Source organism: Leuciscus leuciscus, assembly GCF_965113295.1.
Source record: "Leuciscus leuciscus genome assembly, chromosome: 2".
NCBI lineage: Eukaryota > Metazoa > Chordata > Actinopteri > Cypriniformes > Leuciscidae > Leuciscus > Leuciscus leuciscus.
In genome coordinates, this window is record NC_138726.1 from 59,007,243 (window position 1) to 59,079,331 (window position 72,089).

Sequence of the window (72,089 nt, forward strand, 5' to 3'; positions counted from 1 at the left end):
AAGAGATATTAGACACATGCCTCATGCAACAAATAAAAAGGAACAGTTGGCTCTACACTGCCCACCTGTAGGCCTATGTGTCCTCTGTCTGTGCAGACTCTTCTGTAGGCCTTTCTGTAGATGTGGAATCCTGCAACTTATAGTGCAGCCATAAAGCATACAAGTATAAATGAAGTAAAGTTATTTATGCACTTGCAGGTAGGCTAGTTCCTCCATATGACAGTTATCTGAGAGGGTTTATTCACTGTCCAGTGCAATGGAAACAAATGGACATTACAAAGTCTTATACTTTCTTTCCTTTGGAAAGTTAGAAAATGTCCATCTTTCTGCACATATTTCAGCCACCACTTTCTTGGGAACAGATACAAGTGTTGGTGTATTATGTAAAAGTGCACAAAAGAGGAAAACACAATGTCATTACAATGAACTACACTCTGGAAAAATGCTCATGGCAAAATATTTGTACATTAACATAAGTTTATCAGTTTTCACTTTCACAAGTCAAAGCAATTCATCATTACTCAAGATTTAACAGTTGAAATGACTATACAGCCTTAATGCAGCAAAAAATATTTTACAGTGTAGGCTACTAAGATCTTCTTTTTTTTTTGCCTTTTTCTTGGTTGCTTTTATAAACAGACAACCTATAAGAGACTATAATATAACAAAAAATAATTACCATTATGTAGAATATTTTTGTACTTCACTTTTATTTGTTCCCATGTTCTATTGTGGTGACTCTGACATTACAATGAACAAAGTAATTACGCAATTATTAAAATACAAAAATATAGGCTAATAAGTGATAAAAACATCTAACATGGCCACTTCTAACGGATTTAAATTGTCTGCTACTTTTTACCAGCCCTCTCTCCTGGCTTTTGCAGACTTTGAGGTGTTCCCTGGCGTTTTAATTAAACATTAAAATTCTGAATAAACTTCGACTATTAGTTCTTGCTCTGCTGAGGGGGAAAAACTGAGCGCGCTCTTTGGCCACGCTGAACAGCCAATAGCAGCGTTGCTGATCAATGTTTCTACTATCGATACATGTCCCCTTTTCAACCAGCGCATGAACGTGCAATTATCTCAGATAACTCAATCCAGCTATACCAATCATATCCGGCAGGTGTGTTCGAAGAACCGAGTTAGCCAGATCATGATTACCACGATGATATCATCTTGGATGTCTCATTTGATCTCGGATGTTTTAAGCAACGTACGAAGAACGGGCCCCAGGGTGCGATTTGTGAATACATTTTTTTTATTTTTTTATTCAAATAAATCTCGAACCACAGTGCTTCGTGCTGCTGTTAAACTAAACAACATTTATAGAATAATTATGAACTTAAATGAAACAATATCGCAACATTGACAAATACATTTATTTGATCTGTTTTTACAATTTAATTCAGGGCGATTTAGCCTACATTTAATTAGAGCAAGATTTTCACCCTTTCCTTGTCCTTTTTTTCTCATTGGGAAGCGCTCACATGATAGCTAAACATGTTTGAGTAGATCCTCTGTACCTCTCGGTTTCATATGGATTACATAATCAGGCTTTAGACATAGCCGATTTCGTATAGTGACTGAGCTGAGGCAAGTGGCTTTCGGTTCATTTTTGTGACGCGCAGTTCCCGGAGATAGAGACGACAGACAAACTTTTGTCATTAGCCTAATATGAATAAAAGTTTACAGTTTTGAACGATGTAGGCTACTCTACTCTTATTTGTATGACCGAAAAATTACAGAGTAGCCTATAAATCCAAATGAACGCGCCGCCGCGTTTGTCAAACACTAATTCAACATGCCAGAATAAAACCCGACTTTAGAACAATGCATAGCCCCACTCGTCGTGGTGTGCCAAAACACTTAATTATAAACTCCAATTTTTCATTCAAAACAATCTCAAAACGCTTTGTGACATTTTGAAAAGCCGTGCATGCATTACTGCCACTGGAACCACAAACTCAACTGAAACGCTAGTCCTGATTTTATTGTTTGTCGTTTAAACGTGTGTGTTGCATATCTTTATTTTATATATTTAATATGGTCTATTGAAGTAGCATTGATTATGATTGAGATCAAATATATATATATATATATTTTTTTTTTTTTTTTTTTTTTTTTTACAGAACAGAACAGCTTTTGAGATTACGATTGGAATTATTATACAGATGTAAAGTCATTCTGTTGTAAAATATTTGTTCCTCAGTGTAAAATGGAAATGCATGTTCATTTTATAAATATAAGAAACAAACTTTATGGTGTAACAGAGTTTTAGAACTCTCTCTGCATCAATAATAGGCTATACAATGCCTTAATAGGCTAATATAAAAATTACAGTAGTCCATGTTGGTTCGGGATTTGAACCAGTGTCATCTAAATGATCGAAACACAAGTTCTACCACTCGGCCATGAATTTACTCTCTGAGAAATGCCCAAACGTTCGTTTCTCCAGTGTGTGTTCGCTCACACAAGCGAGTAGCGCTCTTCATTCGTCTCGTTCCTCAATACTAGAATAGTAAAAATAATCAGCTTCATTGCACATAATTTATTTTGGTTTGTTATTTTTGTTATTAATTTGTTTTTTGTTTTTGTTATCGCACTGCTCTCCCGGGGAATAGACTTCTGTTGCCCACCGACGTCTAGGCCTACAATATGAAATATAGGCTATATTGTTCTCATCTCTATTTTTAACTTTTTATTCTATTTTTCTGTCCTTAAAAAAAATAGATTCTGTTGACAATATTTGTAGTATTCATCCTTACTGTTAATTGACATTAAACCCCACTTACATTTCAAAATGCGGCAATGCTGCTGTTTTGCACAATATCCCTTTGCGCCACCTGGCGGTCATTTCGCGAATGACTTTGAAATGCGACTGGTTTATTTTTGCCGCGGCGGTAATAGGCATTCTGGTTGACTACCTACTGTAACTGCAGTCACTCCGGCCGATGGTGACGTCACACGCATAACCTCAATTCTAGCATTTATGCTGTGAGTAAACCACTTTAGTCAGTGGATTTTTTATTTTATTTTTTATTCACAGTTCGGCAGACAGACGTCCTGTGCAATTTTGTATATTTGACAGATGGACTGACTGACCATCTTTCACCACATTCATGCCTGAGAATCTTTTGTAAAATAAATGCTTTTTCAATAAGTACTGTTAATAATGGCATCCTTTTCTTTCATCATTGCTTTATACCAATGTTTTTCCCTTGTCTTATATAACTTTTATTAATTTGAGTTACTTAAATCATTTACGGCAATCGGTTTCCTCAAACCAGTTGTTTAGACTTGATTAGATTTATTAAATGAACTCAAACCAGTTTAAATTAATGGAATGAACTTAACATATTCAAGTCATATATACTCAAAATGATTGACTAAACCAACACTAAATTGAGTGAATATGACTCAATATATATAAGTTCACAATACTCATATGTATTTGTTTTTAAACTTAAATTGTTTGAAGCAATCAGTTTCCTCAATCAGTTTGAGTTGAGTTAACTTATTGGGTTTTACAGTGTGTTTGAACCATAGACTGTAAAAAATATGGACAAAGCGTCTGTGACGTCACCCATAGACTTCTGAAGAACGGTTTTGAGGCCGTTTATGGGGGGTATGGGCGGCGCCATATTTCAATACAAATGTTCAGAAAGGATAACTTACAGGTATGATGTGTTGTGTCAGATCATGGCCGAGACGTCAAATTTCAGGAATTCCACTCGGCGCAGCCTATGCTCGTTGTCAGCTGTCAATCAAGCTGTCAATCGCGCCCTTATTTGTCATACATTTTATATCTAAATACGATCTAAACTAACGAGTTAGAAAAAATTCACCCCCCTCACAGTTGTCAGGCACTCGGAACCTATCGAAAAATACAATAAAAGTCCATGGGACCAACCTGTAAAAACATGAATTTATGCTGTGAAAACGGACATTTTAACATGGGGGTGTATGGACATTTGCTCCCTTTTGGGACCTTCCCCTAGCGGATTTTCGATGTATTGCAGTTTTTCGCACTTCCGGGTAGACTTCATTTTTCAGATTAGAATGTTGCCGCTTGGTTTGAACCTGCAAAAAGGGTGAACTATATGCAAAAATTAAATTAGAGAGCACACGGAATAGAGCAATAGAGAGCAATAATGTAAAGGTTATACACTAAATATTTTTACACTAAATATGTATTTTTTTATATATATATATTTTTTTTTTTTGTGAAACTACAACTCTCCTAAACGTATTCATATCGGAAAAAATTGCAATTTAACTTTATATGTGATAATGATTTTACTTGCATTTATACACACTGGTCAGGTAAAGCAGGATAGATCATCAACAAAAATGGGACAACATATTTTCTGCAAAAAAACAAAAAAACAAAAAAACTTTGGACATGGTAGCTGGTTTGTTACAGGCTCAAGGTCTTCCAACTCTAAACAGTCCGATTAAAATCTACCAGGTCATTTTTAAAACGTTGCTTGAAAATGCATTGACCGAGCACAGGCACAGAAACTTAGAACAAGCTCAGGGCCAGTGAACTGACATTTCCACTCTTTAGACTATTTGGTCACAGAAACCACAAACTTAATTTGCCACATACATTAGTTGCTTGTTATGAACTGCAAGAGATGCAAATGAAATGAGTGTTGCATAACTAAAATAATTGTGTCACTTGTAACCGCACATCAGGGACAGCCCGTCCCCTTTGGAGCTCTATTTAAGCAGCAGCCCAATCAAACACATCTCAGTCAAACACATCTCAGTCAAACACATCTCATCTTCCTGACTTGTACCAGACTAGCTATTCTTGAGTTCTTCAGACTAAAGTCATTCATGTGAGTATATTTCAGTGAGCATTTAAGATGCAATTCATGTAGCCAATGGCTTGAAATTTGCAGTAAGTTTATACAGGGCTAGTAATAAATGGTGAAACTTTTATGTGCAGATGAAATAAAAACAAATCCATATTTCTGTGAATCACGGAATAAGAATAAAAAGGTATTTGAGTTAAAAATACCATTTTAGAATACATTAAAAAACCTGATTTAGATCTCTGGTGTTAATTAATCTTGTAATTACTTTTCAGATCTAATTTCTTCAAGGATGTCAACACTTCTGCATACAGTCGGTGGAAACGGAGGTGGTCCATTTTCATGTACTGGTGAAAGCAATGGTGCCAGTTTGGAGAAGATCTGGGTGTGGGTGGGAGAATGGCAGGTTAGGGGTGTGAGGGTCTGGCTTACAGATGGGAGAAATGAAACCTTTGGACAGTCATCTGGTCCGAATCAAGAGTATACGTTCAAGCCTGGTGAGCGTTTCACCTCGCTTACTCTGTGGGGAAACGGAGAAGGATCACGTCTTGGAGCCATCAAATTCAAGACCAGTCTAGGGGGAGAGTTCTTTGCAAAGATGACAAGCTGGGGTTTAAAAACAGAATATCCCATGGATGTCGGCTCTGGATATTGTTTGGGAGTTGTAGGAAGTGGTGGTGCCGACATTGACAATATGGGATTCATGTTTATCAATGCAGTTGAATCAACGGTTCTCACCGATGTCCACTATCCCACTCTCCACCAACTGATACCACAGGTGACGGTAGAAGAAATCAAATCCGCCAATTTCAGGAACGACTCCTCCACCACACAACATCAAAAAATCGAATCCTCAAAGAAGGTGACCAAAAAATCCTCATGGTCTATGAGAAACAGTTTTACTGCGACGTTTAGTATGTCTGTGAAGGCTGGGATTCCAGTGGTTGCTGAAGTTACTGCAGGATTCAGTTTCAGTGTTGGATCTGAAAGCACTTATGGTCAGGAGAACACAGATGAGAGAACCGAAATTCTGTCTACAGGTGTAGATGTGCCACCATGGAAGAAGCTGGATGTTTCAGTCACTATTGGCAGAGCCGCTTTTGACCTGCCTTACACTGGCACAGTGAAGATGACCTGCAGGAACGGCAGTGCGTTTGAGTATGGAACCAAGGGCACATACAAAGGCGTCACTTACACTGATATCAAAGTGAATACCAAGGAATCTCCTCTGTAATGTCAAGACAGATTGTTCTTGCCTGGTCTTTATCTGATTTTACCAGCAATGTATCAAGTGTTCTACATGTACTAGTTTTGTTTGAACCTTTCTTCATCTGTTTCATTTCAAAGTGTTCTTTGCCCCTTTATTTTTAACAGGGGAAATATATACTCAGCATTGTCTTTTCAAATAATCTTTTCTGATTCTATTACAAAATATTTACATCTCTTCATACTTTGAGTAATCTAGTAATAGAGATTATTGTGATTTGTTATAGCATGATTACATGATGTATTTTATCATAATAACTTCAAATGTTTAATATGACATTTAATAAAAGCATTTCATGAGCCCTGTTTATCTGTATTTAATGTTGTTGTTTTTTGACTAATTGTTTCGTTTTAAAGGGGAAATGAAACGTCCATGTTTTGGCACTGGTAGTAGCTACATATATTAGAAAAATCACCTTGCCAATTTTTTTTATTTTTTAAGTTGTTAAAACCACATATATGACAAAATTATTTTCATAATTTCTAGCTAGCGAGTCGCCATTTTGGAGTGACGTCACAGCCTACGTAACGGGGTTGGTTGGTTCCGCTGGTGAGTGAAGAGAGTGAAGCGTTACTGGACCGGACTGAATACGCAATTGATTTGAAATGGAGGAAGACGAACTTGAAAGACCTGTTGAGCCCGTGTGTCCCATTGCTTATGCATTTGAGTCGATACGGCGTGGGAACCGAGCAGTGGTACGTCGCTATGTTGAACAGCCGGTGATACATGGCCGTAGCCGTGTCACCGAGGTCCGGACCTCGGTCATTTTTTTGCATTCAAAAATAAAATTTCAAGCTCTCTGAATGATTAATTAGCCGTTTAAACCTCATATGAGTGTTTGCAATTCATTTTGCTGCGAGAATCTAGCAGTGAACGGGGCTTGAGAGCGCGTTGTGAGGGCGCGGGTGCGATCCAGTGTTGCCAGATCCATCTAATGGAAAGGTGGCAGTAGTCTTCTGGACTTGTTTTTCTGATTTAATGTCACACTTTAGGAAGTTATTAAAGTGGAAAGTTGCATGTTAGGGTTCGTGATATATTAATCTTATTTCCAAAACACAAGCTTTGAACTTATTTCGGATTATTATAAAACAAATAATACAAAATTGTTGCTTGTTTTTAGTAGCAATATCTGGCAACATTTTACTGTCGGCATTAATAAAAAAAAAAGCTTATAGAAAAACTGTAATTGCTGACAGGAATCATCGTCGTGATTATCTGTAAGAAATGTATAACACTATCAAAAACAATAGCATAATACAGATCTGTATGTTACAGAATGAAGCAGGAAGATGGCTTTTTTATTTTGTCATTTCAGTGAGCCAAGGATGGAAGAGTAGTCCACACACACACACACACACACACACACACACACACACACACACACACACACTCACACACAAGCTATACCGTTAGCAAATAGCCTGTAAATAGTTTGTAACATGTCTGTAAAATGTAAAACATTATATTGAATAAAAAATTATTTCACAAACATCTACAGTGTGCAGTTTGTTAACATAACGTTAGACGTCGTCTTTTTGTCTGGTACTAATAAACTTCACTAGCTAAACACTAAGTTAGCATTATTTAGGTAGTTAATTACATGCTTACAGCTGTTAGCTAACAATGACTGTACCTAACGTTAGTTGTTCGCTGGTTCGACCAGCACATGCATCTTGTTAACGAGCCAGTGTGATGCAAACATGTATGAGAGGTTTGACATGATAATATGATAGCAGATGAACGTTTTTTATGCGTAGTTTAATGTTAAGTTTTATGTCTTTCACTGCGTTTTACTGAACTCAGCCCAGAGCCTTTAAAGCCAACCAACCCCGTGATGTCACATGTTAGAATACTGCACAATGGCGGCGCCCTGGCCGCGAAAGATATAACGTTTTTTCTTTTTTCTTTTATATGTTTACATTTGTCATGTTTCTTATATAATTGTTGATTATAGTGGAAATCCATTTTGTAAATCATGTAAATTTGATTGACTGCTTCATTTCCCCTTTAAGGTCTTCAGAGAAAATCTTTTAGCTAAGCAGTTTGTTGAAAGTGACTTTATTTCTGTCATTTGTCTACATAAGGTCTAATTAAGAATTAACAGAGGTTTAGCTCTAGTCACTGTTGCTATTTTATTGAAAATGTTTCATTTGATGTCATGACTATCGTGATTAGTCTTTGTTTTAGTTGAGCCCTTGACCCAGTGGGGTTTATGCGAACATTGTTCATTAAAACTAAGAGTCTTTAATTGTTAATCAGTGGTATATAAAACAATAATAAGGTAATTTGCAGGCTTCCAGTATTACTGAATGGTTATACTTACTCAATGTATCCTAAAAAAAGGCATCAGCAGGGCCATCGCTAGAGAGAAGAAAGGTGTCACTGTAAAAAATTATTTGTTGACACACCTTGACTTAGTCAAGTCATCTTGTTGCATTGACTCAGTTAAGTTTAGGTAACATTAGCTGTTAAGTTCACTCAACTTATATGTAGTTGTTGAAATAACTTGCAGTAAATTGAGCCAACGTACTGTATCAGTTAATGAGCATTTAGATTTTTTAGTTAAGTCAACTGAAAAACATATTGGTTGAACTTAATTTATGTTTTCACAACCATGAACCAAGTCTAATTGACATAAAATAGTATTTTTTCTTCAACATCATAACTTAACTATATGAGTTTACTGGACTTCATTGCTTTGACGAGAAGTTCTGGATATCTATCTGGAACCAGATTTTGTATGAAATCAACACAACTGCAAAAGTGAAACTCTCAGCACTTTTTTTTTTTTTTTTACCCGATACATTGCATCCAAAAACACAGACACAAAGAATTATCTTGCAAATATATAAAAACACTACACAAGAAAACACCTGCTCAGGTCCTTAGACTCAAGCCTGGTGAATTATTTGCTGATCTATAAAAACATAAATACATTTACAAATTTAACAAAGATGCCAGGGTCTCAGTGACAACAGTACTAAATTAACACATCATGCAGGAAGTTAAAACATTTTAATTTCACTCAACGTGACAGAACTGGTCATATAATCTTAGGATATTAAGTTTGCCCATATATTCTAATAGAACAGCACAACTTTCATAGCCCAAGATTTTCATATAAATTCAAAGCACACAGAAACAAATCAACACAATTTGCAAGTCTCTCAGTGAAAAGTGCTGGCCATCGGACTTTAATTTGTGACACTGGTGGCTCCTTCTCAACGACTTCTTGTCTTCTCAAAGAATACGTGCTGCTCACGCCGCGCATCGCGTTTGTATAGGCTCTTGTCTGTAGGCTATTCAGTTTTCCTCCCATAGAGCATATTATAAAGAAAAAGCTTAACGTCAATGCAGTAAGACGGTGATATTTAAACTCAGTAGCCAATACACCTTATTGAACATGCAACGCGCTATTGCACGTTAAGCGTTTTATAATGGTTTTCTATGGGTGTTGTTCATAATCTGATGCAATCTGTTTGCCTCTGTAAAGTATGCTTTATTAATAAGGTAGGCCTATATTGTGTACTAAATTTGGTGCTTCAATATCACTCACATTAAGCGTCTTAAATGCGGAAGAACGCTTGATTACGCTGCCATTGTCTGTTTTAGCAGAATACTGCCATCTAGTGGTAGCAGGTTTTCTCAGACATCTGTGTGTGGATCGTGCAAGGCGAAACCCGCAAAATGAAAGTCTCAAAATCCAAATGAATCAAATAGGATCGACTCAGAAACGAGTCAATGAATGCACGCGTGTCGCCTGATCCACAAATGCAGATCTTACTTGTTGCATGCACAAATTCTGGCCTACATTAATACAAAATCAAGGTTTTGTATTAACAACTATGTCTCTATTTGTACAAAATGCTGCACATTCATGTGATTTTGGATTTTGCACACACAAGTTGTATTGTATTAGTTTAAATGTAGTGACGCACATTTGTGAATTTGTCAAATAGATGGGCAGTTGTGCACACATTAATAATTAGCACCAGCCTATTCATATAGTTGTTTGTGTGTGGGTTGTGAAATGCTTAAAAACCGCGGAAAGAAAGTCTCAAAATCCAAATGAATCTAATGAGATCGACTCAGAAAAGACGTCAATGAATGCACGCGTGTCACCTGATCCACACATGCACATCTTCTTTGTTGCATGTGCAAATTATGATACACTAATACAAAGGAAAACAAAAATGTCTCTATTTGTACAAATTGCTTCACATTCATTCAATTTTGAATTTTGCACATGCAAGTTGAAAGGCATGGATAAAACATTTCTGCAACATGTATCAAGTTCATTGATAAGTGTGCTTGCACGTGTTAATAATTTTGATACTATATTCATCCCATCGTTTTTTCTTCCTGTTTTACCCTGTGATTTTTAGACTGTGCCTCTCATTCAGTTCACATGTTGTTAGTTAATTTACTCATTTGTTCTCTCGTTTAGTCTGTGTAAGCCCTGAGTTTTCCTTTTTTTCTTGTCCTGTTTCATTTTTGGATTTCTCCTGTTTTTCCCTGTGTTACTTAATTGTGTATTTCTTAAAGATTTATTTGAGTTTGCTCCTACGCCGTGTGCTTCATTGACACAGCCACCCATGACAGAAGACAGGAGCAATACCATGAGCTTTTTCTCCTAATCCCCATGGAACTGCCAGCAATTTATTTACTGCGCCTGGAGCAGGGAGAATTTCCACTGGAAGACCAAAAGCGGGACTTTCTCCATTAGTGATGGGAAGTTCGGATAATTTTACTGACTCTCGTTCGATCTCGTTCATCAAAATGAACAAATCTATTTTCAAGTCATTTCGGTCATTTGAGTGGTGTTAAATGTTATATTTTACACCCGCAACATTGTGCGTCGCTGAGGGAGTGCTTGTGGAGTTTGAGGGCATGGAGGAAAGCCCTGACCACAACCCCGCTGCTGTGGATGTGATTTATATTGCCTCTGGGAATGTTTCTCCTACCCCCGCTGTTTCCGCCCAGCCCTGAATCTCCTGCTTCTCCGCTGGTTCTGCCCAGCCCCATGTCGCTTGTGATCCCTCCGTGCCTTCTTTTCCCGCCTCCTCTAACAGCCAGTTCCTTAGCCCCATCTCCGATGGTTCTCTTCAACCCCTCTGCATCTTCTGAACTACCCTGTGAGGATCTGCCTCGGAGTCTCAGGACACACCAGCTCTGCCCAGTAAGAAGGACCCCCTGCTCCACCTCCAGCCTCAGAACCCATCGCTCCACCTAATATCCATCACTGTGGCTCAAAACCAGTAAGCTGTCCAACTAGCCAAGGTTTTTGGACATTTTAGCGCGTTGCGTGCTTCAGTGCAAATAGTCACCTCGCTCACTGGATTTTGAGACACAGCCGTGTTTACTTCCGGATTCCTATATATTGGTCACTTATAAATTATCCATCGCTCCGACCTGTCGGCTCAGCCTTGGCTCCTCTCTCCCTCAGCTCCACCAGAAACCATCGTCCTAATGGCTCTTACATTGCATTATCCTATACATTTATACATAGGTATGTGCAATCCCCTGGGATCGAACCCACAACCTTGCGTTGTTAACGCAATGCTCTTACCACTGAACTACAGGAAAGCTAAGTTCTGCACTCCTGTTATAATCAACAAATCTCTTATTTACATCATGTTTGCACTGTTAGTTTTGATGAAAGCATTTGTTAGAGAAATCGAGTTGCAATTACGAGAACACTGCATTCATGCGCTCAACATGTCTGTGATCGGCTACAATGCTCATCACTGCAACCTTTCATGCCACTATCCTATAAAGCTCCGTATTAATTATAAGGTATTGCTACTGACTTATAAAGCCCTAAACGGCTTAGCTCCAGTCTATTTAACGGATCTTCTATCGCCCTATAATCCATCGCGCTTTTTAAGATCACTAAATTCAAGGCTTTTGGTCATACCTAGGATATCCAGAACCACCAAAGGAGGGAGAGCATTTTCACATTTGTCTCCAAAACTCTGGAATAGTCTTCCTGATACTGTTCGTTGCTCAGACTCGCTCTCCCAGTTTAAAACTAGATTAAAGTCGCATCTCTTCAGCCAGGCATTCATATAATCCTACAGTTCAAACTACAATCCGGCCTGTAGCTCATAAATGCCAGAGGAGAACTGGCCCCCGACTGAGCCTGGGTTCTCCCAAGGTTTTTTTTTTCTCCATTAGGTCACCTGATGGAGTTTTAGGACACCATTAGGTCACTTGGAGTTTTTCGGTTCCTTGCCACTGTTGCCTTTGGCTTGCTCAGTTGGGGATATTTTGGGGATATTTAATTTAATTTTATCAATCAATAAATTCCTCTTGAAACAAACTTTGTTGTATTATTTTAATTTAATACTGTGAAGCTGCTTTGATACAATCTGTATTGTGAAAAGCGCTATACAAATAAACTTGACTTGACTTGACTTGACTATCTCAATATAATCCTATAGATCTAAATATAATGCTATAATCAACACTTTCCACGATTAGTTAACCTTGAGAGCTGCAATAGTAAAAACGTGCTAAAAGATTTGGAGAGAGTTCCACATGTAATACTTGCTAAAAACCTTTTATTACAAAATTCTGACAATTTTTGAAGTAAAAATCATACTAACATTATAAGTGCACCCCATAGGAAACGTTATAAAACAGAACAATGCAGTTCATGACCCCTTTAATGTAAATTGATCTTAATTCTCATGTTTCATCACAGCTGTTTAATGTCCACCAGATGAAGCTCGAGAGCAGGAGAGACGAACTCCACAGCTAACAGAACCTTTCCCAAACATTGTTCTGCTTATGGGAACATTAAAATGTCCAGTTTTCTTAATGTTAGTGAAAGTTTTTTTTTTTTTTTTAAGGTTAGTAGTATAATGTTCCTGAAAACATTATTTAAACTAAATGTTTTATTAACAACTCAACTACACAGTAAATAATGTCAAAAGCGTTACTGATTAATATACTAAATAATAATGGCGAATTTTATAACAACATGATATGAATTTGATTTTTATTTAATTTGATTTAGTGAAAAAGTCCAATACAAGTCAGTTATTAAAGAATGAATAAAAAAGACCAAAAGCATTTTCAGTAAACCAACCCTTACAACAAGAACAGTTACAAGATTGAATATATTGTAAACAAAAATGTGTTTATTTTAGCTTCATGTCGCCTCTTAAAAGATTATTTCAAATACCTTCCCATGCTTACTTATAAAAGATCACACAGTTTGGTGAATATGTTGGTGAGATCAGATGTACATGTATTTTGTAATATATATTTTGGTCTTCTACATCTACATCAGCTGGGGAAATTATTGATTTTATTTTACATTACATTACAAAACAGTAACACACACACACATATATATACATACACACACACATATATATATATATATATATATATATATATATATATATATATATATATATATATATATATATATATATAAGGCAATTAAAATGAATGCTTGTAATTTAACAAGAAATAAATATAATCTACACTCCAGAACAAGTGGTTAATTTACAAAGACAAAAAGAGTTTAACCAAGGTCATGGAGAACCAGAAAAACAACATGCAAACGGTTGCTCATCAAACATAAAATAAAATCTTCCAAAAAATTATATGACAATCAGAGTAATTTAATCACATTACAAAATCAATGTAAAAAAAAAAAAGAAAAAAGAAAGAAAGTACATTTGACCTCATTTTCGTCACTATTTTCTGATAAGAGAAAAGCTCTGCTGTAATGTGAGAGTTTCTAGCCCTGAAATCATCAGATCTACAGTAGAAAATCCCAGAATATGTAAACTCCTATAATTCAGAATTCACTGCTTTGACTGAACACTGAACACTTCTCCGTGATTTTATACATCATTAAATACACATTTTTATAGATGTCAGTTTAGAGTATTATTGATGATAATACCAGACAGATCAGTTTCATTTCTAAACAGATTTTAAACTAATTTGTTAATATATTCTTTGGCATGTTTAATTTCATTCAGAGTCTCCTGAAATTTAGCAGCTGTTTCTCTCATCTCAGGAATAAGTTTCAAAGACATGTTTTGTCCTGTTATTTTGTAATGATCAAGAATTTGTAATAGATCATTGATTTTCCCGTTTAGTTGCTTATAATGCAGTTCGAGAGGTTTGTCAATTCTCCCCATGTTCATGGATCTCACTCTTCTCAGTATGTCTTTATTTTGAACATAATCCTTCTTCATCTGCTTAAGCTCTTTTACTGTGTTAGAAATTGTTCTCAGATGCTCAATCATTGTCTTGGTTAAAGACAAACCCAAATCCACTATGGCTTTGATTCTGTTTGTTGCTTCTGCCCATCGTCCCACTGTAGTTTCCTCATGTTCATCAGTGATGTCGTTCAGCTTCTTAATTTGACCAGTGAGAGTTTGATGATTTCTGTTAAATTCTGAGTTCAGTCCCGTAATGTTTTGTTGCAATTCGTTTACAAGTTTCCTGAAATATATATATATATATATATATATATAAAATAATCATAAGTAGAAAGCTCTGGATATTTGTTTTGTCTGTTTTATGGTTTTAACAGCCAAATGGCATATATTATATTAACCATTATACACATTGTAATTGTCATGCTGTACTTTTGCACTATAGCAAACTAACAACACTATAAAACTCCACAATAAAGGCTCCTTTGTTAACATTAGTTAATTCATTGGCTAATAGAGGCTGTGTTCTAGTTTTTATGTCCTTCTCTTGATAACTTCTCTCCGTCTCAGATGTACATCATTGCTAACGTTACACCAGTGTCCTTTACTGGCAGAACCTGCGCTAGTTCAACTCACTGAACTAGAATCATTTGTTTTATGCATCGTTCATGCTTGGGGTGTTGAAAAAACTATTAAAAAAAAATGCACTGATAAAAGTTATGATAATAATAGCATGATCTATGTAAAAACAGTCGGCTTAAAGTATCTACAAGTATTATATTATTATCTCATAAGTTAAGTCATATATAGAGTTGTGTGTGTGTAAATGAAATGTGAACACAATCATGTTCTGTTGTGGTTTAAGGAGCTGCTGAATACAGTATAAGTTACACTGTCCATATAAACTTCCCTCGTCCACTTGATGAGGAACTAATCATTATTTTTTTAAATGTTGAAATTAACTTAAATTACTTGAAATTAAGATCAATAAAATGCTGTAATAGTTATTGTTAACTAATGTAGTTAATTAATGTTAACAAATGAAACCTTGTTGTAAATGATGTACTCATATGGATAATAATCAGTTGATTATAAAGTTAATAAAGATAAAGTCAAAGCTTTGAACAAGAAACACTTACTCCTGATGCATCTCTTCTGCTCGATTCACTTCACCTGTATCAGACATTAAGCATTTTCAAAGATTACTCTAACGATCATTCATAACTAACAATATATATAGTGCTGTGATAGAAGTATTGTAGTATCCTGGAGTAACCACTAGCTGTCGTGTTTGTATTACAAGTGTGTGTGTGTGTGTGTGTGTGTGTGTGTGTGTGTGTGTGTGTGTGTGTGTGTGTGTGTGTGTGTGTTCTGACCTGTTGAAGAAGATGTACACGCCCCCATGAGTGTCTGTTGCTGTAACCGCTGTAAACAGAAGTAAAGTGATAACTACAACTCAATGTATGTCATAGTCTGATTTATAGTGAAGATACTAGAAGTAATGATTTTGTGTATTTATTGAAGTTGAATGTCACATTCTTTGTTCTGTATTCCTGCAAGGATCTATGCATAACATATTTTCACTCCTTGTACACTTGTGTCGATGACAACGCCTATCTCACGACCAATTCGTACGAGTGTGTACGAGGCGGCTAATTCATACGATTAGACAACAAATTGGGCAACTCGTAAAATATGTATGATTTAGCAAAAATGTGTAGGAGTGAGGTTGTATGAATTCGTACAATTATCCACCTCGTAAAATTCATACGATCAGGTTGGTCAATGACGTGACAATAAAGTAAAGGAAAACTCATCAATGTTGGAAAATTAAAGGATTTCAATTTAATTCATCCATGATGCCAAGATAAAAACCATGACTCAGAAACTGCTAAATGAAATGGAGACTCACGCTGGACTGAAGGATGATGTCAAACACTGTGATCAGAGACACTGCTTGATAAGGTCACCAGTCTGTGTGTGTGTGTGTTCAGATCTGTCAAACACACTGAGAAAAATCACCATGAGAAAAACATCTACAATTCAAAAGTTATCAATCTTTATTTCACCTGCTGAAGCAACAAGATGTAACAAGCAACGGCACACCTACTGTACATGAGCCAATGAGCCTTCATCACACATCATCTCACACCCTGATGAAGGCTCATTGGCTCATGTACAGTAGGCGTGCCGTTGCTTATCACCTGTTTTTAAAATCTAAGCCATGGAAGAATAAAGGTTTTTTATATTTTCTAAAATTACTCGAGTGCCTTGGATTGTTTTTTCTGAAGAGTGGAACCATCCCTAAACCCAAAGAGCACCGAGATACTGAAGTTACACAGCACTTCTTTATTTAAAACCACACACTGTCTGTACGCTTTCAAAATCATTAATCAGTTTTCTTTCCAACTCGTTTGTTGTTTTTGAAAAGATCCTATTAGTTTATCTTTTTGAATTATAAATGTAACTAACTAAATTAATTCATGCAGAATTTTTTTTTGAGATTTAGTCAACATCATTTCTAAATACTACACTAGTGAAATATATAAACAACTAAAATATATATATTCATCTGTGTGTAATGGGAATATAATCATAATTTGCTATAAATAAAGAAGTATGAATATTCTTGCCCACCTGGAGTGAGTGAAGAGCGTCTGAAGAGGGATTCGCTCTGACTGAAATACTGATCATATTTATATGCTTATGCTCCATTTATATTCCCAAGAGTTTCGTTTCAATACGAGTTTACAAGGAACAACAGACTTAGGCCTACACATCACTTTTGCAAAACTATCCGGTTCCTCTTTTGCCTTCAGGTGGTTGAAACTGTTTATTTTCTCTTTCACTTCATGCCAAGTTTTCCAGCAAACTCCTTCAGTGTGTCCTGAAATATCCTGGTAGTTTTTCTTATTATACTGATGAATATCAGTGTGTCTGATCTGATCTGGTTTTGTTGTTGTTGCAAGTCAAGTCTTGTCACCTTTATTTATATAGAGCTTTTTACAAAGCAGCTTTACAGTGATAACAGAAAAATTAATGCAACTAAGATTGTTTTGGCTCTACAGGAGATCTAGAATAAAGTCATTGTCCAGTTTAAGTACTTTTTTAATTGATTATTTTCTGCTGTGAGAATCACTAGTTATTAACTTATGGGCCATTTACACGTCAGCATTTTCAACTGAAAACAGAAAACTTTTAATGAGTTCTGGCCGTTCATTTACACGACAACTGCGTTTGGTGGCCTGAGGCTTATAGGGTTAGTGTTGGGATTAAGAGTTCAAAACATCACCTTCTACAGTCACATAATTCAGTTTAACACCGGCACATAGTCTAGTGTCCAACCATTTTCTGTCTCCTTCAGACTAAAAGGTAGGGTATAATACAGAATTTGTTGTTAAATAATCTTTGACAGATCTGTATTGACACTAGCAGCTGTTCTTCCACATTATCACTGTCTTCTTAAGTCTCTCACACCCTATTCGCATACACATACACATTAACATACATGTACACATACACATACACATTCATACACATAGAATTATTGTTGTATGCGTATTTGGATGCATATATATATATATATATATATATATATATATATATATATATATATATATATTGAGAGTGAGAAAAAACCCTAAAAAAACCTCAGACTGCTGATTTCCACATTGCCTCATTCGACCTCAAACGAATATCTACTGCGGCTACTCACAAATCAGGTAACACATTGGACCTTATTTACACCCGCTACTACTCCACTGACCATACACTGGTCACTCCACTGCACACCTCAGATCACTTCCTCCTCACTCTCAACCTCAACCTGCCTCAAAACACAACACGCACTCCTCCACAGGTCACCTTTCGCCGAAACCTACGCTCACTCTCACCCTCCCGCCTATCCTCTTTGGTCACATCCACACTTCCTCCACCTGATCAGCTCTCAACACTAGATACTAAAAGTGCAACTGATACTCTTTTCTCCACTTTAACATCCTGCTTGGACAACTTCTGCTCCCTTTCCTCCAGGCCAGCCGGCGCTATCCCCTTTGCCCCCTGGTTATCTGATGTTCTCCGCGAACATCGTTCTAAACTCAGGGGAGGAAGAGAGGAAGTGGCGCAAATCGAAAGATCCTTTCTGACCTTGGTCTTTTACAATCCCTCCTCTCTTCCTTCTCTGATAATATCTCTACTGCTAAAATGACTTACTATCACAACAAAATGAACAATTCTTCGGACTCTCGCATGCTTTTCAAAACCTCCTCCTCCTTCATCAACCCTAACAACTGACGACTTTGCCACATTCATCATAAATAAAACAACCATCATCAGCGGCCAATTACCAATCCACAAACTGACACACACATCTTACCAGCTAGCACACACATTCTACCCTCCTTCTCTCTGCTTTCAGAGGCAGAAGTCTCCAAACTCCTCCTTTCCAATCGCCCTACTACCTACCCGCTTGATCCTATTCCCACTAATCTACTTCAAGCCATTTCTTCCTTAATTGTACCCGCACTCACGCACATCAACACCTCTCTTCACACTGGTACTTTTCCCACAGCATTTAAGCAGGCTTGGGTAACCCCACTGCTTAAGAAACGCACTCTAAATCCAGCACATCTGGAAAATTACAGACCGGTATCCCTTCCATTCGTCTCGAAAACACTTGAACGAGTCTCTTCAACCAAATCTCTTCTTTTCTTACACAGAACAACCTCCTGGACAACAACCAGTCTGGTTTAAAAAGCGGACACTCAACTGAGACGACCCTGCTCTCGGTTATTGAAGCACTGAGGTTGGCAAGAGCAGCTTCCACATCCTCAGTTCTCATCCTGCTGGATCTGTCTGCTGCCTTTGCCACAGTTAACCACCAGATCCTCCTGTCAATCCTAAAGACAAAGGGCATCTCGGGAACGGCACTCCAATGGTTCAAGTCTTACCTCTCAGGTAGGTCCTTTAGGGTGTCGTGGAGGGGTGAGGTGAGGTGTCTATGACCTAACATCTAGCTACTGGGGTGCCTCAGGGCTCAGTGCTTGGACCACTTCTCTTTTCCATCTACATTACATCATTAGGATCTGTGACTCAGAAACATGTATTTTCCTTTCAGTGCTACGCTGATGACACACAACTCTACCTCTCATTCTAGCCTGATGATCCGACGGTAGCTGCTCGCATTTCAGGCTGCCTGACAGACATTTCTGGCTGGATGAAGGGCAACCACCTTCAACTAAACCTTGCGAAGACAGAGCTGCTTGTGGTCCTGGCCAACCCAACACTACACCAAATCTTCTCCATTCAGCTAGGTCTGTCATCCATAACTCCATCAAGGTCAGCCAGGAACATTGGAGTTGTGATTGATCAATTGAACTTCACAGACCACATTGCTAGAACTTCTCGGTCCTGCAGATTTGCCTTATACAACATTAGGGGGATCAGGTCCTTCCTATGAGAGCATGCTCTGGACACTCCTTGTCCAAGCACTTGTTCTATCCAGACTGGACTATTGTAATGCTCTACTGGCTGGTCTTCCAGCTTGCACTGTCAAACCTCTGTAACTGATCCAAAATGCTGCAGCTAGAGTGGTCTTTAACCCTCTGAGGTCGGAAAACGCGCCCCCGCGTTTTGCTGGATTTTCTTCACATTGTAGTACAATAAACTTAAATTACTCCGTCATTTATGGTTATACAGAAAAAAGAAATATAAAAAAAGAATCTGTGATATTTCTACTTTTGTATGTGTCCACTTACAATCAAATCAAAACATTGTGCTTTTGTAAAATAAAGAAAATAAACAGGGTGTGCGTTCTGCCTCTCCGTCGAGGTGAACTTTTTTTTCTTGAGCACGTCACTCAGCGAATACTTCTCACAGATTTATGAGCCATATACCTTTATACACATTTAAGTGTGTACTTTTAAATGATCGGATTCAAACTGAAAACAAATATTCTCTGTTTAAGTAATTTGTATAAAACCAACAGGATGTCCAGTATCTCAAACGCTTGCTAATTACTTTTAATTCGACACGCCCACTCGCGCAAAAGAGATTCACATGCAAATCTCCACATGGAACGCGAACGCCCTCATTACCTCAAACACAAAACACCAAAACACTTCACAAGTCTCTGCTTTTCGTCGAGTTTGGAAGACGCGCTGTGAGCTTACATTGGATTTACATCAGAAGAAGAAGAACGCGATTTGAAGACAAGAAAGATGTAAGGTAAGAAATTCGTACTTATTAGTTTATGGTATTGTTGCATAAACTTCACATTGCAGTTGAACTGTTGCTAGATATATGGTGAATATTATACTATTTAGACCCGTGTTTACTGTTAAATACTGTTTGTGGATATCTGCTCAAACATAGATATGTTAACCATAATGTTTAATATTTTGGAGCGCGATGGCGTTTGAATGTATCATATTTTGGAGCGCGCTGTGGGTTTGAATGTATCATATTTTGGAGCGCGATTGCGTTTGAAAGGAAAAATGCACCAAACATTAGGCTTTATGTTTTTACTATTATCTCATTTCATATCATCATAACGAATGGAAACATTTGAAGTAACATAAGATAATCAATATATTTTTCTCTAGCATTGTTACTGAAATCTTTTGGAAGATTTATAGGCTGCTTTGTAAAATAAAATTATTTTATGCAGTACTGCACATAGCTTATGCCTACAAGGCACAACAAATATGGTGTTCTTTATATTATATATTGTTGGAAACATTTGTGTGTGTGTGTGTGTGTGTGTGTGTGTATTCTGTGAATTTTAAAAAGCAATTTTAACCAGAAAAATCTAAAATGTATTCCCAAAATCGTGCAGGCCTAGTTTCTCTTGATACCAGTATGTTCACTTTTTTCTTTTCTTTCAGGGACCAGATGCAACTGAGTCCTGCTGACTTCAACATTCACATGAGTCTCTGTACATGAACATGGTAAAGTGAAAATCAAACACCTTGGAAATGGTATGTACAATGTTTTTAGGAATGGCACAAAGGTCTCTGTCTTTGGATCATTGTTTTCAATGTGCTCTTTTGTCATTTGTTGTGTATTTTTGGATTATGTTGTGTTGTAAATAAATCCAAACAATCTAAAAGCCATTCTTTTTTAAATCTCCTCATTCTTTGTGCAAGGTTGCTCTGAATGACAGGGCCTGATCGCTCCTAATAGGGCAGTTAGGGGAGTGTCTTTGTCTTTCTCAGGTGTTAAAACCTTACATATTCATAAGATGATCACGCCTCTTCGAATATGGCTTTGTCACACAAAACACGTCTTAGAAATTTTAAATCAATATATTGTCTTATCTGAATGAGCAGTCAGGGTGATTTTCACATAGTTTTGGAGCAAATATTCTAGGCTACATCATACAATTTTCAAAAGTCTTGTGAAGAAATAATCAGTATGGGTTTCATGGCCTTATTTCAGTGACAATTTTTTTTTTGTATTTTCACAAACCACGCATAAATGTCATTATCTCAAAACTACAAACTTTTACATACATGCTGCTGATATATTATTGTAGCAGAGTTTGTGCTGAATACAGTGTAATCAGACTTTAGCCATTAAAATGTCACTAGTAACAGAAAAAAACACAAATGTCAGAGCATGTCAGAACACCTCCAGGCCCAGAAAACAGCTCAGACCTCAGAGGGTTAACCCTCTGAGGTCTGAGGGGTTTTTGGGGTCCTTGAGATGTTCTGACCTGCCCTGACATTTGTGCTTTTTTCAGTTGCTTATAAACATATTAATGGCAAAGGTATAATTACACTCTATTTAGCACAAACAGGGCTACCATAATATGTGAGCAACATGCATGTACATGTTTGTATTTTTGAGAGAATAATGTTTATGCATGGTTATTGAAAAAACTAAAAACTAAAGTTTCTGAAATAAGGCCACAAAACACATACTAAATACGTGTCAATACGACTTTTGACTAATTGATGTCTTTGCCTAGAGTTTTTTCTTCAAAATGATGTGAAAATCATCCTGCCCTTATCATTCACATAACACAATACATTGATTTAAATCTTGTAAAACACTTTTTGTTTGTAAAGGCAATATGCGCAAGGGGCGTCAACCATTCAACACCATCATGCATATGTAGTGGTTCACACCTGAGGAGACAATGGGGCCCGCATACTTAATGAGCCATTCATTCAGGTGTGTCACCTATAGCCACAAGAAAGAATGCAAGAGCAATATATATACAGTATATATATATATATATATATATATATATATATATATATATATATATATATATATATATATTCTACCAAATTGGTTCACAGTTGGAAGCATGTCAATTTTCTTTTTTTTCTTTTTTTTGAACAAATTTTGCTTGCAAATTGTATAATATCCAAGGAAAACATGTCTAGTAATTGTGCAGTTAATTCTCATACTGTATTTTCAGTTTTGGAATATGTATCCTCTCCCCAAATTTGTCAATAATAAAACACAATAAAAATTATTTAAAGAAAATGCTTATATTTACCTTTTAAAATTTGTTTACATCTACCTTGTAAATATATATTTTTTTATTAAAAAGGTTACAATTACAACAACAATTGAAGTGTAATCTTTCTTTGTAAAAACTAAAGTATACATTTTATCATACATATTTCAAAGTTAAGGATTCATTACTTCGAATATAGCCTACATTGACAAAACATACTATATTTAACATATTAGCAAAAATTGGCAAACAAAAGCTTATTTGAGGTGGCAGATATTTTACAGTAAAAATGTGTAATCTATCCAAAACGAATCAACGAAATGTTGTCTTTCATTTGTCTGTAAAATAGGTCTTTCGTTTTTATTATAAGGAATATAAATGTTAATTTGCAGTTTAATACGTTGCTTATACAAATACATTTTATTTCAACATATTTCAATCGATTTTACTCAGTATAGTAAAATAGTTTGCTAAAAGCAGATCATTCATTCACACACAGAAACGCAATTCAAAATTAAACCGTCTTTTTGCGAGTTGTGGTAAACAGCGCATCTCTGCCGTTCATTCATTCACACAGAAACGCGATTTACTTGAGAATGAAAAAAAAAACTTACTACATTATTCCATCCGTTGCTCCTCGAAATACCAGCACTTCTGAGGTACGTTTTCCATTATTATTATTCCTCACAGCGCTGCGAGACAGTGTAGACAAGTACACTTATCTGAATAAACTTGATGTGTTTTCTCGAGCTGATATGTGGGCGTTCACAGTTTGTATGGGATCGTCTCAGTCATTTGCGTTTGAATAGCGCGCGCTCTCCGTGGGCGGGGCCGATTAAAACGTAATGAGCTGAGATGAGCTCGACTGGAATCGCTCTCTTTTAATACAGATTTCACAAGATGAGAATATTTGTTTTTTATATAAATTACTTCATTTAAAAGAAGAGAATTCAAGCTTCATGCCTGTGTGTCTGTATGCCTGTTTGACTGAGTATTCGCTGAGTTATTGTTCATTTTCGGACGCGTTTCAGAATGGACTTCACTGGCAGAGTGAAGGCAGAACTCGCTTCGTGTTTATTTTTCTTTATTTGGCAAAAAGCACAACACTTTGTTTTTATTGTGAGTATACACAAAAATAATACACATTTAACAGAATCGATTGATGTATGAAACTCCTATGGAAAATCAAAGTCAACAGAGTATTTATGAGTTTCTTTTACATTGATAAAAAAAAAGCGTGCTGGTATCGCCGGCGATACCGTAGACCTCAGGGGGTTAACGAGCCGAAGAGAGCACACGTCACTCCTCTCCTCACAAAATTGCACTGGTTGCCAGTTGCCGCTCGCATCAAATTCAAGTCACTGACGTTTGCCTACAGAACAACCACTGGTACTGCTCCCCTGTACCTAAACTCATTACTTCAGACTTATGTGCCATCCAGAAACTTGCGCTCTGCAAGTGAATGTCGTCTTGTGGTGCCTTCTCAAAGAGGCACAAAATGTCTTTCTCTGACCTTTACCTTGACTGTTCCCTGCTGGTGGAATGATCTGCCTAACTCAACCAGAGCGTCTGAGTCCGTAGCTATTTTTAAGAAACGTCTGAAGACGCATCTTTTTCTCACACCAACTCACACCCACTTGCTCATCCTATGCTTAGATGCAGGGTACCCTTTCCTAGGTGACCCGAAACTGACAAATAATTGATCCGACTTTCGCCACAGGGCAGCTCTGTGGACATGGGATTTCAAAGCCAGAACAGGGCATAGCAGATTACGTTTTTCTTGATCTGATGATAAGAACGGTGGAGGGCAGAAGGCCTGCAGCATAATGGGGCCCGCAACATTAGTAGGGACCTTGAGAACATATGGCTTTCACCATACCAGGTGCAAACGACAAGGCTTGCAAGTCTCCAATTCTCTTGATAGAAGAAATAACAAAGCGAAATAAAGTTTTTAGTGTGAGGAACTTTTCTAAAACCTCTTCAGTACGGGGCTACTAATAACAGACGGAACCCTCTCCAGAACTCCCAGGAGCAAAGATATCGGAGGAAAGGCGTACAGGTATAGCCTCGGCCACATCGCATCCAGCTTCCCTGTGAGGGAGAACCACATGGGACAGTGAGTTGTCTCTGAAGATAAAAATAGGTCGACTTGTGCTTGACCGAATTTCTCCCATAGGAGCTTCACCGCCTCGGGGTGAAGTCTCCATTCCCTTGGCCTCAGCCCCTGTCTCGACAGGTTATCCACTCCCTGGTTTTGATGCCCTGGAATATATACTGCCCTGAGAGACAGTAATTTCCTTGGCCCATAGGAGAATCTTATGAGCCAGACTGCATAGGTGACGTGACCTCAGACCCCACTGATGGTTGATGTAAGAGACCACTGATGTGTTGTCCATGCAGACAAGCACATGATTGCCCCTCAGGTCTGGGAGGAAGTGCTTGAGAGCTCGAAACACCGCCATCATTTCTAGACGATTTATGTGCCAAGAAAATTGATTGTCCTGCCACGGACCTTTCGCTAAGCGACCACTCATGATCAACCCCCCAACCTGGGAGGGAAGCATCTGTCGTTAGCGTTACGCAAGGACAAGAAGCCCCCAGCACTGGGCATTGGGCGAGGAACCAAGTCTTCTTTCACATGACTAAGGCACGTAGGCATTGGGGCGTGACCTTGATCATGTGAAACAGATTTCCGCTCGGAGAAAACCCCTTGGTTCTGAGCCACCACTGCTGGGGTCTCAGGTACACAAACCGAAAATATTTTACTTTGGACGCAGCTGCCATGAGACCCAACAGTCTCTGAAACTGTTTCACAGTGAGTAACTGGCCTAGTTTTACAACATTCACGGCTGAGTGAATCGATGCTATACGAGCAGGGGAAAGTTGTGCCTGCATCGCCGTCGAATCCCAAACCACGGCTGGAAAAGTGGTCCTCTGAGATGGAAGGAGCACACTCTACTTGACGTTCAGCCTTAACCCCAACTTACTTATATGCGACAGAATGACATCTCGATGCCGAACCGCCATCTGCTCGGATTGAGCTAAAATCAACCAATCATTGATGTAATTCAACGAATGCCCTGGAGTCTCAGTGGAGCCAGAGCTGCATCCACGCATTTCGTGATAGTGCGGTTTGATAAACCTAGCCCGAAGGGAAGAACCAGGAAAATATTGGTATGCTTCGCCCCCGAAAGCGAACCTCAGGAACTTCCTGTGATGAGGATGGATGGCTACATGGAAGTACGCGTCCTTCAAGTCTTTGGTGACAAAACAGTCCTTGGACTGAATCTGTGACACGATCTGTTTGAGTGTAAGCATCTTGAACATGAGTTATGAACCCTGTGGTTTAGTTGGCGCAGGTCTAGAATAGGACGCAACCCCCCATCCTTTTTTGGAACAATAAAGTAATGGTTGTAAAACCCTGACTCCCTGCTGGGAGGAGGAACCCTTTCTGTAGCCTCCTTTCGTGGAAGAGTCTGTACTTCTTGCCCCATAACCAGAGTCTGCTCGGGGTCCACCACCATAGGGAGGACCCCTAGAAATCTGGGCAGACGAGAACCGAACTGAATTCTGTAACCCTTGTCTATTATGAGCAGGACCCAGCGAGATATATTTGGTAATAGCTTCCACACTGCCAGAAAATCTACTAAGGAAACCAGTCTCTCGAGACTGGCCTCTGGTTTTGGTCAAACAGCCACTTCGGTTCCCTGTAACGGCGAACAACCGAACTGACTGTTCTACGACCCTTCTCAGAGGATCGTTGGGAAATGCAGCCACCTCGACGCCCTGAAGCGGCGAACCGGCAGGGAACAACCGCACTGACTGCTTTACGGCCCTCCTCGGAGGATCGTTTGGGGACGCTGATACCTCTGTGCCCTCAAGCGGCGAACCGGCAGGGAAAACCGGCGAACTGGCAGCGCTGCAACCCTCCTCAGAGAGTCACCCCCCAGAGGGCGTCAGGGAGAAATGGGCACCGTTTTTTGATGAGGTGGAAACCGTTTCTCCCCAGAGGGGACTGCCCTCAGATGTCTGACGGCCTCTGCGTCAGGACTTCTTCTTAGTCGAAGCCTTCTTGGAGATAATGACTGATTTCGAAAATGAACAACCGCCACCCAGACCCCCATTAATGTGGAGGAGCCAGAGTGGCGACGCTTTGCTTTTCACTCTGTGCTGTGAGGAGCTCGTAGATCTAATGTTCCCGAGACTGCTGGGCGGGAACAGTCTCGGGAACATTAGATTGGCCTGGAAGAAACTTCTGGAACGCCGCTGATTGTTTCTTCGCCTCCTGAAACCTCTCGACGGCCGTTTTAACTGAGTCGCTGAAGAGGCCAGAAGGCGAGAGCGGAGCGTCCAAAAGAACAGATCTATCCCTATCTTTCATATCAGACAGATTTAGCCAAAGATGCCGCTCCGTGGCCATCAGGGCTGCCATAGAACAGCCTACTGATTTGGCCGTCTCCTTGGTGGCCTGAAGAGACAAATCTGTTGCGTGACGCAATTCTCGAATTCGTGGCTTTTAGTGACGATGCTGACTCAGGAGAGAGATAGCTTGCAAGTGTCTTTTTAGCCCAAGGCATCATCACACAACCATGTTGTTTTAATCCCATAATATTGCTGTATTTAGACGTTTGAGTGTTAAACACACGATATGGCTTTCTCCATGACCTTGATACCTCAGTGTGGAGGTCGGGAAAAAACAGCAGTCCCCGACGAGGAGGCTGTGATCTAGATGGTATAAATATTTCATCTAGTAAACTTTTCTTTTGAACTTCCTGTTTCTCGGCTGGCCACTCGATATTTAGTTTAACGACAGCACAAGTCACAACCCTCATAAGCAGGGGTATGAGGTGGCAAATCCTCAAAATCCCCTGCATCAATGCTTACAACATCCAGATCCTCAGAACTGTATAATTGTAGCACTGGTACCTCGCCTCAGGGAGTAGAAACCGCAGTGTGTGCTTGGGCATGCTCCATTCCCTAACAAGCTACACACAGTTTGTGTGTTCCCACCCGTAAGGAAACGAGGGCAAGGGACAGCACACTGTTTAAACTGCTGCTTGTTCGTCATGATATATATATATAGTGATTGTGCAATGACAAAACAACAGAGATAGACAGAGACAGTGTCACAGAGAGCGTTTGCTGAAGACACAGAAGCTAGCGCGGTCTGTTTCTGGGTATGATTTATAGTTTCCTGGTCTGTGATGTCATCCCCCTATGACGTCTCGACACCATTGGACTGATTCTACACGTGCTTCAAGACGCAGCTCGAGCTCCCTTGAAAAGAGAAGTTCATTTGACCTCAGTTTCCTCACTATTTTCTGATAAAAGAAAACCTCTGCTATAATGTGAGAGTTTTTAGCCCTGAAAGCAGCAGATGTACAGTAGAAAATCCCAGAATATGTAAACTTCTATAATTCAGAATTCACTGCTTTCAAAGACTGCACATTTTCTGCATGATTTTATACATCATTAAATGCACACATTTTTAAATATTTCGGTTTAGAGTGGTCTGCTTTTACTGTATTATTGAAAATAATACCAGACAGATCAGTTCAATCATTTCAAAACAGATTTTTAAGTTATTTGTTAAAATATTCTTTGGCACTTTTAGTTTCATTCAGTCTTCTGAAATTGAGCAGCTGTTTCTCTCATCTGATTAATACATTTCAAAGTTTCTGATTTGATTTCTTCTGCTTTTGCCTCTTTCGCTGAAAATATGATACTGTAATGATCAAGATCAACTAATACAGTTGGGATTGTGTCAGTTAGTTGCTCAACCAGTTTTAGAGTTGTGGCAATTCTTGCGGTTTTCTCAGATCTCACTCTTGTCAGTATTTCCTTATTTTGAACAGAAATATATATATTTTTTATAATCCATCTACTGAAGCTCTTTTATGGTGTTATAAATTTGTTGTTAATGTTAAATGATAAACATTGGGATGGTTCTGTTGTGGACATGTTTTATGATCTTCACAATAGTCTTGATCATGTTAGATGCTTCACCTGTTCCTCCAGCCATTCCCAATGTTAAAACTGATAAGGCCCGACGTGCTAGCCATCCCAAAATGCCCTCTGTAGTTTTCTTCAGGTTCATCAGTGATGTCATTCAGCTCCTTTATTTTATCACTGAGAGTTTGATGATTTCTGTCATATTCGGTTCCCTTAATGCTTTGTTGCAATTTGTCAAAAATAGCTTCAAGTTTCCTGAAATATCAAAACTTTTTCAGAAGTAGACAGCACTACATATGTTTTGTCTGTTTTAAGGTTTTACCAGCCAAAGGGCATATATTCTATTAACCATTATGCAAATTGTAATTGTCTTGCTGTACTTTTGCACTAATTAACAACAACACTAAGCCAAAACTTCACAATAAAGGCTCCTTTGTTAACATTAGTTAATTCATTGGCTAATAGAGGCTGTGTTCTAGTTTTTATGTACTTCTCTTGATAACTTCTCTCCGTCTCAGATGTACATCATTGCTAACGTTACACCAGTGTCCTTTACTGGCATAACCTGCGCTAGTTCAACTCACTGAACTACAATAATTTGTTTTATGCACCAATCTATAGTTCTATTTGCATGCTTTGGGTGTTGAATAAAATATTTTTGAGCAAAAATTATGATAATAATAGAACGATCTATGTAAAAACAGTCGGCTTAAAGTATCTACAAGTATTATATTATCATCTCATAAGTTAAGTCATATATAGAGTTGTGTGTGTGTAAATGAATTGTGAACACAATCATGTTCTGTTGTGGTTTAAGGAGCTGCTGAATACAGTATAAGTTACACTGTCCATATAAACTTCCCTCGTCCACTTCACAAGTAACTATTCATTTTAAAAATGTTGAAATTAACTAAGATTAATAAAATGCTGTAATAATAGTTCATGTTAACTAATGAAACCTTGTTGTAAATGATGTACTCATATGGATAATAATCAGTTGATTATAAAGTTAATAAAGATAAAGTCAAAGCTTTGAACAAGAAACACTTACTCCTGATGCATCTCTTCTGCTCGATTCACTTCACCTGTATCAGACATTAAGCATTTTCAAAGATTACTCTAACGATCATTCATAACTAACAATATATATAGTGCTGTGATAGAAGTATTGTAGTATCCTGGAGTAACCACTGGTGTCGTGTTTGTATTACAAGTGTGTGAATAACATGACCTGAAGACCACCATGATCCTACATACTCAATGTATGTAGTAGTCTGATTTATAGTGAAGATACTACATGTAATGATTTTGTGTGTGTATTTATTGAAGCTGAATGTCACATTCTTTGTTCTGCGTTCCTGCAAGGATCTATGCATAAAATATTTTCACTCCTTGTACACTTGTGTCAATGACAACGCTATCTCACGACCAATTCGTACGATTGGTCAACACATTATCCACCTCGTAAAATCCATAATAAATTAAAGAATTTAAACTAATTTTCAATTTAATTAATCCATGATGCAAAGATAATAAAAACTGGCAGAGCAAACCATGGCTCATAAACTGCTAAATGAAATGGAGACTCACGCTGGACTGAAGGATGATGTCAAACACTGTGATCAGAGACACTGCTTGATAAGGTCACCAGTCTGTGTGTGTGTGTGTTCAGATCTGTCAAACACACTGAGAAAAATCACCATGAGAAAAACATCTACAATTCAAAAGTTATCAATCTTTATTTCACCTGCTGAATTAAAACCACACACTGACTGTACAGTTTCAAAATCATTAATCTGTATTATTTCCAACTGATTTTTTTTAAAGATCTTTTTTGTTTATCTTTTTTTAATTAAAAAGTTTAAATAAAAAAACGAATCAATTGACTAAATGAATTCATTCACAACATTTAGTGAGATTTAGTCCGTTTTATTAAAAAATGCTTTTGGCTGTACAGCAGATCTAGAATAATGTAATTGTCCAGCTTTTTACATTTATTTATTTAAGTCATTGTCCAGCGTTTTTAATTTATTTATTTCCGCTGTGAGAATCACTAGTTATTAACTTATGGGCCGCTTACACAACAGTGTTTTCAACTTAAAACTGAAAACTTTTAATGAGTTATGGCCGTTCATTTACACAATAACTGCGTTTGCTTTGAAACTTTGAAATAGGTTTCTGAAAACGAGTTTTTGAAAACGACACCGTTATCATCTCTGTCATTTTTTAAATGTTCATGATATGGAATATAATATTAATATGGAGAAATCCTTATAACATTTCCAAGCGGTTAGGTAGGATTGGAAGTTTCTGGGGGAAACGGCTTGAAGAAGAGAGGCGTCGAGGAGTGGTTTCAATGGTGGTTTATGGGAATATCAGTGAGAAAAACAGTGAGAGCGTGGGTTCAGGTACATGCGATTCTTACTCAATTTGTTAGCGCCTTTGGAAGGTGGATTGGTTTTTGGAGATGGAAATGTTGACTTAAGTGAAACATACAGGTTGTATATCTCTGCTTTGTTCATCCTCCTGTAAAAATGAACATCAGCGCTGATTAGAGCTTGTCTTAACCCCAACACTGTCCATTTTTCTAGAGCAGGGATTGTGGGTTGTGCTGAGTTGTAGGAGGATGCTGAAGATGATGGTGGATGTCTTGGTGGTGGTGGTGCGGGAAAACCTCAGCGTCTCAGGGTATGATCCAGGCAAATCCAGGCTTGGTTGCGTTGTCCTGTTGAGCGCGAGTGGAAGGTAATATGATGCCATAAAGAATCGCATGCGCAGGGTAAGATTTGTGAAATTGTGCACAAGATTGCAAGCGTAAATTAAATTTGCATGCGCAAGAGAAGATTTGTTAAGGTGTAAATCACGTTTCAAGCGTAAGAAAAAAAGAATCGGCAACATTTTACTGGTTTTCATAAGAGTAATTCATGTATTGTGAAACTGCAGCTTCACGCTTACGCAAAAGAAATATGATCTGTATTCTTCTGACTTCCATTTTTCCGCGCTTACACTTTTGGCACGTTTATTTCGCCGAAATACATCCAAAATCATTGCAAGCCTGTGAACAGTGATTTGCAACCGAAAACAACAGTTTAAAGAACTGCAAAATGGATTGAAAGTGTAAAACCAATCTGTATGAGTAAAAAATAAACTGTTGCAAATGTCTAAATGACTTGTTGTGTGCGTAGGGTAAATGCTCCCGAAATAACCCGATTTGCACATTTCCGTCTTCCTGCGCTTACAGTTTTGGCACGATTCTCTCACTCATTGAGTTTTGCAAGTGCGAAGAGGAGGGCGGGTCCACCTTCATCACAGCCAATCAAATGAGCTTCTCGCGATTTAATCTTATCTGATTGGTTCAATAAACACGCCAGGCGCCATGAAGAGAAGTCAATCCTTCCTGACATTCTGATTTGGCTCAGCGTTGTCGGAATGGTACTTTTAACGTGCACACAAATAATAAATATAAAATAGGCCTATATTTAAATCCTTCATAAGTTGTGTACCATTAAGCCGACTCGCGTGTGTTCATACTGAATTCATATCACATACTCAAGCTAGTGTTAAGTAAGAAAAACAGATTCGATTGGTTTGGCATTTTCATTGAAATGATGTATATCATATAATCTGCTTAGACCTTTGAGCTGATGCTAAACTATATAATTACAACGTTTTATATCAAATATATAATTAAAATGTAATGTGCATGTTGCTAATTGTTATAATGCTGTTTCTTAAGGAACTGTTGATGAATACTGTATTGGATAGACTCCATGCACGACTGTCCCATCTGCTTAATCGACCACCAGTTGATTTAGATTTTTTGGAGTTTGCCTGTTCCCAGGTGCTAGTTTTTTTAAGTGCACTGTCAAGCCAGGAGGATTCTTTTCCACATGCTGTAATGGATGAACTTAGAGAGGATGTACAGGTGATTGGTGAGATCAACAACAATCACGTGTGTACGCACAACACTCTAGACTTTGAATCTGGCAAGCTTGGGCGACCAAGAATAGTTTTGTCAGAGGATCATATTGAGGAACTAATAGCCATGTCTCTACCAGTGCTGTGTGTTGCAAAATTGCTGGGAGTGAGCACATTAAACCATACGCCGGATAATGTCAGAAACAGGACTGTCAGTGAAAGATACACACAGTAGGGTTCTGGATGAGGAGCTGGACACATTAGTCACAGCAGTAAAATCCAGACATCCATATGCTGGATTTAGGATGGTGAAGGGTTTGCTGCAGGCTGAGGGCCATAGAGTGCAGTGGTAAAGAATCCGGGCCTCCATGCACAGAGTTGACTGTGCAGGCATCATCTCCCGGCTGACACAGTTGGGATGTGTAGTTCGGCGAACATACTCTGTGCCAAGCCCAATAGCACTGATGCACAGTGATACTAATCATAAGCTCATTTGGAATGTATATACTCACCCTAAATTAGTCAAAGAAATATTATTAGCTGAGCCTTTTTTTTTTCATTGTTTTTGACTTTTCTCTAAAACAGCTACAACATTGTGATCTTCGGGGGCATCGATGGTTGCTCTAGAAAGGTATTTAAATTCAATAAACAAAGCGCTATTCTGCACTAAAGTAAACCAATTATTACTACCAAACCTACAATCATTGCTCGAGATCTATAGCATTTATATTGCATCTTGATGTCAGAATCACTGTCAGGTCACAAAACACAGGATCCAATTGCGAATTAAAGTGAAGGTTTATTTAGAACAACAAGGAAGCAAGACAGGAAAAGTTGGTGTAGAGTCTCTGGTCAGCAGTTAGGTCCTTGGCAGCGCAGGGGACTGCAGTGGGCTGTAATCCGATCCTAGTAGACGGAGACCGCTGAAGGAAACAGCAGTGAACGTCAACCCAGGCAATAATCCAAAATGCAGGCACAGAGCAGAAATTTTAAATTTTGTATTTTTACTAGTGTAAACAAATGTTTTGTGAGATAGTTATTTTTAAAATGTGCTATCTAAATATTTTTTTAGGGTCAGGGGAGACCAAGGGGTTGAAAATGTAGAAGTGAATAGAACTAATTGTGCTATCTTTGAAACTTTGCATATATCGTTTATGTATAACAGAAATAATTTTGGACCCAGTACTGACCCCTGGGGGATACCACAAGCAATGTCCAAGTGGCTTGTTTGGTGCATATGTTTCCATGATTCTTGAGCAAGGCCTCAGGTTATTGCCACCAAACCTTCGGCCTGTGGTCAGACCCTTCGTTACTCCGGGCAGGAGTAGGTTTGGTGGCACGCCGGTGTGATTGTCACCTGGTGGGACCCATGGTCACCCATCTCGGGACTCGACCGTGAAGCCAGTGCTGAAGCGGTCTTATATGAAGCAATACATGGGGGGCAAGTTTGCTCTTTTCCCAGTTCTACCAGAAAGACTCGGGAGATAAATTGATATAACAAGCGCATGTTTATTAACAGCCCAACAAGCATAAAAAGTTCTTTGGCGTAGGCCCCGTCCTTAGCGCGCAATGCGAGGGTAGCGGAAGCTGCATATCCTGCCTGAAGACGAAGGCAGGGGCGCAGCCGATCCCCTGGAGGTAAAGGAAGGGACCATCCTGGTGGTGGTGGGGAGGATGAAGGGGAAAGTACCATCTTGGTGGTGGTTGGGGAGGATGGAGGTAATTGGCAGCGTCAGCATCTGCGAACTCAGACAAATGTAAGTACCAATCTTTTATACTGCGAGTGTTAGCACATGATTGGTTAGAAGTGAGGTAATACATGACGCGCTGATTGAGTCTTCCTGGCAGAACTTAACGCTAAAGCTTTAATTTAACCTGAAGCCCCAACTGGCTGAGGTGACTGAGCACCAGGTTCTTGTGTTAAATGAATATTAAATGTTCCCAACTAATTGTAAACTATTGTAAAACCCAAACTGAAATAGATACGCTGAGGCTGCACTCACAGACACCAGCTGTTCTTACATGATGTCATTTGCTCAAGAGTTAGTTTATTTTTGAAAAATCCCCAGAAATGGCATACCAAACTTGGAAATTTAGCTGCTTTCAGGAATACAAAATACAATACAAAATTTGTGTGACCCTCCCCCTAGACTGTGAGTAAGGTTTGTTGTATCTTACCTTATCGTTGTGCAGTCAATACAACAAATAACAGCTGTTCTCACTGTAAGATCCTAACCTTACTCATGAGCAAATTAAATGTGGCATAATGATGTCATTTAACAGAGGCTTGTATTTCCAGCAACTTGCAGAACTTAAGAAAACTACAGAAAATAACCTGAGGCTACAATTTACAATTAGTTGTATGAGTTTATAATTACCCTCAGCCAGTGGTCCCTGTGTTCACACAACTGGTCCCGAGACAGTCGTCGAAATAGTTGAGAATGTGAATGTCGTGTTCCTCCAAGGGCCGCGTCCGCAACATTCGTGAAGACGCAGGGAAACAGGGACAGCCCGATGGGTAGGACTTTGTACTGATAAGCTCGACCCTCGAACACAAAGCACAGAAATGGCCTGTGTCAAGTAACAGTCAAGACATGCTAGTACGCGTCCTTCAGGTCAATCGCTGCAAACCAATCTCTGGGATGGACGCATTCAAAAATGCGTTTCTGCGTCAGCATTGAATGGTAGCTTGTGAAGGCTACGATTTAAATCTCGCAAGTCTAAGATCGGCCTTTACCCACCGCTTTTCTTGGGTTCAGTGAAGTAGGGTCTGTAAAACCCAGTTCTCATATCGGATGGAGGGACCGGCTCTATCGCGTCCTTCGCCAGTAGGACTGCGATTTTCGCTCGGAAGATATGAGCATCAACAGTTTTTACTGAAGTGAACTGGACATCTCTGAACTTGGGGGGACGCCGGGCGAACTGAATCGCATTGCCGAGCCTGATGGTCCGAATGAGCCAGTGAGATGGGCTGGGGACTGCTAGCCAGGCTCTCAGAGACCGTACAAGCGGGACCAAAGGGACTGTAGACGTACCCACAGTAAGGGCAGGGAACATGGGTGGCGTCGTCTTCCTGAAGCGGACACAGTTGTTTTTTTAGCAGGGAACGACACCCTTGGCAATGAGCAGACTGAGGGGCGGCCCATAAGGGACTCTGATGATACATCGGGGTACCTATGATACTGACTGCGGATAACTGCTGGGCCAGTCCTCGACAGTGTTGCCGAAGAGGCCACTTTGTGAGATGAGAGTGTCAAGAAAGCATACTTTGACGAACTCTCGCACCCTTGCAAGGCCAGCCTTCTGGACCACAGAGATGGACATCGTCTGGCGGAGGGTCTGCGCCATGACTTTGATCAAGGTCAGTCAACATGCGCAGCTCAACCCTGGCTCAGAACTACCCTCGTGCAATAAGAGTACCTTGGCCTCACATGCAGGGCAGAGGTGGCCTGCCAGAGGCACAGCCACCCCACCGTCAAGGGTAGTCAGAGAGGTGAACATTTTTTATGCAGAATTTGGCACTTTTGGCATTCCATATTTTGGCACCAATATAGTTCCATACTGCCAAGTTTTCTATGCACATCCAAGAAAGACCCGGGAAAGCATGGTTGTCAGCTCTGAATCTGATTCAGCAGAAGCACACACACTATTACAGTGGGAGCTCAGCATCATTCTCATTTCCAGAGCGAAACAGCCACTTTCTCCAATACAGCAATCAACATCTACCCTCAGCTGGAGCCCTGAATGAAACACTAGGTTCCCCCATTTATTTAATTTTTTATTAGGACCAGCAATCCCATCCAGAAGCTGCACAGCTTGTGATATGCTGGAGGGAGAAGGGCCCTAGGGGGTTAGTTCGCCCGAAAGAGAAGCCCACACTGCTCGGGTCACCCAAGCTAATTTACTGAAGTAGACCTCTCCTGTTGGCCACCAGGGAGGGCGCTACAACGGAGAATAGGCAAAGGGACTGCGCACCTAGAGCGCCTAGCGAGCGCTGGGTTGCTGTGACCGCTCAAAGGCACACAACACGCTGAGGAGAGAGAGACCCATCCGGATTTTGCCCTGCGAAAGATCTCACTTATCTTCACTGTCTCCCAGAGTGTAGAGCAGACCTGCGGCTGAGCTTTTACAGTCAAGCGACGGCTGACCAACAACAGAGGGGACTCAAGCTTTCTGGAGAAAGAAGAGTCGACCGGCGTGCCGACGTGGTCATGTTCCCTTGCGAAAACAAACCACCCACGAACACAGTCTCAGCATGCTTACGCCCAGACATCACCATGAGACAGTCATCGTGGCCGTCAGTAAGGACTGGAAACGACTGCATCCAGAAACACACGGGTGGAATGTCATCTTTAGAAAGACGCAACTCACACCCATGTACATTTACATTTACATTTATTCATTTAGCTGACGCTTATATCCGAAGCGACTTACAATTGCTATATATGTCAGAGGTCGCACGCCTCTGGAGCAACTAGGGGTTAAAGGAGAAGTTCACTTTTGAAAAAACTTTTGCTGATAATTTACTCACCCCCATGTCATCCAAGATGTCCATGTCTTTCTTTCTTCAGTCGAAAAGAAATTAAGGTTTTTGATGAAAACATTCCAGGATTTTTCCACATATTATGGATTCCATTGGGACCCAAACGGTTCAAGGTCCAAATGACAGTTTCATTGCCGCTTCAAAGGGCTTTAAACGATACCAGACGATGAATAAGGGTCTTATCTAGCGAAACGATCGGTCATTTCAAAAATAAATAAAAAAGTTTAAGTTTTATAAGCACAAATGTTCGCCTTGCTCTGTTCTGTGATGCGCGTTCGTGACGTCACGTAATACGCAATTACGTTGAAAAGGTCAAGTTTGATGTGTTTACAAATGTGCGGAAGGAGGACCAAATAAACATTTTCAAATGTATTTGTGTCAGTTTATCGTTTAAAATGCCCATTTCGTGTGCGCATCCTGAGTGTTTTAATATTAAAAAGCCAAAAAGAACATTTTCTTCAATTTTTCAAGCGTGACCTTTTCAACGTAATTGCGTATTACTTGACGTCACGAACGCGCATCACAGAACAGAGCAAGGCGAACATTTGTGCTTATAAAACGTAAACTTTTTATTTTATTTTTGAAATGACCGATCGTTTCGCTAGATAAGACCCTTATTCATCGTCTGGTATCGTTTAAAGCCCTTTGAAGCTGCAATGAAACTGTCATTTGGACCTTGAACCGTTTGGGTCCCAATGGAATCCATAATATGTGAAAAAATCCTGGAATGTTTTCATCAAAAACCTTAATTTCTTTTCGACTGAAGAAAGAAAGACATGGACATCTTGGATGACATGGGGGTGAGTAAATAATCAGCAAAAGTTTTTTTAAAAGTGAACTTCTCCTTTAAGTGTCTTGCTCAGGGACACATTGGTGTCTCACAGTGGATTCGAACCCGGGTCTCTCACACCAAAGGCATGTGTCTTATCCATTGCGCCACCACCACCCCCATGGGAGCTCTTTTAGGAGATTCCCTCTCTCTTGGTGCTGAAGCACACAGTTTTGGTTTAATGACCCAATCCAAAACACTGTACCATTGTCCACAAGTAAATTTCTCCTTTGTTTTCCTCACTTCAAATATCATCACATAAATGCATCAGTTCTTCCTGTTTCCTGCTTTCATTAAAGGGTCATTAAACCCTTTTAGATTTTAACAGAGGTATGTGTGTTGAACACCATTGAAGACAATGTTAGCATCTGTTAGATTTAATAGTAGGGGGAAAATGGTTAAATTTTAGTCTATTTTAATCTTCCGGGTTTAAAATCTTCATTGTGTCCACGTCACAGGCTGTGAAGTGGCAGAGCACTATAGTACTTTGATGACTCATCGGTGTCTCATAATTATTCATGACTGAGTTTTCTTATCCAATGAGAAGACACTTGCTCTTAATTATTCATGACACCACGTGGAACTTTCCAATAACAGACATGTCAAACTGTGATATCGCGTAGTAGATGAGAGAGCAATGATTGGACGCGCATTTGTTTTCGTGGTGCAAAGGTTCCCGTGCATCTTTCCCCGCGATGCTGCCAGGGCTAGTCTCTGACTGCGGGCGGTTGGTTGGCCATCAACCACGGACACATCTAAACTATGTGTGTGTAGCAACCATTCAACTGGAGAATGGTGGACTTCGGCCTTGTACAGCAATGCAGGTTTCGTCTTGCGAGTGATGCGGTCCCGAGGACTTTTCTATCGCTTCAGAGGTGTGTGTGTGGTGTATGTGTGTGTGTGTCTAAAATGTAACCCTGACCGTTTTACTTGCCTTTTGTTAAATAATCACTCGTTATTAAAATGTAGATATTTCGATAATACCTCAATTGTATGGAACATATGCTTAATTTGTGCAAATTTCTATGTCACTGTCCATCTTTATTATGTGGGTTTAAGGGGCGCGTAGATCAAGGCTATGTACGGAAAGTTTTTTTTTTAAGTAAGTTTTTAAATTTTTCAAATATATGCATTTATAGTGTGTATATAAACAAATAAATATTTTATAATGACATAATTATACATATGCATGTACATTTATATATTTTAAATAGAATTATGATTACTGTAGGCTAATATATGTAGCAGGGCATTCAGTTACTTTTGAAAGGACAAAGGTGTCAGTTTATTTCATTAGACTTTAACTTTATCAGCAATAAAAAAAAAATCTAGCATTTCCTCACATTTTACCACTGATTTTTAGTGTCAGTCGATATGTATGGGCCACTGGCGATGACAGTAACATGTGACTGAAACCAGCTGAAACGGACAAGGAGATCAGTGAGAGGCGCTTGTCACTGTCCTGGCAAATTTGAAAGGCTGCACTGCACGGTAACTTACTTCATAATACAGGATCATATTCATACTTACGCCTAGATAAACGAATAAAGAATGTAACACTACTAATTAGCATAGTTCATGCTTTTTACAGTCTGTGATTCATACTGTGACATTCTTTTGTTCATTGTGTGTCAAGTTGCAGTTTGTTTGAAATAACGAACCTCATCATCCGAAAGAAAACTCGATGAAGTGCTATTGGAATATATTTTAAATATATATTCGCTAGTATGAATTAGCAGTGTCGTTTATTTATGAAGTAATAATATTCTATCTAAAGACAAAAGTGCAAAACATTTAGACACCTGGCAAGAAATAAGCAATTGTGACACTTACCACATGAATCCAGACAGAGGTTAGAGGTTTTATGGTCCTGACTTTCACTTTCTCTATTCTTATTTTGAGAAGGTCTACATTTAGTTTTGTTCTCTTTTCCTTCGTTCTCTTAGTTTTGCATGTTTTCTATAAATGGATTAGTGCTGCTGTTCCTTCAGGAACTAACTCTTGTGGGATTACAAATTTAAGAATATGTTTAAGATCTGCTGATCCTACTTCCTTACATAACATCACATAAAAAACTAAGGTGAACTATACTGTATTGGGCATTCAAGGTGAACATGAGGGCATCCATTTACTGATTAGATTTAACAGTTTCCTTTGAATGGGGTTTTGTTAGTCTTTAATCTTCCTACTAAGAGATTAACTATGTGTGAATGTTACAAAGTCTTAGTTCTCGTGACCATGTGTTGTTTATACAATTTGGGGGGTACCATTATCTCAGTTGGGGGTAATTGCCTCTATTGTCTTCATCCCTAAGGCTGTGTGTAAGTTCAGTACCTTTAAGGACTGCCCACTGAATTGCCTATAAGATACCATCTAAAGTTCCCTTAGTCAGACTTGGAAGAACACTACAGACGACACACAGCGAAGATCCCAATAAATCACTTCTGCTTATCCCAACGTCTCCTGGTTTTGCTTCGATGAAAGAAAACTTTCCAACACTCTCTTCTAACTAACTAACTAACTAACTAACTAACTCTAAAGAAGAGAACTAACTCTCTTCTTATTAGGGATACAGTATTAGGTATTGTGTCTTAAGTAAGGCACTAAACCCCAGGTTATTTTATGGGTTTAATTTAATTTACGGTTTGGTTCAATGCGATACAGTGGTGACACGGTTCGGTATGTTTTCGATACAGAAAAAAGAAAGAAATGCTAGATAAATTCCCTTGATTTTATTTTATTTTATTTATTTATTAAAACTAACATCATAAAGTATTATCTTATTTGACTTTGAACAATGATGGAGTATACTTGACCCATCTTCTGGGGTGTCTTCTTAGCAGCATATAAAACAAAAACAGCTCCTTAAAAAAATGAAATGTATTGTAGTAGTTATAAACAAAGGTTTATTTTATTTTAGTTTTATTTTAAGTTTGCAAGTGTAACAGGTACAGAAAGTGTACTGTTATAGTTTATTAGAATTCTCACAAAATTGTTAGTTTACATGCACCTGATATGACTGCCTAAGTGAAGTGAGTACCTTTCCCTTTAATTGATGTGATGTCATGAGTCAATACAATTTCCTGTTCTGTCCCCTCCTCTTCCTCTTTGCATTGGTGATGCAGTGGAGAGGTGAGGTTATTTTGGGCTCCTGATAATCTTTTTTAATCCCAATTTTAATTGTTGCTTTTATGTCTATATTTTCACACTAATTTATGTATATAATATTATTTTACCTATCTGTGTGGTTATTTTTGTCATTTCATCCCATTTAAGTTATAGTTTTGCATCTGGGCCTAAATGTGAAATGAGAGCACATGTGACAAGTGTACATCACATTTGTTTTATAGAGTTAACAAGGGCGACTCTCACTAAGAGGCTGATTACATTTGTGTATATCAGGAATTAAAGATCAGTGAAACTGCCGAATGCTGTCCTGTTCTTCACATACGCAGTAACGCAACCAAAAACACAATGCAGACAAGAGACCAGTAACACAAGGCTCCAGGTTAACATGTGAGGGCAGCAATTTTATTCATGTTGTCAAAATAATTCAAAAGCAAAACGATTAAAAAATAAATATTTGAGAGTGGAAATGGCAGCCACCAAAAACGTTTTTTTTTTAACTTTTTTTTTAAACTTTATTATTTATTTATTTTACATTAAAAATAACATTTAAATATATGATAATAGCCTATTAGAGTTTTGAAGTGCTAGAAAAAGATATGTAATGTACTTGTGATGTACTAGTAATGCCTGCCAAACTTCCATGGTGACAGTTAGTGTTAGCCTACTACATTAAATCCATCGTGAATGTTGCTGATTTGTGGACTTAATCGTGGGAAAATGTTTCTCCTGGTTTCCACGTCAGCGCTGTTTGATCTAAAAGAGATCTACGGTTAATAACGGAGAAATTTGAATGCTTCTCACTAGATCTCGCAGCGATGTTATTATTTCTGTGGTGAATTTAAATGTTTTCTTTACTGGATCTCTTAGCGCTGTGTAATAACAGTTTCGCTTGATTAAGATCGGCTCGCGCTGCACTGTCTGGCATTGGTCCAAACTGATAAATGGTCAGTGAAGCAGAAGCACAAATGATTAGCGCATGATTGAGTTTGCCATTTGATGTTGGGCAATGTTGTGGTGTTCGTGCCAGCGCGACTGCTATCCAAAGTTTGGTCGGTAGGAAAAATGAAAAAAAAAAATGTGATCATCATTCGGACCTGGTCTGAAACAGCAGACTTGTAGGCTATTAATAGTGGATACATACACGCAGATGACAAATACGTTATAACCGTAATTAAACTAAACTATACCTGTTCCATCTCCATACATCACTTGTTGAAGATTTTATTATTTAGAAAATAAGTAATTTAACTATTTGTTGTACACTATTATTTCCTTTCTGTCTGTGTATGACTTTGGGTGACTTTGGAACTGAGAGCTGTGTGGTTACAGCAGAGAATTCTATTTCAGTAATGTCACATGGTACAAAACTATTTCTCAAAATACCTATAGAATGTATTACCATATTTGGGAGAAGGATGTAGGTATATACGTTTGCTGGACAATCTTTCTGCAGAGGGTCTCTCTGCAGGGTCTTTCTGCAGGTGCAGAGGGGCACTCGGCTTTGTTTGTTAATAAAGTCTAATATTTCTGGCATCAAATATCTCTGAAGTCATTCCCCTGAAAAGAAAGAATTAAACCACAACACACTCTGACTCTGTAGGCATTATTGTCCGACTCCGGGTCGAAATGAACACCGTTACTGAGAGTTTCTGATATTATCATCATTCCGTGAGATGAAATTGTCCTGAGACTCCGCCCCCTGTGCCGTGCAGTAGCAGCTTATTTGCATTTAAAGGGCACACACTAAAACAGCGCGTTTTTCTGAGCACCAAAAAGTGACAATTTAAACATGCTGTAAAAAAATTATTAATTTAAAATGTAAGATTTTGAGATTAAACTTCACATACACACTCTGGGGACATCAGAGACTTATTTTACATCTTGTGAAAAGGGGCTTAATAGGTCCCCTTTAATGTAAATGTGTCTTAAAGCTGTTGATATCAGACTAATAAGCATGTTTCATCACAGCTGTTTAATGTCCACCAGATGAAGCTGGAGAGCAGGAGAGACGAACTCCACAGCTAACAGAACCTTTCCCAAACATTGTTCTGCTTATGGGAACATTACAATGTCCAGTTTTCTTAATGTTAGTGGAACGTTTTTTTAAGGTTAGAATGATGTTCCTGAAACATTCTTTAAACTTATTTTTTTTATTAACAACTCAACATCTTACAGAGTAAATTCCTCTTCAAAAACATTACTGATTAATATACTAATTAATAATGGAGAACGTTATGATATGCCTTTGTCTAATACAAGTCAGTTATTAAAAAATGTATACAAAAGACCAAAAGCATTTTCAGTAAACCAACCCTTACACCAAGAACAGTTACAAGATTGAATATTGTAAACAAAAATGTGTTTATTTTAACTTCATGTCTCCTTTTAAAAGATGATTTCAAATATCTTCCCATGCTTACTTATAAAAGATCACACAGTTTGGTGAATATGTTGGTGAGATCAGATGTACATTTATTTTGTAATAGATATTTTGGTCTTCTACATGTACATCAGTTGGGAAAGCAAGATTATAGTTTTTATTTTGCATTACATTACAAAACTGTAACATATACAACAAAAAGGGCAATTGAAATGAATGCCTGAAGAATTTCACAAGAAATAAACAGAATCAAAACTCCAGAGCAAGTGGTTCATTAAAAAAGACAAATAGAGTTTATCCAAGGTCATACAGAACACTTTCTGCATGATTTTATACATCATTAAATGCACACATTTGTAAAGATTTCAGTTTAGAGTATTATTGATAATAATACCAGACAGATCAGTTCAATCATTCAACTAATTTGTTAATATATTCTTTGGCATGTTTAATTTCATTCAGATTCTCCTTAAATTGATCCGCTGTTTTTCTCATCTGAGGAATCAATTGTGACTCATTTTGTTGATTGATTCTGCAATGATCAAGATCTAGTAATAGAGTATCGATTCTGCCTTTTAGTTCCTCATGCAGTTTGAGAGGTTTGGCGATTCTCCCCATGTCCGCGGATCTCACTCTTCTCAGTATTTCCTTATTTTGAACAGAATCCACATTCATCTGCTTGAGGTCTTTTAGGGTTTTATTAATTGCTCTCAGATGTTTAATCATTGGGTTGGTTGAAGTCAAACCCAAACGAAGTGTCTCTGCGATTCCTTTTGCTGATTCTGTATTAGTGATGTTGTTCATTTTATCAGTGAGAGTTTGATAATTTCTCTGAAATTCTGAGTTCAGTTCCTTATTGCTTTGTTTCAATTTGTCACAAAGATCTTCAGGTTTCCTGAAATATCAAAACTTTTTCATAAGTAGACAGCACTGGATATTTGTTTTGTCTGTTTTATGGTTTAACAGCCAAATGGCACATATTATATTAACCATTATGCCAGCACATTGTAATTGTCATGCTGTACTTTTGCACTATAGCAAACAGCAACACTATCAAACTCGGTAACACTTTATAATAACTGCATGCTATTAATCATTAGTTAAGCATTACTAGACGGTTAATTAATCATTTATAAAGCATTAATTGACATTAATAAGCAGCTTATAAATACAGCTATAAATGCTTTATTCTTGTAAAGTATTTTCATACTTTATTAATGATCAATTTATAATTTATAAATTAAGTATTGCATTATTTACAAACCAGTTACATTATTTACCATTATTTACAAACTAGGTGTTGTCATTGATTAATAAGATAACTTAGAAAGTGTAAGTAAATGTAGTAAATTCAGGTAGTTATAAAGCATTTAGTAGTGGTCAGTTCACTATAGTGTGAGCTCATCTAAAGTGAGGACTAGTTATGCTTTGCAAAGCATTTATAAAGGAGATTTAAAGACTCATTGATCTTCTAAACAGAAAAAGGAAACAAACACACACAGTGATACAGAACATAAATATTCAACAGCCTTTAAATCTCCTTTATAAATGCTTTACAAGGCATAACTAGTCCTCACTTTAGATGAGCTCACAAAATAGTTAACTGACCACTACTAAATAAATGCTTTATAACTACCTGAATTAACCCTGAATTACAGTAGAAATACGTGTTAATAAAGCATTTATTAACACACTAAGTAACTATTACTATATGTCTGAATAATAATATGTATTTAAACAGTTTATTAATCTTTTACTTACACATTCTAAGTGACCTTATGAACCACTGACAACTCCTAAATAACCGGTTTGTAAATAATGCAATACTTCATTTAGAAATGATAAATTGATCATTAATAAAGTATGAAAATACAATAACAAATCATATATTACTGTATTTATAAACTGCTTATTAATGTCTATTAATGCTTTATAAATGATGAATTAACTGTTTACTAATGCTTAACTAATGATTAATAGCGTGCAGTTATTATAAAGTGTTACCTAAATCTTCACAATAAAGGCTCCTTTGTTAACATTAGTTAATTCATTGGCTAATAGAGGCTGTGTTCTAGTTTGTATGTCCTTTTCTTGATTACTTCTCTCCGTCTCAGATGTACATCATTGCTAACATTTTGATTTTCAAAATGTTGAAATTAACTAAGATGAATAAAATGCTGTAATAATAGTTAATGTTAACTAATGTAGTTAATTAATGTTAACAAATGAAACCTTGTTGTAAATGATGTACTCATATTGATAATAATCAGTTGATTATAAAGTTAATAAAGATAAAGTCAAAGCTTTGAACAAGAAATACTTACTGAGACATCTCTTCTGCTCGATTCACTTTACCTGTATCAGACATTAAAGTGTAAATTGCAGGTTAAATTTTTCACGAAGATAATGCAATGTGTTTATTAAACATAAAGATAAGAACCGCCCACCATTGTTTTTTATACCAAAATGCTGAATATAATATGAAAAGTTGGCACTTTTAACAGTGGTTTTAAGCACTCCCGCTCAGTGGTGTAGTCTAGTTTTTTGTAGTGAGTATACTCTAATATAACACCCCCCCCCCCCCCCACCGCATACTCACCCAGCCCAGAGCGTCACCCCATAAGCACCACCACACTCACTAATGCATACAGTATGCATCGACATGTAATTGAGAGCATTATGAAATACTAAGTGTTATCAACTTATTTATTTGTTATATGAATATGGTCCCTGAAGCACAGGTTTTATCAGTTGACAATTATCAACAATAAAAAAACAAAAAACATTATAGGCACAAATACAAATTTACTTTTAGAAATGGTGTTTTTGAAAAAAAATGTTATTTTAAAATACATTTTACTGTGCAATTCCTTTCTAATTAATTTGAGTTAGACCGAACTTTTATTTTGGTGGGTTGTAGACATTTGAGTTTCTGTGTGTTTTAATAAACTATTATTATTATTATTATTATTATTAGGCCTGAAGTATACTCTGTGCAATAGTAATATATTTCTGTTATAATTTCTTCAAGTTATACAGAACTTTTATTTTGACAGGTTGTCGTAAAGACATAACAGTTTCTGTGTGTATATGAAACGAATGAATGACGATAGTTTTATCAAATGAAATGGTGAAATTCTCATCAAGTGACTCTCATAGCAGCTCTGCGATGAAATGCACATGTGTAGCCTACATCATGTCTCAATACAGTGAAACGCTGAAAACACCACGAGCGTGAGTCACGCGTGCTTCTGTGTGTGTGTGTGTGTGTGTGTGTGTGTGTAGTGGAGCATACACTGAGCGCTCCATCCCAGAGACGCGTAGAACAATTGCAGTCTCTTTTAGCTTTAATATTCATAGACACTAGTCCATATCGAGATTTGATTCATTGTACAGCAGCTACTTTTGATTTATTCATTCAAAAATAGCCTAATTCCGTGACGTTCTGCTTTATATAGCAAGTTCCATTTGTGACTGGATTCCGCGATTCGATCCGTCGCTTCGCAAACACAGACGGGGTGAATTTATGAATGAAAGTGTGAAAGTTCTGACACAAAACGAAGTTGATACGTATCCTCACGCTTTTTTTAAGTGGGTATACGCAAATCCTTGGCCTTTTCTAGTGGGTATACGGCGTATACCTGCGTATCACGTAGACTACACCACTGCTCCCGCTCCCTTCCACTAGATGGGGTGTGACGTCATAAGAGGAACTCACTAGTAGAGTTACCGGCTGTTACGTGTTCCGAGGATATGTGTTTGTGTTGTTGTTTTTGCTGTCACTCTCTTCGCTGTCATCTCTCAGGGCGGTGCTGCCGGCCGTCCATCATCATCATCATTACGACGTACACCTGAATTCCTTACTATAAGAGGCTGACGTAGACCGGAAGCGGGAGAGAGAGAAGGAGCTTTGTTTGATTTTCGTTTTGGTTCACGCGGCGGCGTGTCCTGTTTTGTTGTTTTGTTTTGTTGGTTATATTTTGAGTTACCTGGTTATTTTCTCTCAGTGTTGGTTATTTTTGATTTACGTTGGACTTGAGTCCATACGTTTCTTTTTGTATATTGCTTTATAACCGGCCAGGGAGTAGTGAGTAGGATAGTATGTCACGTGACTTCCATTCATGCAACACCTAGGGAAATCCGTGTTAATACATCAGGTAAGGAGCGGGTGCTATTGTTGTATGTTTTTGTTTTTACGTAGTGTAGGTTAGGTAGGGCGTGCTGAGCGCCCGCCCTACCTGACTTTGTTTTGTTTTATTTTCCTGTTGTAGTAGTTTAGTGGGGATGGGAATGTAGTTAGAGTGTGGGTTTTGTTTTGTTTATTTCTTTAATTTAGCCCCGCTCAGGCTCCTACTCCCTGGGTACGGTATTTTGTCTCTCTCTTTTCTGTGCACGCTGGTGCGACAAATAAATATATGCACTTTCATAATTCAAATCCTGGTTTTGTCCTTGTGTCCTTTTTGCACCAGCACCTTAACCACGTTAACCGGGTTAACTAATCCGGGAATTATTTATATTATTTTATGTTGTGTTCCCTCATGCCCTTAGCCATTTTAGGGACGTAACACCGGCATAGTCAATAGTACGCTAGCAGCTGTATATTCGCCTCATTCACCTGTCAAAATGGTAAACCGTTGTGTTTGTGCGGTATGTACAAATTCTTCAAAAACAGGGCACAGGGTCCACAATTTCCCCAAGGACAAAAGGTTGATTCGTGCCTGGGTGAGGTTTGTGGCTACCATGCGGGCGGATTTTACTGCTGCCTCTGTGACCAAGTCAGCCGTCATATGCAGCGAGCACTTCACTGACTATGACTTTTATTTATGAGAAATTGATAAAGCGTGGATTGAGGAAGGGTATTACATGACGTTTGTAACGGTCACCAGCTGGACTGTCCTTGAAAGCCTCCAGAGGGCACTCCACACCAGACTATCATGTTTCACTCACAAACTACATTTCCCATAACTCACTGCCCGGACTCATCACTTATCACTGATCACATTCACCTGTACCTCATTCACTGATTGCATTCACCTGTCTCATCCTGTTAGTCTGTCTATTTATACCATGTTCATTCATTCACTCACCGGTGAAGTTTTGTTTGTGTCACACTGCATTTCTGAGCGTTTTCCCTGTTTTCATGTATTTTGGTTTTTGGTTTTCTTGCCCTGTTCCCTGGATTACTCTTTTGCCTCTGGTCCTTGCCTGTTTTGTTTGTTTCTTTGTTGGTTTGTTTGGACTGCCTACCTGTGTTTTGACCTTTTGCCTGTACACTGGATTACGCCTCTGGATTACCCACAATAAAGCTGCATTTGGATCTGAACCTTCGTGTCTCTGAGCAGTTCGTGACAGAAGACTTCGCCAACACTGATACAGCAGCCAAGTAAGACCCAGATCCATCATGAATCCAGCAGCACAGATCATGCGTCTCCGTCAGGGAGACCAGCCCATAGAGGTATACGTCATGGACTTTTTGGAGCTGGCTCGCTTGACCTGTATGGACGAGTTATGTCTCATGATCTTTTTTCGTGGAGGACTATCCGAGCCGCTTAGCTCCATAATGCCACTTTATCACCCTAGCTGGACTCTAAAACAGTATGTTGACCTGGCCCTGCAACTGAGTGGCTCAACTTTTTCTGTGGGTGTCACATCTGCCGAGCCTGAGCTTCACGTCATGCCCACTCTAGTGTTGGCAACTCCTGTGCTAACACCGCTCACCAGCGCAGTCACACCTGAGCCTCATCCCGCCGTGGCAGAGCCTGCACTTCACGCCAGTCCAGCCGAGCCTGCACTTCACGCCAGTCCAGCCGAGCCTGCACTTCACGCCAGTCCAGCCGAGCCTGCACTTCACGCCAGTCCAGCCGAGCCCGCACTTCACGCCAAATCTGCCGAAGCCAAGGCAGTATGCGTCATGCCCGCCGCCCCTGAGACTGAGAGCGTCATGCCCGCCGCGCCTGAGACAGCAAGCGACATGCCCGCCAAGCTAGAGCCTTCACTGCTGGTCTCGTCCAGCACAGAGCCCTCTTCACCGCTGGTTCCGTCCATCTCAGAGCCCTCTTCGCCGCTGGTCCTGCCCAGCTCAGAGCCCTCTTCGCCGCTGGTTCCGTCCAGTTCAGAGCCCTCTTCATCGCTGGTCCTGTCCAGCTCAAAGCCCTCTTCATCGCTGGTCCTAACCAGCTCAGAGTCCTCTTCGCCGCTGGTCCCGTCAAGCTCAGAGCGCGCTGATCCTAAGCCAGAGCCAGAGCTTCACGTCAGTCCTGCCGAGCCAGAGCCAGAGCTTCACGTCAGTCCGGCCGAGCCAGAGCCAGAGCTTCACGTCAGTCCTGCCGAGCCAGAGCCAGAGCTTCACGTCAATCCTGCCGAGCCAGAGCCAGAGCTTCACGTCAGTCCTGCAGAGCCAGAGCTTCACGTCAGTCCTGCCGAGCCAGAGCCAGAGACTGTGTACGCCACGTCTTCCACGCCTGTGTCTTCGGACGAGATGGCCGACTCCACGCCTGTGTCTTCGGACGAGATGGCCGACTCCACGCCTTTGTGTTCCGACGAGACGGCCGACTCCGCGCCTGTGTCTTCGGACGAGATGGCCGACTCCACGCCTGTGTCTTTGGACGAGATGGCCGACTTCACGCCTGTGTCTTTGGACAAGATGGCCGCCGCATCCTCTGAGCCCGTTCCTGTTCCTGAAACCGTTCCTGTTCCTGAGCCCGTTCCTGTTCCTGAACTGTCGGAACCGCCTTGGCCGCCTGAAGGGTCGTCTCCGCCCCGGTCGCCTACGCTGCCTGCTCCGCCCCGGTCGCCTGCGCTGCCTGCTCCGCCCCGGTCGCCTGCGCTGCCTGCTCCGCCCCGGTCGCCTGCGCTGCCTGCTCCGCCCCGGTCGCCTGCGCTGCCTGCTCCGCCCCGGTCGCCTGCGCTGCCTGCTCCGCCCCGGTCGCCTGCGCTGCCTGCTCCGCCCCGGTCGCCTGCACTGCCTGCTCCACCCCGGTCGCCTGCACTGCCTGCTCCACCACAGTCTCCAGGTCCTCTTCCGCTCCACGGGCCTGGCCCTCCATCCCGCACCCGGGTCCGCCTCCGCTCCACCACCCTCCTGGTCAATTTAGGAGCGTCTGGAATCCGCTCCTTAAAGGGGGGGCTATGTAACGGTCACCAGCTGGACTGTCCTTGAAAGCCTCCAGAGGGCACTCCACACCAGACTATCATGTTTCACTCACAAACTACATTTCCCATAACTCACTGCCCGGACTCATCACTTATCACTGATCACATTCACCTGTACCTCATTCACTGATTGCATTCACCTGTCTCATCCTGTTAGTCTGTCTATTTATACCATGTTCATTCATTCACTCACCGGTGAAGTTTTGTTTGTGTCACACTGCATTTCTGAGCGTTTTCCCTGTTTTCATGTATTTTGGTTTTTGGTTTTTGGATTTCTTGCCCTGTTCCCTGGATTACTCTTTTGCCTCTGGTCCTTGCCTGTTTTGTTTGTTTCTTTGTTGGTTTGTTTGGACTGCCTACCTGTGTTTTGACCTTTTGCCTGTACACTGGATTACGCCTCTGGATTACCCACAATAAAGCTGCATTTGGATCTGAACCTTCGTGTCTCTGAGCAGTTCGTGACAACGTTTGAGGCGTCGATGAGACTAGCGATTGGTGCCTGTGCAGTGTGTGCATCTCTACAGCTCTGATTTGGACTGACACCATGTAAGTAAATAATGTCTTCAGTCGTTGTCCCTCCTTGCTATTCTACATGACGGCAAGATTTTGAAAAGACTGGCTTGTTCCCTTATATTATCCGGGTTAAGTTTGCACCAGGCTAGCCTAGACTAGCTCTAACGTAGCTACTCACCAGGACACCAGGCTAACCCTCCACTCATTCTCCTCACACCAAGCATTAATAACTCTTTGAGTGCCATGGGTCCTAGCAATTTCATCCCCTATCTCATGCCTGACCAGTTAAAAATGGTAGGGCTGTGGTCCATAAATAATTTGATGGTTTCCCACATCCTCAGTCGTTCTCCAAATAGCCATAATACAGTAAGAATCTAGCAGAGTATGGGTTGCGAGTGCCTCTTATGACGTCATCACCCAGTTACTGTAAAAAACACGCTTTTGAAGAAACCCCAATAAATGTTATTTTAACGCATTTTAAGACAGAAATAATTAAATATATACATATAGAGCACTTTAATTTACACATTAATTGGCTGTGGTGGTTAACCTGCAATTTACACTTTAAGCATTTCCAAAGATTACTCAAATAATTCATAATTAACAATATCTAGTGCTGCGATAGAAGTATTGTAGTATCCTGGAGTAACCACTAGGTGTCATGTTTGTATTACAAGTGTTGTGTGTTCTGACCTGAAGAGCACCATGATCCCATGTCTGTTGCTGTAACTGCTGCAAACAGAAGTAAAGTGATAACTTTAACTCAATGTATGCCATAGTCTGATATATAGTGAATATACTACAAGTATGTCATGATTTTGTGTATTTATTGAAGTTCACAATGTCACATTCTTTGTTCTGTATTCCTGCAAGGATAAATGCATAAAATATTTTCACTCCTTGTACACTTGTGTCGATGACAACGCCTATCTCACGACCAATTTGTACGAGTGTGTACGAGGTGGCTAATTCATACGATTGGGAAACTCATAAACATATGTACGATTTAGTAAAAATCTTACAAATTCGTACGAGTGAGGTTGTGTGAATTGGTACAATTATCCACTTCGTAAAATTCATACGAATTGCTGTAAAATCAGGTTGGTCAATGACATGACAATAAAGTAAAGGAAATCTCATCAATGTTAGAAAATTAAAGATTTTCAATTTAATTCATCCATGATGCCAAGATAAAAACCATGAAATGGAGACTCACGCTGGATTGAAGGATGATGTCAAACACTGTGATCAGAGACACTGCTTGATAAGGTCACCAGTCTGTGTGTGTGTGTGTTCAGATCTGTCAAACACACTGAGAAAAATCACCATGAGAAAAACATCTACAATTCAAAAGTTATCAATCTTTAGTTCACCTGCTGAATTAAATGAATTCATGCACAAAATTGAGTCAGATTTAGTCAGTTTCAATGAAGTTGCATAATTTGTAAAAACAACTCTAGTTAAATAAATAAACAACTAAAATATATATCCATCTGTGTGTAATAGGAATATGATCATAATTTGCTATAAATAAAGAAGTATGAATATTCTTGCCCACCTGGAGTGAGTGAAGAGCGTCTGAAGAGGGATTCGCTCTGACTGAAATACTGCTCATATTTATATGCTCCGTTTATTTTCCCAAGAGTTTCGTTTCAAAATGAGTTTACAAGGAACAACAGACTTAGACATCTCTATAATGTTCTACTATTGCGAAACTATCAGGTTCCTCTTTTGCCTTCAGGTGGTTGTCTGGAAACTGTTTATTTTCTCTTTCACTTCATGGCAAGTTTTCCAGCAAACTCCTTCAGTGTGTCCTGAAATATCCTGGTAGTTTTTCTTATTATATTGATGCATATCAGTGTGTCTGATCTGATCTTGTTTTGTTGTTGTTGCAAGTCAAGTCTTGTCACCTTTATATAGAGCTTTTTACAAAGCCGCTTTACAGTAATAACAGGAAATTAATGCAACAATGGTTGTTTGGTGGCCTGAGAACGCACACTTTTAAACAGGTTTCATCAAAGTGCAAGTTTTTGAAAACCATAACGTTATTATCTCTGAGTAAACTTCAAAACATGAATCTGTGAAAATGGTGACGCCATGCACATGCATATTACGTGTATAGTCTCTATCTGGCCTGTGCATTTGAATGCACAAATAGGGCCTATATATTATATAAGGTGTTTTATTGAACAATGCCCTCATTGGGAGTTGACCTGTGAGGGAAGCATCCGTTGTTAGCGTTACGCGACGACAAGAAGACCCCAGCACTGGGCCTTGGGCGAGGAACCAAGGTTTCTTCCACATGACTAAGGTACGTAAGCATCGCCGCATGACCTTGATCATGCAAAACGGATTCCCGCTTGGAGAAAACCCCTTGGTCCTGAGCCACCACTGTAGAGGTCTCATGTACAGGAGGCCAAAAGTGATTACGTTGGACACAGCTGCCATGAGACCCAATAGTCTCTAAAACTGTTTCACAATGAGTGACTGGCCTAGCTTTACCCCATTCACAGCTGAGAGAATCGATGATATACGAGCAGGGGACAGTTGTGCCTGCATCGTCGTCGAATCCCAAACCACGCCTAGAAAAGTGGTCCTCTGAGACAGGAGGAGCAAACTCTTCTTGACGTTGAGCCTCAACCCCAACTTTCTTATATGAGACAGAACGACAGCTCGATGCCGAACTGCCATTACATCGTCGATGTAATTCAACAAGCGAATGCCCTGGAGTCTCATGGAGCCAGAGCTACATCCACGCATTTCGTGAAAGTGAGGGTTGATAAACCTAGGCCTAAGGGAAGAACCCGATACTAGTATGCTTCGCCCCTGAAAGCGAACCTCAGGAACTTCCTGTGATGAGAATGGATGGCTACATGGAAGTACGCGTCTATCGTCACAAACCAGTCCTTGGAACGAATCTGTGACACGATCTGTTTGAGTGTAAGCATCTTGAACCTGAGTCTCTGAACCCTGCGGTTTAGTTGGTGCAGGTCTAGAATAGGACGCAACCCCCATCCTATTTTGGAACAATAAAGTAACAGCTGTAAAACCCTGACTCCCTGCTGGGAGGAGAAACCCTTTATATAGCCTCCTTTCGTAGAAGAGTCTGTACTTCTTGCTTCACAACCAGAGCCTGCTCAGTGTCCACCACCACCATAGGGAGGACCCCTAGAAATCTGGGCGGTCGAGAACCAAACTGAATTCTGTAACCCTTTTCTATTGTGAGCAGGACCCAGCGAGATATATTTGGCAGTAGCTTCCACGCTGCCAGAAAATCTACTAAGGGAACCAGTATCTCGAGACTTTGGTCGAGCAGCCACTTTAACGGTGAACCGGCAGGGAACAACCAGCCTACTGATTTGGCCTTCTCCTTTGGCCGCGCCTTCTGGCCCAAAGAGACAAATCTGTTGCAAATTTCAGCTGGCCACTCGATATTTAGTTTAACGACAGCATGAGTCACAACCTCCATAAGCTCCTCATAAGCAGGGGTATGAGGTGGTGAATCCTCAAAATCCCCTGCATCAATGCTTACAACATCCAGATTCTCAGAACTGGATAATTATAGCATTGGTACCTCGCCTCGGGGAGAAGAAACCGCATTGCGTGCTTGGGCATGCTCAACTCCCAAACAAGCTACACACAGTTTGCGTGTGTCCCCACTGAAGTCAGAAGCTAGCACGGCCTGTTTTCAGGTGTGCTTTATAGTTTCCTGGTCTGTGATGTCACCCACCTATGATGTCTCATCACACCATTGGACTGATTCTACACGTGCTTCATGATGTAGCTCAAGTTTCCTTAAAAAGGGAAGTTAATTTGACCTCATTTACCTCACTGTTTTCTGATAAAAGAAAACCTCTGCTGTAATGTGAGAGTTTTTAGCCCTGAAAGCAGCAGATGTACAGTAGAAAATTCCAGAATATGTAAACTTCTATAATTCAGAATTCACTGCTTTCAAAGACTGCACATTTTCTGCATGATTTTATACATCATTACATGCATACATTTGTAAAGATTTCGTGGTCTGCTTTGACTGTATTATTGATAATAATACCTGACAGATCAGTTCAATCATTTCTAAACAGATTTTTTACTTATTTGTTAATATATTCTTTGGCACTTTTAGTTTCATTCAGTCTCCTGAAATTCAGCAGCTGTTTCTCTCATCTGATAATACATTTCAGAGTTTCTGATTTGATTTATTCTGCTTGTGTCTCTTTTGCTGAAAATATGATACTGTAATGATCGAGATCAACTGATAGAGATGGGATTGTGTCAGTTAGATGTTCAATCAGTTTGAGAGTTTTGCCAATTCTTGCGGTTTTCACAGATCTCACTCTTGTCAGCATTTCCTTATTTTGAATAGAATCCTCCTTCTTCATCTGCTGAAGCTCTTTTGTGTAATTAATTGTACTCAGATGTTGAAATCATTCTGTTATGGACATGTTTTATGATCTTCAAAAGAGTCTTGATCATGTTAGATGCTTCACCTGTTCCTCCAGCCATTCCCAATGTTAAAATTGATAAGGCCCGACGTGTTAGCCATCCCTAAATGCCCTCTGTAGTTTTCTTCTGCATGGATTCAAGTGCATCAGTGATGTCATTCAGCTCCTTTATTTTATCAATGATTGTTTGATGATTTCTGCCAAATTCTGAGTTCAGTCCCTTAATGCTTTGTTTCAATTTGAAACAAATCAAATCACAGAGCTTCTTCAGCCTGAGCTTCTTGCCTAACCAGCCTGAGCTTCACGTCATGCCTGCCCAGCCTGAGCCCTCAGCCAAGATGGCCGCCGGCTCACCGCTTGAGCCCTCAGCCAAGATAGCCACGCCGATACCTGTTCCTGTTCCCTGTTCTGTTCCTAGACCTGTTCCTGCCCCAAGGACTGTCCATGTTCCCAGACCTGTTCTAGTCCCCGTTCCAGAGTCTCGTCCTGCCGAGACCACCCGTCCAGAGTCTCGTCCCGCCGAGACCTCCCGTCCAGAGTCTCGTCCCGCCGAGACCGCCCGTCCAGAGTCTCGTCCCGCCGAGACCGCCTTTCCAGAGTCTCGTCCCACCGAGACCGCCCTTCCAGAGTCTCGTCCCACCGAGACCACCCTTCCTGAGTCTTCTGTCGCCGAGCCCGAATCTGTCCCCGAGCCTGAATCTGTCCCCGAGCCTGAATCTGTCCCCGAGCCTGGATCTGTTCCTGAGCCTGAATCTGTCTCCGCCTCCAACCTCCGCGACCAAGACTCTACCTCGGCCCGTCAATCCAGCAGCTCAACCTTGGCTCCTACCTCCCTCATCTCCACCGTGGCCCATCGGTCCACCAGCTCCACCCGGGCTCCCTCGTCCCTCCGGCTCAGCCTTGGTCGTTCGTCGGCCTGCCCTCACCTTGGGACTACACTCCTCTGGCTGCGCCTCGTCCCTTCGTCTCTCTGGCTCCGTTGGGCTCCTCACTCCCTCCAGCTCCGCCTTGGTCCTCTGTCGCTCCGGCTCCACCGTGGCCTTCTGGGTCCCCACCTGCGCCTCGGTTGCCAGAGCCGTCGGCATCGCCATGTCCCTTGGGATCCTCATCATCGTCCTGGCTCGTCGGCTCTCTGGCTCCATCCGGGTCTCCTCTCCCACCTGCTCTGCCCCCGTCAGTCGGCCCCCTTGAGTCGTCAGCCCTGCCTCCACCATGGCTCCTCCCTCCGTCGGCTCCGCCCTGACCGCCTGTACAGCCTGCTCTGCCCTGGTCCCTCCTGCCTTCTGTCTGCCCTTCACCTGCTCTTCACATGCACAACATCAGGAAGATCAGGCCTTTCCTAACGGAGCATGAAACACAACTTCTTGTCCAGGCCCTGGTCATTTCTAGGCTTGACTAATGCAATGCTCTTCTGGCTGGACTTCCATCATGTGCATCTAAACCTCTACAAATGTTTCAGAACACCGCAGCTCATCTCGTCTTCAACGAGCCCAAAAGGGTCCACGTCATTCCTCTGTTCATCTCTCTGCGCTGGCTACCCCTCGCTGCTCGCATCAAGTTCAAGGCATTGACGCTTGCTTACAGATCTACCACAGGCTCAGCTCCCTCCTACTTTCACTCGCTCCTATGAGTCTACATCCCTACCAGAAGCCTACGATCAGTCAATGAGCGACGTCTCGTGGTACCATCAAAGAGAGCCAAAAAATCACTCTCCAGAACATTCTCATTCACAGTTCCATGCTGGTGGAATGCTCTCCCCACCCTCACCCGGAATGGAGAATCCCTGACAGCATTCAAAAGACAACTTAAAACTCATCTCTTCCGTGAGCACTTAACCTCTTAAAAAAAAAAAAATCCTTTTCCCTTAATCCTCCCTTGTCTGACTTTTGCTACTCTGAGCAATGCCTGCACTTTGTATTTTGAGCACTTCTTGCGTTATTTTTGCCTCTTCACGATGACTCGCTTAATTTAGTCCTAATTTGTAAGTGGCTTTGGATAAAAGTGTCTGCTAAATGACTAAATCTAAATCTAAATCTAAACCAACCCTTACAACAAGAACAGTTACAAGATTGTATATATTGTAAACAAAAATGGGTTTATTTTAACTTCATGTCGCCTTTTAAAAGATGATTTCAAATACCTTCCCATGCTTACTTATAAAAGATCACACAATTTGGTGAATATGTTGGTGAGATCAGATGTACATTTATTTTGTAATAGATATTTTGGTCTTCTACATCTACATCAATTGGGAAAGCATGATTATAGTTTTTATTTTACATTACATTACAAAACAGTAACATATACAACAAAAAGGGCAATCAAAATGAATGCCTGTCAATTTTGACAAAATCAATGTAAAAAAAAAAAAAAAAGAAAAGAAAGAAAAAAAGAAAGTACATTTGACCTCATTTTCGTCACTATTTTCTGATAAGAGAAAACCTCTGCTGTAATGTGAGAGTTTCTAGCCCTGAAATCATCAGATCTACGGTAGACAATCCCAGAATATGTAAACTTCTACAATTCAGAATTCACTGCTTTCAAAGACTGAACACTTTCTGCAGGATTGTATTAGTTGGCACTTTAAATTTAATTCAGACTGTTCTTAAATTGAGCAGCTTTGTCTCTCATCTTCTGAATACATTTCAAAGTTTCTTCTGCTTTTGCACCTGTGATTTTGTTATCATCAAGCTTTTGTAATAGATCATCGATTGCGCCGTTTAGTTGCTTATACAATTTGAGAGTTTTGTCAATTCTCTCCATTTTTGCAGAACTCACTCTTTTCAATATTGCCTTTTTTTTATCAGAATCCTCCGGAAGCTCTTTTATGGTCTTATAAGTTTTACTCAGACGTTGAATATTTGGGTAGATTGTTTTCAGGAAATCATCTGTGATCTTCTTAGTTTGACTTCGGCTGTAAGTCAAATCCAGGTCCTTTATTTTAGTAATGAGAGTTTGATTTTTGAAAAGTGACTTCAGTCCCTCAAAGCTTTCTTGCAATTCCCTGAAATATCAAAACATTTTTCATAAGTAGAAAGCTGTGGATATTTGTTTTGTCTGTTTTATGGTTTAACAGCCAAATGGCATATATTATATTAACCATTATGCACATTGTAATTGTCATGCTGTACTTTTGCACTATAGCAAACTAACAACACTATAAAACACCACAATAAAGGCTCCTTTGTTAACATTAGTTAATTCATTGGCTAATAGAGGCTGTGTTCTAGTTTGTATGTCCTTCTCTTGATAACTTCTCTCCGTCTCAGATGTACATCATTGCTAACGTTACACCAGTGTCCTTTACTGGCAGAACCTGCGCTAGTTCAACTCACTGAACTAGAATCATTTGTTTTATGCATCGTTCATGCTTGGGGTGTTGAAAAAACTATAAAAAAAAAAAAATGCACTGATAAAAGTTATGATAATAATAGAATGATCTATGTAAAAACAGTCGGCTTAAAGTATCTACAAGTATTATATTATTATCTCATAAGCTAAGTCATATATAGAGTTGTGTGTGTGTAAATGAAATGTGATTTGCTGTGACGTCACAATCATGTTCTGTTGTGGTTTAAGGAGCTGCTGAATACAGTATAAGTTACACTGTCCATATAAACTTCCCTCGCCCACTTGACGAGGAACTATTCATTTTAAAAATGTTGTAGTTACAGCTGCAGTCGATAGTTTTTCCTCTTTGTCGCCATCTCTGTTCGAAATCTGCAATTGCAGTTATTCGCGGAATTATCAACTTTACGTGGGTTGTGTCTCGGCACGGCACAGCGCGGATGAATCCAGTGTTTTGAGGAGAAAGTGGCTGTCAGTCGCCGCGCCGGTGTGGATACTGTCATTCACAATCACAGGTTCTACTTTTTGGAAATATGACCAACATAAGAATTTTCACTGGAAAATGTCGTTTGAACAAGTAACATCCACTTTTGTTCTGACCAACTAAGGGTTAGCTTTTTTCTGTAGCCACGCATTTTACAACGGGTGAATCTCTAGTTGTCACTGATGAGTGTCATTTGAACCTTTCTGGATCCGCCATCAAATTGATAAGTTTAATTATATCAAGTGCTGTGAGTAAAGGCTATAAATCTCCACCTCCAACATCCTCACACTCATAGCCGACTAGCCGAGACTCTTCTTTATGAGGACAGATGTGACGTAATGATGCAAAGACATGCTCGAATTTCCCGCGGAAATCCACCAGTACCACTGGAATTAAATACATTATTACAAGCTTACCGCTTTGAGTCGAGTCTATTTATACCATGTTTATTCAGTCACTCACCGCGAAGTCTTGTTAAGTGTTACACTGCATTTCTGAGCGTTTCCCTGGTTTTCTTGTTTCTTGGTTTTTGATATCTTGCCCTGTTCCCTGGATTACTCTCTTGCCTCTGGTCCCTGCCTGTTTGTTTGTTTTGTTTCTTTCTTTGTTTTGACTGCCTGCCTGTGTATGACCCTAGCCTGTACATTGGATTACGCCTCTGGATTTCCCCAGCCAATAAAGCTGCATTTGGATCTAACCTTCGTGTCTTGGAGCAGTTCGTGACAAATACACAATGCTCTTTGTGCATTGTGTATTATCAAGTTCAAAGCTTCATAAAAATATATATATATATATATATATATATATATATTCTAAAGTAAAAATAACCTAAAATGAGTAATTTGTTAGAGGAGTAGCTCTACTATAATGGGCTCATGCCCATTTTAACGCACCCTTCTGAGGCGGCTGAGAAACAGCACCATTAATTGGGCTGAAGGCGCATTAAGCGGTTATTTGTGCATTGTGTATAATGTCAAGTTCAAGGATTCAGTTTCACAGTAATAATTGCTCAAAATTTGGATTTCGTTAGAATAGTAGCTCTCCTATAATGGGCTCATGTCCACTTCAACGCACCCTCTGAGGCGGCCGAGAAACAGCACCGATGGGCAGAAAATGCAATAGGCGGCTTATTGTGCAGTGTGTAAAGTGCCATGTTCAAAGCTTCCTTAAAAAAATTATTCTACAGCAAAAAGTGCTTGGAGTTTATATAGTATTTTATGAGATGAGAAAAACGCGAAAAATAGAAAAACCGCACGGCCCCTAAGTTGAGCGTCAATAAGAAGCCAGCTAACGCGGAAGTTCACGTCATTTAAGGTGGAACAGATCAATGAGAAGCTGCGAATAAGAAGCTGGATTCAGCCTCGTAGATTTCACTGAATCCGATGAACTGCCGCATCCAGTACCTTGTTGTTCATGGCAGAGGACTATGTCAGGTTAAAGGCCAATTTATACTTCTGCGTCGAGTGTACGCCGTAGTGTACGTCGTAGGCCACGCTGTCGTAGCATTTATACTTCTGCGTTGTGTCTGTGTTGCTCTGCAGTTACACCGCCGAAACGCTAGTTGGCAGGGGCGGGTTTTAATGTCCCACTGTGTTTAGATTCCTCGCGGCTGTTTTGAGTTTAGGCTACTAAGCGACTGAAAGAGAGCGGATCATGTTGGAGTTGGAGCTTATCGAGATGGAAAAACAGTTAATTTTAGTGAAATTACTATAACTAAAAGGCAGAAACGAGAGAAGGCGTCGGAGGAGATGGTACGTGCGAACCTGTTGACGGTTGAACCGAATTGAAAAATGACGGGCGGTGAAGAAGAACACCCCGGAAATGCGTAGAGGAAATGCAATGCTACCAAGCCGACCAATCACAGATCTTGCGGTCCGCGTCGTCGCGACGTGTAGTTACATTTTTGAAGAGGTACGTGTCAGGTTACGGCGAAGGGTATGATACAAGTCTATGCGTATGCTACGCCGTACCTACTGCGCGCACACCCGACGCAGAAGTATAAACTGGCCTTAAGCTTGAGGTCGTGGTACACTGAGAACATGCGGTCGAGCTCTGCTATTTCAAAACACTGTGTTTAGACTGGACAAAGACTATAGAGCGTCCATTATAGTCAGTGATACTACACTGGATGCGGCGCGACGCTACACAACAAAACCCCGACAGTAAACCGATGCCACACTGACGTACTCAGAGCTCTTGTGCTAGTTCTGCTACGAAGGACAAATGGATTTGCGATGGTCTGTCATGTCCAGTGTAGACAGCTGTCTCGTCCAGTGTAAACACAGTGTAACAGCTTCAGGAGTTCAGATTCTGGTGTGCTGATATTTGTGTGCAGCCCAACTCACCCATCCTTCACACACATTCACCGACATTACATTCACTGCATGTGCAACTGTCAAAACCCATAAATGGCATATTACTTAACAATTAGTTAATAGTCATGTGCCTCAACAAGTAAAGTCATAACATAATGTTACATTTGCAAATCATTAGTTAATGATTAATTAAAGCAGACAACTGGAAGTTGAAGTAAATTGCGTTGACCAATTGTGGTAATTAACACATTCATTTACACTTTTAGTTAATAAAATATGTAATTAAGAAATTAATTTATGCTTATAAAACGCTATCTCACGACCAATTCGTACGAGTGATTAAAAAACCATCACATGGGTTTAGACAAATCGTACGAATTCGTATTCGTATGAATTTGTACGAATTAGTACGATTTGTCTAAACCCACGTGATGGTTTGGTTTAGGGGCGGGGACAGGGTTCCGTCATTCGTACGAATTCATACTAATTAGCCAACTTGTAAAATTCGTACGAATTGTCGTGAGATCGGGTTAAAAAGATCACACAGTTTGGTGAATATGTTGGTGAGATCAGATGTACATTTATTTTGTAAAAGATATTTTGGTCTTCTACATCTGGGAAATCATGATTATAGTTTTTATTTTACATTACTTTACAAAACAATAACATATACAACAAAAACGGCAATTAAAATGAATGCCTGAATAATTTCAAGAAATAAACAGAATCAAAACTCCAGAGTAAGTGGTTCATTTACAAAGAGAAATAGAGTTTATCCAAGGTCATACAGAACCAGAAAAACAACATGCAAACAGTTGCTCATCAAAAATGAAATCTTTCAAAAACCAGTAATTTTACAAACTCAATGTAAAAAAGAAAGAAAGTACATTTGACCTCATTTTCGTCACTATTTTCTGATAAGAGAAAAGCTCTGCTGTAATGTGAGAGTTTCTAGCCCTGAAATCATCATATCTACAGTAGACAATCCCAGAATATGTAAACTTCTATAATTCAGAATTCACTGCTTTCAAAGACTGAACACTTTCTGCAGGATTTTATACATCATTAAATGCACACGTTTAACTATTTCAGTTTGACCAGACAGATCAGTTCAATCATTCAACTAATTTGTTAATACATTCAATGGCATGTTTAATTTCATTCAGATTCTCCTTAAATTGATCCGCTGTTTTTCTCATCTGAGGAATCAATTGTGACTCATTTTGTTGATTGATTCTGCAATGATCAAGATCTAGTAATAGAGTATCGATTCTGCCTCTTAGTTCCTCATGCGGTTTGAGAGGTTTGGCGATTCTCCCCATGTCCGCGGATCTCACTCTTCTCAGTATTTCATTATTTTGAACAGAATCCTTCTTCATCTGCTGAATCTCTTTTACTGTGTTATTAATTACTCTCAGATGTTTAATCATTGGGTTGGTTGAAGTCAAACCCAAACTCAGTATGTCTGCGATTCCTTTTGCTGATTCTGTTTTAGTGATGTTGTTCAATTTATCAGTGAGAGTTTGATGATTTTTCTGAAATTCTGTGTTCAGTCCCTCAATGCTTTCTTGCAATTCCTTACAAAGATCTTCAGGTTTCCTGAAATATCAAAACATTTTTCATAAGTAGACAGCACTGGATATTTGTTTTGTCTTTTTTATGGTTTAACAGCCAAATGGCACATATTATATTAACCATTATGCACATTGTAATTGTCATGCTGTACTTTAGCACTATAACAAACTAACAACACTATAAAACTCCACAATAAAGGCTCCTTTGATAACATTAGTTAATTCATTGGCTAATAGAGGCTGTGTTCTAGTTTTTATGTCCTTCTCTTGTTTTAAGTAAAAACTCACTTCATTTTGATTTATTTATTTTGTTGTTGAGAAAACAAGATATAATTTCTTATGTCATTTAATTCTCTAGTAAATGCTTCTTGGTATAATCATTTTTAGATATTTGAACTGGAAACAAAAGAAAAATATTGAGTAAGAAAATGTTTGTTTTTTGTTTTTTTTGCAGTGTATAAAGTTAATAAAGATAAAGTTAAAGCTTTGAACAAGAAACACTTACTGAGACATCTCGTCTGCTCGATTCACTTCACCTGTATCAGACATTAAGCATTTTCACAGATTACTCTAATAATTCATAACTAACAATAGTGTTGCAATAGAAGTATGTAATAATTGTGTTTGTATTTATTGTAGTTGAATGTCACTTTCTTTCTTTCTATATATATATATATATATATATATATATATATATATATATATATATATATATATATATATATATAACATATTTCACTGCTTGTACACTTGTGTCAACGACATGACAATAAAGTAAAGGAAATCTCATCAATGTTAGAAAATTTAAGAATTTCAATTTAATTAATCCATGATGCCAAGAAAAAAACCATGACTCAGAAACTGCTAAATGAAATGGAGACTCACGCTGGACTGAAGGATGATGTCAAACACTGTGATCAGAGACACTGCTTGATAAGGTCACCAGTCTGTGTGTGTGTGTGTGTTCAGATCTGTCAAACACACTGAGAAAAATCACCATGAGAAAAACATCTACAATTCAAAAGTTATCAATCTTTATTTCACCTGCTGAAGCAACAAGAAGAAACAAGCAACACACACCTACTGTACATGAGCCAATGAGCCTTCATCACACATCATCTCACACCCTGATGAAGGCTCATTGGCTCATGTACAGTAGGCGTGCCGTTGCTTGTTACTTGTTTTTAAAATCTAAGCCATGAAAGAATAAAGGTTTTTTATATTTTCTAAAATTACTCGAGTGCCTTGGATTGTTTTTTCTGAAGAGTGGAACCATCCCTAAACCCAAAGAGCACCGAGATACTGAAGTTACACAGCACTTCTTTATTTAAAACCACGCACTGTCTGTACGCTTTCAAAATCATTAATCAGTGTTCTTTCCAAATCATTTGTTGTTTTTGAAAAGATCCTATTAGTTTATCTTTTTTAATTAAAATGTTTATTTTGAACTAATCAATTAACTAAATTAATTCATGCAGTTTTATTGAAGTCACATCATTTCTAAAAACTACACTAGTGAAATAAATAAACAACTAAAATATATAACCATCTGTGTGTAATAGGAATATAATGATAATTTGCTATAAATAAAGAAGTATGCATATTCTTGCCCACCTGGAGTGAGTGAAGAGCGTCTGAAGAGGGATTCGCTCTGACTGAAATACTGCTCATATTTATATGATCCGTTTATTTTCCCAAGAGTTTCATTTCAAAATGAGTTTACAAGGAACAACAGACTTAGACATCTCTATATTGTTCTACTATTGCGGAACTATCCAGTTCCTCTTTTGCCTTTGGGTGATTCTCTGGAAACTGTTTATTTTCTCTTTCACTTCATGCCAAGTTTTCCCAGAAACACTGCTTTTCCAGCAAACTCCTTCAGTGTGTCCTGAAATATCCTGGTAGTTGTTCTTATTATACTGATGAATATCAGTGTGTCTGATCTGATCTTGTTTTGTTGTTGTTGCAAGTCAAGTCTTGTCACCTTTATTTATATAGAGCTTTTTACAAAGCCGCTTTACAGTAATAACAGGGAATTAATGCAACAATGATTGTTTGGTGGCCTGAGAACGCACACTTTTAAACAGGTTTCATCAAAGTGCAAGATTTTGAAAACGATACCATTATCATCTCTGAGTAAACTTCAAAACGTGAATCTGTGAAAATGGTGACGCCATGCACATGCATATTACGTGTTTAGTCTCTATCTGGCCTGAGCGTTTGAATGCACAAATAGGGCCTATATATTATATAAGGGGTTTTATTGAACAATGCCCTCATTGGGAGTTGACCTGTGAGGGAAGCATCCGTTGTTAGCGTTACGCGACCACAAGAAGACCCCAGCACTGGGCCTTGGGCGAGGAACCAAGGTTTCTTCTACATGACTAAGGCACGTCATCATCGCCGCATGACCTTGATCATGCAAAACGGATTTCCGCTTGGAGAAAACCCCTTGGTCCTGAGCCACCACTGCAGGGGTCTCATGTACAGGAGGCCAAAAGTGATTACGTTGGACGCAGCTGCCATGAGACCCATAAAGACAATAAAGTAACGGCTGTAAAACCCTGACTCCTGGCTGGGAGGAGAAACCCTTTCTATAGCCTCCTTTTGTAGAAGAGTCTGTACTTCTTGCTCCAGAACCAGAGCCTGCTCAGTGTCCACCAGCACTATAGGGAGGACCCCTAGAAATCTGGGCGGTCGAGAACCGAACTGAATTCTGTAACCCTCTTCTATTGTGAGCAGGACCCAGCGAGATATATTTGGCAGTAGCTTCCACGCTGCCATAAAATCTACTAAGGGAACCAGTATCTCGAGACTGGCCTCTGGTTTTGGTCGAGCTGGCACTTTAACGGTGAACCGGCAGGAAACAACCAGCCTACTGATTTGGCCGTCTCCTTTGTGGCCCGAAGAGACAAATCTGTTGCAAATTTCGGCTGGCCACTCGATATTTAGTTTAGCGACAGCATGAGTCACAACCTCCATAAGCTCCTCATAAGCAGGGGTATGAGGTGGTGAATCCTCAAAATCCCCTGCATCAGTGCTTACAACATCCAGATTCTCAGAACTGGATAATTATAGCACTGGTACCTCGCCTCGGGGAGAAGAAACCGCAGTGTGCTTGGGCATGCTCAACTCCCAAACAAGCTACACACAGTTTGCGTGTGTCCCCACACTGCTAAATGAAATGGAGACTCACGCTGGACTGAAGGATGATGTCAAACACTGTGATCAGAGACACTGCTTGATAAGGTCACCAGTCTGTGTGTGTGTGTGTTCAGATCTGTCAAACACACTGAGAAAAATCACCATGAGAAAAACATCTACAATTCAAAAGTTATCAATCTTTATTTCACCTGCTGAATTAAAACCACATATAGACTGTACGGTTTCAAAATCATTAAAGTCCCTGTAAAGGCAATTCTACAAAAAAATTCTAAACACATTATAAGTGCTAGAAATGTATTGCTAAAACATATTACAAAGACTGAGAACTGTGAAGTACTAAATTGTGGAGTTAGACCGTTAAACAGTTTTTCACCATTGCTGTGAGCCGGATTTTTTGGGCGGGGCTAAAACGGGGGATTGATGATGCACTGCGAGCCCCTGAGCTTGATTGGGCCCCTACTTGATGACGCACGGAGTCACTAAGCCTATCGCCGCTCAATCGCGAGTTACTATGGACAGCCAACAGTTTGCTAGCTACTATGCCCACGGCTCTGGCTATGCCTTCGTCATGTAAATGCGTATTTCCTGGATGCAATCACTTAGAAAACGTACTCGGTATCTTACGCTAGGGGAAAACCTCTTTTCCTCGAGATATTGAAGCCAAAAATTATCCTTAATTTTGCAATAATGTAAAACGCATTGCAGCAGCATGCAGACATGGGCGAGACAGCTCGCGCGCCCATTGGCTGCTCTGCGGCAACTGCACCAGCCTATCGATAGAGGCCCCTCATGACGTCAGAACCAATGAGGGTGCTTCACGCCCATTACGTCATGTCCCGCCGAAAGCGGGTGGGGCTAGGGCTATAAATACGGCCCAGAGAGGCTGGTTTGGTCAGTTTTTCAACGCTGAAGCGAATCAGAACATGACGCATGCACGGCAAGATACGCAAGTACTCGTTCCCTCTTCTAGAGAGAACCGAGGTTACGTTAGTAACCGAGTACGTTCTCTTACGAGAGGTCTCTCGTACTTGCGTAAGTATCTTACGCTAGGGGAACACAATGTAAAACGCCGTGCGTGCTTGAGACATAACACTAAAGTCCCAAGGGCAGGTGCCCGGGTCTCATACAGTGCCTAATCACTAGGGACTCACAGAGAATCCGGGAAGAGGGGCTAGAATAGCATCATTCCTGTAATATGGAGCTCTGATAAGAGCATGTTATATCAAGTGTTCCACACAGCCAGGGCGAACTCGGCCTGGACTGATAAATATGGGGGACTTACGCACTGCCCACAGAAGTATACAGACGATCAGTGATCGACGCTCTAGCAGTTTCAGCATCCTGAGCCGATAGCAACGGGCGGGCAATACTGAAAAATTAAACCGAGAGCAACCTAGCTTGCAAAGCGGGAACCTCGAGGTTATAAAACCTTATAAATGTAGACGGGGAGGCCCAGCCTGCCGCCATACAGATATCTTGCAAGGCAATCCCACTGGACCAAGCCCACGACGAGGCCATGCCTCTTGTGGAGTGCGCTTTGACACCTATCGGGTATTGCAGGCCCTTGGATGTGTAAGCTAGCGCTATAGCATCAACTATCCATCTGGATAGACTCTGTTTTGACGCAGCTAGTCCCTTAGAACGTCCGCTGAACAAAAACAAAGAGCTGCTCCGTCTGTCTGAAAACAGATGAGCGAGACACATAGGCCCTTAACGCCCTGACCGGGCAAAGGAAGTCTGCGTCCCCTTCCTCTTCAGATACCGGCAGGGCCGACAGGGAGATCACCTGTGCCCTAAACGGTGTATCGAGGGATTTAGGAACATATCCGTGCTTTGGTTTGAGTATGACTCTCGAGTCATTAGGCCCAAACTCCATACACGTCGCGCTCACTGAGAGCGCTTGCAAATCCCCTATGCGCTTCACTGAAGCGAGAGCCAGAAGAAACACTGTTTTGAAAGACAAGAGTTTCAGGTCTATTGACTGTATTGGCTCGAATGGGGCACCTTTCATGGCTTCCAGAACCGTGGAAAGGTCCCAAACGGGAACTGAGGGAGGTCTGGGAGGGTTCAGCCTCTTAGCTCCTCTAAGGAAGCGAATGACCAGATCGTTCCTTCCTAATGACTGGCCGAGCGGTGGTTCAGCGAACGCCGCTATGGCCGCCACATAAACTTTGAGCATGGATGGGGTTCTGCCCTTATCCAGAAGCTCTTGTAAAAAGGAGAGAACCTCCGGCACCCCACAGCGTGAGGGCGGAGTACCACTCGCTGTACACCAGCTAGTGAACACAGACCATTTTGAGGAATAGAGCCGCCTCGTAGATGGAGCTCTAGCCTGTGTGATCGTGCTCAACACTCCCGCTGGGAGGTTAACGGGTACCCGTTGATGGCCCACACATGTAGGGACCAAAGCTCCGGGTAAGGATGCCAGACCGAGCCGTTTGCCTGCGAGAGGAGATCCCTCCTCACCGGTATCGGCCACGGGGCGGTACTCGTCAGCTGCATCAGGGCTGGAAACCAGACTTGGTTTGTCTGAAATGGGGCGACGAGTAGCACTGGGCATCCGCTCTCCCTGATTCGCTCTAACACCTGGGGTAGGAGCGTGACAGGGGGAAACGCATAGAGCGGGCAGCGGGGCCAGACGTGAGCCAGCGCGTCCCTGCTCTTGGAGAAAAATTCCTGACAATGAGCGTTCCCTTTCGTGGTCACTCCGAGTTACGTCGGATGACGACGATTGGGGTTTCGCTTAGAAGCCTATCACCTTCGAGTATATAAAACGAGCCAATGGCAATGAAATGCCATGGGTCTGCGGAATTTGCACAGCGTAACTCCGCCCGCCGCAGGGGGTATAAAAGGAAGTACGCTGGCACAATGCAGATATGTTTTCGCTTCGGAGCCAAGAGTTTTCTTCACTCCTACAAGCTATTCTGTATCATCTTCACTCTACGAGACGAGCGGCTCTTCAGTGTGTTGGTGTGACGGCGTGTTCCAGCGAGATCGCATTGCCTGCTGCTGATCTGTGCAGTGATCTGCCGACAGTGTGTGTGTTTCTCCCTGGGCGCTTCAGCACTCTGCTGAGCTTTTCCTCTCTCTAAAAGAGCTGCACGCGGCACGTCTTTTTCAAGACGGCTCGCCCGTGTATTTACTGGATGTGGGCGCGTGATTCATCTGCCTAACGGTCACGAGCGCTGTTTCGCGTGTTGGGCTGATTCACGCTCGGCAGCGCTCGTGGGTGAGTCACGTTTTCTCTGCGGGAACGTGACCATCGCGATGTTTATAGATCGAGACTCAATGATCCCCGTGTGGGTAGAGTCCCCTCTGCCACACCCCAATCTATCTCTTCCTCGAGAGGGGATACTTTGGCTGGTGGCCAGGGTGATCTGAGGGTTACAGTGTGGCATAATACCGACGAGCATTCCTCGGGCCACGCCCCCCTCCACATCGCAAACCGTGGGGCTTCCGTGTGTACCTGGTTCTTCTTAGGGACCCAGTGTTTTCATTCGGGGCTCCAGCAGGTGGTGTTATGTCACTCACAGCATCACAAGGCGGGCTTGATTCCTCTGGAAATGAGGATTCGACTGCGTTGCCTCCCTCTGGAGTGTCAGCGTTAGTCGAGTCAGATCCAGAGCTGATGGCCATGCTTTCCCGGGCAGCTGAAAGCATCGGCTGGAGTGGCGCCGCCCTCCCCCTGAGCGCTGTAGGCTTCCCGGATGTGCATCAGGACACTTCCGGCCCGCGGGCGTCCTCCGCCTTCGCTGCACTCGATCGCGTGGCGATCATGGGCTGTATGTTCTCTGTCACTATCGTGGCACAGGCATGCAGTGCTGTGTGTCGCCTTCGCCTTCGAGGCAGTGCTGACTCGGGAGTTCTGTCGGAACCGGCCGCAGTGGAACGCTAGTCCTTCCCTGGCCAACACTGACAGAACGCGGAAACTCGACCACGCCCCCTTGCTGGGACGCTATGCCTCCCATGCCCGGCTTGGTCGTTCCGCCGCGCACACTACTGACCTCGCTCTCGGGCGACATCGGTACCTGCGTGATCCTGGGTCAGGTGGTGTCCACTAGAGTGGTCCAGACATGGGCTCAGCCAGGTTGATGTGAGGGGGTCTGAGAATTCATTTTCTCAGCTCCCTCATGTCCCAGGCTGGGCTCCTCGGCGGTGTGGTTGAGGACTGTACCCTACAGTTTTTGACCCCCCCCCCCAGAAGCAGACTGAGGCCTTCTGCACCGACGGTCATCCGTCCGTGCGGTCTCCTTAGTCTGCTTCCCGCCGAGGCCACCTCCATGCGGCTCCTCCCCTCGGGCCTTCACTGGCCCTGAGCAGGAGGAGGTCGCAGGAGGGCGGCGCTGCCCGTCTCCGCCCCTTAGACTGCCACGCCAGCCTAAGCAGCACTCTTAAAAAGCCCCGCGGCCCGCTAAACGCCAGGCTAAGCGGCGCTCCTGAGACGGGCAGCTCAGGATTGGCTTTCTTTTCTCTACAGGAGGTGGTAGCAGGGCCACTCCTTCCCCCGGTGGAGGGCCGGGGGAGAATCTTTTGTTCTCCACTCCCCGCTGCTCGTCCCACGACGGGCAGCACCCTAATGTGGTTAAAGAAAGAATCGAAATTCCCAATCCTGAGCCGGGTCCCGCCACTGCCGCCCTCCTCTGTCCCAGAGGTCTGGGATGACAGCACGCGCCGCCCACGGGCCACGCTCCTCTCATCCCCCTCTGTCGCCAGACCCCTGCCAGAGCACGCCCCCGTGGGACGCGCGCCCTCCCCTGGCCTCCTCTGGCAGGACGCGGTTAATGACCGTGCCCCCGCACAGGGCCGCGATGCCACCCTCGCCGGTGCCGGTCATTCCGCCTCGCTGCCCCACCGACGGTACGTCTGTGGTTCGTATGACCCCGCTGGTGCACTTTCTGGAGGCCTGGCTAGAGCTTCCCAGACTGTCCCGCTGGGTCGCGAGAACCATCAGGCTCGGCTACGCGATTCAGTTCGCGCGATCTCCTCCCCGCTTCAGCGGAGTCCGCTTCACTATGGTCGGTGGCAATGCCCCTGTCATGAGAGCGGAGGTCGTCACCCTGCTGGCGAAGGGTGCGATCGAGATTGTCCCTCCAGCCGAAATGAGGTCCGGCTTCTACAGCCCTTACTTCATTGTACCCAAGAAGTCCGGTGGGTTACGGCCAATCCTCGACCTGCGCGTCTTGAACCGCTCCCTTCACAGGTTGCCGTTCAAGATGCTAACGGCCCAAAACATCCTCCAGTGTGTGCGGCCGCAGGATTGGTGTGCAGCGATTGACCTGAAGGACGCCTACTTCCATGTCTCCATTTTACCTCGACACAGACCGTTTCTACGGTTTGCTTTCGAGGGGCAGGCATACCAGTACGCGGTTCTCCCTTTCGGGCTAGCCCTGTCTCCTCGCGTCTTTACGAAGGTCGTCGAGGCAGCCCTTGTTCCCCTTCGAGAACACGGGGTTCGCATCCTGAACTATCTCGACGACTGGCTTATCCTAGCTCACTCTCGAGACCAGGTTTGCGAACACAGGGACCTAGTGCTCCGGCACCTAGTCCGTCTGGGCCTTCGGGTCAACTGGGAGAAGAGCAAACTCTGCCCCGTGCAGAG

General features: G+C 40.8%; 2 protein-coding genes and 5 long non-coding RNA genes across 12 annotated transcripts in view; 3 read left to right on the forward strand and 4 right to left on the reverse strand.

Moving 5' to 3' along the window:
- The first annotated feature begins 4,743 nt into the window (after positions 1-4,743).
- Positions 4,744-6,389, forward strand: LOC309492487 (aerolysin-like protein). Of its 2 annotated transcripts, XM_082161493.1 has the most exons (3): positions 4,746-4,847; positions 4,958-5,010; positions 5,099-6,389. In XM_082161493.1, the coding sequence occupies exon 3, from the start codon at positions 5,116-5,118 to the stop codon at positions 6,055-6,057; it is 942 nt and encodes a 313-aa protein (XP_082017619.1). In that variant the 5' UTR covers positions 4,746-4,847; positions 4,958-5,010; positions 5,099-5,115; the 3' UTR covers positions 6,058-6,389. The 2 variants fall into 2 exon arrangements, with proteins under 2 accessions (XP_082017620.1, XP_082017619.1); XM_082161494.1 differs by lacking the exon at positions 4,958-5,010 and having other exon boundaries at positions 4,744-4,847.
- A 2,465-nt stretch (positions 6,390-8,854) lies between these two features.
- LOC309493435 lies at positions 8,855-11,519 on the reverse strand. The gene is made up of 2 exons (XR_014203930.1): positions 10,213-11,519; positions 8,855-9,850 (listed from the first exon to the last, which is right to left on the reverse strand). It is a non-coding gene; the product is annotated as an uncharacterized lncRNA (long non-coding RNA).
- A 1,905-nt stretch (positions 11,520-13,424) lies between these two features.
- On the reverse strand, positions 13,425-38,001 carry LOC309492542. Of its 3 annotated transcripts, XR_014203555.1 has the most exons (6): positions 37,148-38,001; positions 30,289-30,384; positions 16,189-16,284; positions 15,653-15,701; positions 15,416-15,449; positions 13,425-14,562 (listed from the first exon to the last, which is right to left on the reverse strand). It is a non-coding gene; the product is annotated as an uncharacterized lncRNA (long non-coding RNA). The 3 variants fall into 3 exon arrangements; XR_014203556.1 differs by lacking the exon at positions 37,148-38,001 and having other exon boundaries at positions 30,289-30,503; XR_014203557.1 differs by lacking the exons at positions 30,289-30,384; positions 37,148-38,001 and adding an exon at positions 16,914-17,042.
- Positions 38,002-43,248: 5,247 nt separating this feature from the next.
- On the reverse strand, positions 43,249-54,606 carry LOC309492541. Its single transcript, XR_014203554.1, has 6 exons — positions 54,191-54,606; positions 52,721-53,625; positions 52,379-52,474; positions 51,856-51,894; positions 45,822-45,852; positions 43,249-44,392 (listed from the first exon to the last, which is right to left on the reverse strand). It is a non-coding gene; the product is annotated as an uncharacterized lncRNA (long non-coding RNA).
- On the forward strand, positions 48,893-51,518 carry LOC309492933 (uncharacterized protein; the record flags this gene model as incomplete). Its single annotated transcript, XM_082161972.1, has 3 exons — positions 48,893-48,952; positions 49,862-50,581; positions 51,504-51,518. Exons 1-3 carry the CDS (start codon positions 48,899-48,901, stop codon positions 51,516-51,518), a joined length of 789 nt encoding a protein of 262 aa, XP_082018098.1. The 5' UTR covers positions 48,893-48,898.
- Positions 54,607-57,419: 2,813 nt separating the features above from the next.
- Positions 57,420-72,089, forward strand: part of LOC309492557 — a 34,803-nt gene continuing 20,133 nt past the window's right edge. Inside the window, exon 1 of the long non-coding RNA XR_014203578.1 lies at positions 57,420-57,871. This is a non-coding gene — a long non-coding RNA (uncharacterized lncRNA). The remainder of the gene's footprint in view (positions 57,872-72,089) is intronic.
- The window catches only part of LOC309492537, a 34,085-nt gene continuing 24,307 nt past the window's right edge, over positions 62,312-72,089 (reverse strand). For 2 of the 3 annotated variants that reach the window (XR_014203546.1, XR_014203548.1), the window contains 3 exons: positions 64,211-66,617; positions 63,831-63,861; positions 62,312-63,350 (listed from right to left, as the gene is read on the reverse strand). This is a non-coding gene — a long non-coding RNA (uncharacterized lncRNA). The remainder of the gene's footprint in view (positions 63,351-63,830; positions 63,862-64,210; positions 66,618-72,089) is intronic. The other variant, XR_014203547.1, reaches the window with a different exon arrangement.

Excerpts from the sequence above, each read along its gene's own strand:
- LOC309492487 (XM_082161494.1), top strand. The coding sequence starts at position 5,116 with ATGTCAACACTTCTGCATACAGTCGGTGGAAACGGAGGTGGTCCATTT.